Below are 68,009 nucleotides of genomic sequence, written 5' to 3' on the forward strand. Positions count from 1 at the left end.
TGAGTGATTACAATCTCAAATTGTCGCTTAAAACGACGGTCATTAAAATAATGTAATGAAAACTTAAACACCGAAGAATATTCATGCAAAAAACACATGCGAATTGATAAAAAAAAAGGTATCATCTCACTGCTAGGTGGATTAATCACGTTTTTTACTCAATAATCAATGTTGTTAACTACTTTTCGATATACTCCTTACTTACCATAGAGAAATCGTACAATATTCGGATGACATTTGTCAAATGTTATTGTATCTGAGATGATATAATCATTAAATCAAATTGTTATGCAAATATCGATTTTTTAATTTTGGCTTTTCGAAAATTTATATTAACTTGATCCAATGCATCGAACAGAAATAGAAGATCTCAATTTTACCAATGGATTTAACATATGAATACTACATAAAAAATTACTTACACATTACTGAAATCATTGCTTTTATGTAATTGTGTTATGTTTTGATACTTCAAACATGAAACAACTAATCTAATCATCTTTAAAATGGGAAAATAGATTGCATTTTTTGTATGTAGTGCAGAACCGAAATTATGTTTTATCGATATATAACAAAACCAACAAAACCATAATTCCGAAATTTCCAAAATAATATATATTCACGAAAAAAATAAAACTTCTTCATACGCGCATTTCATATATTGCTCTAGAATTGGGGCTCTATGCAACGTTGCCAGGTATACCGATTTCTTGGTATTTAGACAGATTTTTCACCTCTATACGGCAATACAGATATGTACTCTGAAAATACCGACAATTCACGGATCGTACAGATAAATAGATAAATACCGATTTTGGTTATTAACTTGAATACACATTAGAAAAGGTTGTAGCGGGCCCTTTTTTTTTGCTCACCTAAATGAGTCTTGGTATCATTTTCCTAGTACTTATGAACAAGAGATTTTGATACCAATATGGTACAGATTGATTTTTGCACCGAATACAGATTTTTGGAAAAATGACCTGGCAACGCTGGTCCTATGAAAGTTGGCACCAATACTACACTATTAAAAGTTTATTATTTTATCGAAGTTTTTTTATTGAGTTTTTCTGAAGTTGGAAAAAAGTTTCCGTCCTATGTTTGCGTTCTTGTGATCTATTCGAATCGAACTAAAATATAATCGAAAAACAAATTTCGCATGCCTTTTAAAATCGTCCAAACAAAAGAGAATGGAGCAATATGTCTCTGTGTTGTACCTTCCAAATGGGAAAAAATGAGTACGCTCCACTGGCCTAAGAAATCTGTAACTAAACTGTGCCGAGACGAGAATTCTTGTCCTCAAGCCAATTGGGAAAAAAATCATTGTATGTTGAATCATGAGCTGCCATCGTTGACGCATTATGTGAAATGGAAAGAATGGAGTCATTGCCAGATACGGAAGTGGATGACGAAGAAATTGAGCAACCGAAAGCTAAGAAGTTTTGCCAAACAAATGTTCGAAAAGGACATACAAAAATTAGCAATGTGGTAAAAGATTTCAATGAATTTCTTCCTCTTCAGAAGCAGAATGTCAATCCTTCAGGACAAAGAAAATTGATCAACGAGGAATTAGTAAGGAATATAACTACATGGAAGATCTGTTTTCATCACTGTTGCACATTCAAATTGCAGGTTGAAACATCGGAAAACCAGTCTGAAATTATTATTCACGAGGAAAATATCCCATCAAACGTTGACACCAAAGAGGTGCAATCAGTGTTATTCGGAGAAACTATTCTTGAAGATACCGTTGAATATCTATTAACATCGGAAGAAATTAAACAATAACAATACCTCTGGAAGTACTATAACGGAAATCACGACAAATCAATCAGTGATTATCAATTAAAAAACCCTTCTTAATCCACCTAGTGGTGTGATAATGCCTTTCTCTTCTTTCATAACAGTCTCATGAAAATATGTTTCATAGTTTTATTAAATAATTTTGGACACTAATTTTGACAACAATTGATGCAGATTGATTCGAGTAGTTCACAAAAACATGCTTCAGTGTTTATGTCACACAGTCAGCATCATTTTTCCAAACTAGTGCTTGACATTTGCGTTGCCTATTTGTATAAGAACAGTGATGCTAATCTAAAAAACCCTTCTTAATCCACCTAGTGGTGTGATAATGCCTTTCTCTTCTTTCATAACAGTCTCATGAAAATATGTTTCATACTTTTATTAAATAATTTTGGATACTAATTTTGACACCAATTGATTCAGATTGATTCGAGTAGTTCACAAAAGCATGCTTCAGTGTTTATGTCACACAGTCAGCATCATTTTTCCAAACTAGTGCTTGACATTTGCGTTGCCTATTTGTATGAGAACAGTGATGCTAATCTAAAATAAAAAAAGCCTTCTTAGTCCACTTAGTGAAATTTTCATATATCTTGAAAAATCACCATAGGGGGGAGTACATGAAATTTTCAAAATCGAAAAAAAAATTTTGATGCCAAAAGGCTTAGAATTGCATGAAACGTCGAGATTTAGTGTCATCTCGAAAAAAAATTTTTTGGAAAAAATCGACTTTTTGGGACTTAGAAAAAATATGAAAATTTTTCTAAGTCCCAGAAAGTTGATTTTTTCAAAAAAATTTTTTTTTGAGATGACACTAAATTTCGATGTTTTATGCAGTTTTAAGAGTTTTGGCATCAAAAAAAATTTTCGATTTTGGAAATTTCATGTACTCCCCCCTATGGTGCTTTTTCAAGATCGATAATTGTCAAACCTTTACCACCGGGCAGCACCCCTTAAGCATGTCCGATTTAGGTCAAATTTTGCATGAAGGCTTTTTTCGAGGTGCTTAAACTTTTGAGCACTAGAACTTTACGAAAATAGAGTTGATCCCAAAATTTTGGCACCCTTATATATATAAGAGCGGTAAAAATCAACGTGTTTTGTCGGTTACGTCACTTATACCATCATATATCTGGAACCAAAAGTCACAACCATTTGATCTTCGAACTTGATCAACGGCCCGACAGTAGCTTTCAAACGAGCCCAAGTTTGTTAAAATCGGATCAGCCATCTCTGATAAAATTGAGCGCGTTCAAATACAACGCTTTTTGTCGGTTACGTCACTTATACGATCATATCTCCGGAACCAAAACTCACAACCATTTGATCTTCGAACTTGATCAATAGCCCGACAGTAGCTTTCAAACGAGCCCAAGTTTGTTAAAATCGGTTCAGCCATCTCTGAGAAAATTGAGCGCGTTCAAATAGCACGATTTTTGTCGGTTACGTCACTTATACCATCATATCTCCGGAACCAAAAGTCTCAGCCATTTGATCTTCGAACTTGATCAATGGCCCGACAGTAGCTTTCAAACGAGCCCAAGTTTGTTCAAATCGGTTCAGCCATCTCTGAGAAAATTGAGCGCGTTCAAATACAACGCTTTTTGTCGGTTACGTCACTTATAGAATCATATCTCCTGAACCAAAAATCACAGCCATTTGATCTTCGAACTTGATCAATGGCCCGACAGTAGCTTTCAAACGAGCCCAAGTTTGTTCAAATCGGTTCAGCCATCTCTGAGAAAATTGAGCGCGTTCAAATATCTTCGAAAAGTGCACATACATACACACACACACATACACACACATACACACACACACACACATACACACAGACATTTTCCGATCTCGTCGAACTGAGTCGAATGGTATATAACACTATGGGTCTCCGAGGCTCCGTTCGAAAGTCGGTTTTTCCAGCAATTCTAATACCTTTCTATAGAGAAAGGCAAAAAGCCTTCTTAGTCCACTTAGTGGGATTTTCATATATCTTGAAAAATCACCATAGGGGGGAGTACATGAAATTTTCGAAATCGAAAAAAAATTTTTGATGCCAAACGGCTTAGAATTGCATGAAACGTCGAGATTTAGTGTCATCTCGAAAAGAAAATTTTTTGAAAAATTCGACTTTTTGAGACTTAGAAAAAATATGAAAATTTTTCTAAGTCCCAGAAAGTTGATTTTTTCAAAAAATTTTTTTTTTTGAGATGACACTAAATTTCGATGTTTTATGCAGTTTTAAGAGTTTTGGCATCAAAAAAAATTTTCGATTTTGGAAATTTCATGTACTCCCCCCTATGGTGCTTTTTCAAGATCGAAAATTGTCAAACCTTTACCACCGGGCAGCACCCCTTACGCATGTCCGATTTAGGTCAAATTTTGCATGAAGGCTTTTTTCGAGGTGCTTAAACTTTTGAGCACTAGAACTTAACGAAAATAGAGGTGATCCTAAAATTTTGGCACCCATATATATATAAGAGCGGTAAAAATCAATGTGTTTTGTCGGTTACGTCACTTATACCATCATATATCTGGAACCAAAAGTCACAACCATTTGATCTTCGAACTTGATCAATGCCCCGACAGTAGCTTTCAAACGAGCCCAAGTTTGTTAAAATCGGTTCAGTTATCTCTGAGAAAATTGAGCGCGTTCAAATACAACGCTTTTTGTCGGTTACGTCACTTATACAATCATATCTCCGGAACCAAAAGTCACAGCCATTTGATCTTCGAACTTGATCAATGGCCCGATAGTACCTTTCAAACGAGCCCAAGTTTGTTAAAATCGGTTCAGCCATCTCTGAGAAAATTGAGCGCGTTCAAATTCAACGCCTTTTGTCGGTTACGTCACTTATACAATCATATCTCCGAAACCAAAAGTCACAGCCATTTGATCTTCGAACTTGATCAATGGCCCGATAGTACCTTTCAAACGAGCCCAAGTTTGTTAAAATCGGTTCAGCCATCTCTGAGAAAATTGAGCGCGTTCAAATTCAACGCCTTTTGTCGGTTACGTCACTTATACAATCATATCTCCGAAACTAAAAGTCACAGCCATTTGATCTTCGAACTTGATCAATGGCCCGACAGTAGCTTTCAAACGAGCCCAAGTTTGTTAAAATCGGTTCAGCCATCTCTGAGAAAATTGAGCGCGTTCAAATACAACGCTTTTTGTCGGTTACGTCACTTATACAATCATATCTCCGGAACCAAAAGTCACAGCCATTTGATCTTCGAACTTGATCAATGGCCCGATAGTACCTTTCAAACGAGCCCAAGTTTGTTAAAATCGGTTCAGCCATCTCTGAGAAAATTGAGCGCGTTCAAATTCAACGCCTTTTGTCGGTTACGTCACTTATACAATCATATCTCCGAAACCAAAAGTCACAGCCATTTGATCTTCGAACTTGATCAATGGCCCGACAGTAGCTTTCAAACGAGCCCAAGTTTGTTAAAATCGGTTCAGCCATCTCTGAGAAAATTGAGCGCGTTCAAATACAACGCTTTTTGTCGGTTACGTCACTTATACAATCATATCTCCGGAACCAAAAGTCACAGCCATTTGATCTTCGAACTTGATCAATGGCCCGATAGTACCTTTCAAACGAGCCCAAGTTTGTTAAAATCGGTTCAGCCATCTCTGAGAAAATTGAGCGCGTTCAAATTCAACGCCTTTTGTCGGTTACGTCACTTATACAATCATATCTCCGAAACCAAAAGTCACAGCCATTTGATCTTCGAACTTGATCAATGGCCCGACAGTAGCTTTCAAACGAGCCCAAGTTTGTTAAAATCGGTTCAGTTATCTCTGAGAAAATTGAGCGCGTTCAAATACAACGCTTTTTGTCGGTTACGTCACTTATACAATCATATCTCCGGAACCAAAAGTCACAGCCATTTGATCTTCGAACTTGATCAATGGCCCGATAGTACCTTTCAAACGAGCCCAAGTTTGTTAAAATCGGTTCAGCCATCTCTGAGAAAATTGAGCGCGTTCAAATTCAACGCCTTTTGTCGGTTACGTCACTTATACAATCATATCTCCGAAACCAAAAGTCACAGCCATTTGATCTTCGAACTTGATCAATGGCCCGACAGTAGCTTTCAAACGAGCCCAAGTTTGTTAAAATCGGTTCAGTTATCTCTGAGAAAATTGAGCGCGTTCAAATACAACGCTTTTTGTCGGTTACGTCACTTATACAATCATATCTCCGGAACCAAAAGTCACAGCCATTTGATCTTCGAACTTGATCAATGGCCCGATAGTACCTTTCAAACGAGCCCAAGTTTGTTAAAATCGGTTCAGCCATCTCTGAGAAAATTGAGCGCGTTCAAATTCAACGCCTTTTGTCGGTTACGTCACTTATACAATCATATCTCCGAAACCAAAAGTCACAGCCATTTGATCTTCGAACTTGATCAATGGCCCGACAGTAGCTTTCAAACGAGCCCAAGTTTGTTAAAATCGGTTCAGTTATCTCTGAGAAAATTGAGCGCGTTCAAATACAACGCTTTTTGTCGGTTACGTCACTTATACAATCATATCTCCGGAACCAAAAGTCACAGCCATTTGATCTTCGAACTTGATCAATGGCCCGATAGTACCTTTCAAACGAGCCCAAGTTTGTTAAAATCGGTTCAGCCATCTCTGAGAAAATTGAGCGCGTTCAAATTCAACGCCTTTTGTCGGTTACGTCACTTATACAATCATATCTCCGAAACCAAAAGTCACAGCCATTTGATCTTCGAACTTGATCAATGGCCCGACAGTAGCTTTCAAACGAGCCCAAGTTTGTTAAAATCGGTTCAGTTATCTCTGAGAAAATTGAGCGCGTTCAAATACAACGCTTTTTGTCGGTTACGTCACTTATACAATCATATCTCCGAAACTAAAAGTCACAGCCATTTGATCTTCGAACTTGATCAATGGCCCGACAGTAGCTTTCAAACGAGCCCAAGTTTGTTAAAATCGGTTCAGCCATCTCTGAGAAAATTGAGCGCGTTCAAATATCTTCGAAAAGTGCACATACATACACACACACACATACACATACACACAGACATTTTCCGATCTCGTCGAACTGAGTCGAATGGTATATAACACTATGGGTCTCCGAGGCTCCGTTCGAAAGTCGGTTTTTCCAGCAATTCTAATACCTTTCTATAGAGAAAGGCAAAAACTTAAAATGATGAATTTCGTGGCACAACTTGTAACATCCTTCGAAATACTCAACAAGAGTATAATGTCAATCAGAGATGGCATTTCACCAGAGTTATACACGCTAGAGTCAGATTTTTGCCACACCGAGGATGAAAAAATCGAAGCACCGCACAAAGAGGAAAGCGCACTTCTTCTCAGTGTCGAATAGACAGCATTTGAGTGTGTGCTTGTGGTTAAAGCAGCTGGCGCGAGTGAAACAAATTCTCTTCGCATGAATCGCTCACACGCGCTCTCGTCTAAATACACCCAAGTGACCACTGGCGCGTGATGTTGAGCGAACACTTCTGTGAACTTCAATTAATAGAGAGTAGATCTGGCCTTGCTATGAATAATTTGCAAGGAAAACCGAAAATTTTACGATAAATTGTTTTATTTTGCTGATTTTGCGTGTCCACGCTTCATCTACGAAAACCATACAGCAGAGTGCTCACCGGCGTGTACACCTCTGTGAAAGTATCTGCATCCACCTCAGAGAATTTATTAGCTAATGCTCTAGCACTTTGGTGCGATTCAGTGGAAGAGGTAAAAGGAAATAAACAAACGCACTCATGATGCGTGCACACTTTATACAGCAGTGGTGTATAAATGTGAAAGAGAAGAGCTCTCGTCGAAGTTGTCAGTGCGAGGGGAGAAATTTTGCTTGCTCTTCGTCACACAGAGGAGATAGACATCTCTGATGTCAATCCAAAAAAATGTTCAACCTGACTCTCAAATCGATGGGACTGATAACATATTTAAAACAATTTCTTCACGTGAAGAAATGGACCAGCTGAAAACCGAACTTAAAAAAGAAACCAACATGTTGCATTATATAAATCGACTCAATGCTGTTTGTGGAAAAAACGGAAAAGCAGATGGACCATACTTGTGCATATCGTCTTTCGTACGAGGAAATTGCAAGGAGGATAACAATTTTATTGATGAAACGATTGACCTGGACATAAGTACACCGAAGATGCCACTGAAGTTCTACACGAAGTTTCGAGAATTATTTTTCAGAGTGATTAGGCCGGCAGATCAAGAATTTTCAGAAACACTCTGTGACAAGTTTTTCAAAGGTATAATGAAAAATAGTGGACAACGGTTGACTTCTAAAGTTACGCCTACGCGTAAAAACCGACCACAAAATTTAAAGTATACGAGGTCTGTTCAAAAAGTTCCCGGAATTTTTTAATTGCGCGCGTCTGGAGAGTCCGGCGGTCAAAATTTTTTTTTTATTGTGTTGGTACATATGTCCATAATGTATGGTGAAATTTTCAGCTGTATTCATTGTTTACATTCTGTCTTGTAGCGGCTGGTGTAGACGTGTTTTTTTGAGCTCGGCGATTTTTGTTAGTTTAAACAATGGAAGAATTGAAGAGTCAAAGAATTTGTATTAAATTTTGCGTGAAAATTGAAATAAAGTGTAACCAAGTGTGCGAAATGTTACAGAGAGCCTACGGTGAGTCTGCTATGAAAAAACAAGTGTTTACGAGTGGTATAAGCGTTTCCAAGATGGCCGCGAAGACGTTGAAGACGACGAACGCTCCGGTCGACCCAGCACGTCAATAATCGATGAAAATGTGGGAAATGTGGAAAAAATGATTATGGATGATCGCCGAATCACTATTAGAGAAGTTGCTGATGAAGTTGGCATATCAGTTGGCTCATGCCATCATATTTTTTCAAATGTTTTGGGCATGAAACGAGTGGCAGCAAAATTCTTTCCAAAACTGCTGAATTTTGATCAAAAAAACAAACGCATTACCATACTTTAATCATGCCCCAACCTCCTTATTCACCAGATATCGCTCCGTGTGATTTTTTCCTGTTACCAAAGTTGAAGAGACTCATGAAAGGACTGATCGCTGAGAGTGCTACAGAGCATTACAAAAAGTGACTATCAGGGGTGTTTCGAAGACTGGAAAAAACGCTGGCATAAGTGTATTATATCTAGGGGGGATTACTTTGAAGGGGACCATATAGATATAGACGAATAAGTAAATATTTTTTTAGAAAAATGAGAATTCCGGGTACTTTTTGAACAGACCTCGTATGTTCAGAACTAAGAATACTGAGAACATTGAAATAAACAAAGAATAAGTTGTTTGATGAGTTGATGAAATAATTGTAATTCAACGGAGAATACTGGGCTTTAATGATTTATTGATATTTGTTTTCGAAATGATTATGCCATTAAAAATGCCTTACTCTTCGCTTCCCGAGGCTGGGTGTCAATTAAAAACATGCAAAACTAATCGCGTAACATTTTTCTGTCATAATTTTGAACGCTTATATTTCAGTCATTTGTTGATGGATTTATATAATTCAACAACCAATCGATTCGGAAACATTTAACTTAAACTTATGAGTCGTCGTTTGAATATTTCAATTGCATCCCATTGAAAAATTGGTTTGAATTGAGTATTTTATTTTGGTTCTAGGATAACTATCAAGCCAATTTAGCATTATCGGTGATCTAATCGGATCTAATTTGCAGCGCTTATTCCTCGATGATTTGTTAATGGATTTTGATAATTTAAATGATTCCAAAGCTTCAATATTGTGAAGGTTAAAAATGTTCAACAGTTGCACTATTTATGTACCATTTAATTCCACTATTTCACTGTCACGTTATTACACTTTCACAAAGTCACTATACTTTAATGAAGCATAACAAACGTTACAATACAGATACGCGTATTTCGGAATGTTATTTACATCCTTCGTCAGTGTATCGGTTTTATAAGTTTGTTTGAAAGAATGCTGTAATGCTGCTCCTTTTATACGAAATGTCTTATTGTCAACGGGAAAAAACGGGAAGAAACAGGTAGTAACAAACGGGTAGGAAGGTAGTTTGATTGTCAGCGGAGGGCAACAAACTGATTGTAACGTTTGTTATGCTTCATTAAAGTATAGTGACTTTGTGAAAGTGTAATAACGTGACAGTGAAATAGTGGAATTAAATGGTACATAAATAGTGCAACTGTTGAATATATTCCGCTAACAGCTCCAGGTGAAAAATAGTTAAAAATGTTTTAATTTGTCAACGGATCGGTTTGTATACTTAAATCTCCATTCCCATACGAACAAAACGTGACAAAGTGACTGAACAAGTTGTTGTCTCACCAGGAATTAAACGCTTCAAATGATTCAAAATTTTAAATTTTGAAACTTATCTAAAAGCGAGGAGGCCGCTTTGGTAGTATAAATGAGTTCCGGTTTGGTAGTATAAATGAGTTCCACAGGCTCACATATACAGTACAATTAGATGCAATATCATATAGTTTCAAAGATAAACTTAAGGTAAGTTTACCTGCGATTTTACATGTATCGTTTGAATAGGAACCCTCGTAGAATTTGGTTAACAACCAGATTCAGTTCAATTAATATTTGCTTCAAAACAATAAGCGTCTGATGGCTACACGCATTGTAACTATGACAATGTTCATTCATGTGTTAGTAATATCAAGTTACAATATGAACAAAATTTCGGAATTTTGTTGCGTATCCATTCCGTATATTCCTAATTTGCCAAAGCGAAAATAAGTCATTTAATATTTTATGCGGACTGTTTCACATGTTTTCTTTCTCGTATTGTTCCCATATTATTTACCGACACTTTCCGAAGATTATCGACGATTTTGAAGGATTAATAAAATTACACCATTACTGAGATTACTGGTACAACATTCTCTTGGATCGATTAACTGTTTATAAAATTATTAAGTCCACCCAGTGAACGACCATTATTAGATTAAAACTGGGGGTAAACGAACGATATAAATCAAATCAAATTAATAAGTTTGCACGTTTCTCGAAAATTATCATTATAAAATAAAATAGTTTTATTTGTTCAGGTTTAAATCTTTAGGTTTTTGGTATCTAAAATTGAGCTTTCAAGTAACTTTGAAGTGTAGTGAAGTTTAGTGTATCATCATCATTACCATCTTTATTTTTGTATTTATTATGAAGACCCTAGAAACGTTCCATTTTTAATGTTATTGTGCTCGGTCGTGTCTTGAATACAACCCTCTAATTTTTTTATATAACTATTTATTGGAATAAGAGTTAAATTAAATTATTAAGATTTAAATTGGGTGTTCAGGCACAAGAGGTGACTTTTCAGCCTTATTATATACATGATTTGGTTATTACCATGTTATTACCAATAAGAGGAATATGTTTTATTAAACTCAAATCGTTGTGACTATACTAGTATTATATTAGGATAAGAATTCTATGTAAAAGTATTGCTACGGCGAAGAAAAACTTATGTAAATTACCTTAAGAAATAAACGTATTTATGGAAAAAGGGGAAAGATTGCACAATTCACACAATCGATGATTTTCGGGTGTATACAGAAAGAGTGTCAGTTTTATTCGTTTTCACGACATCCAGTTATGTCTCTGACATTTCACACCCGTACTTGTTTTTCGGGGAATTTATCAACAACAGAAGAGTACCGGAAAATTCACATATCTGGTAACCCTGACGGCAGTCACGTACCCAGAGGGAGGGCCCGAGCGGAGTGTGAATAGTATTTTTTTAACTATAGATGATTTAACCTTACGGTCTTTCGCCTCTCGTGTCGGAAACATAGTTTAATGTGCGGAAATCAAAACCAGATAGCCTTGTATCAAATATAGCCTTGACTCTTTTACTGTGACATTTGTGGTGGCGCGGAAAAATTCTCGGTTTCTAATAACAACCGGCGCAGCCACCTACTTTTCAAAACATTTGGCTGAATTTTGTCGTGAATACGACTTACTTTACTATGGGGCGCCTTTTCAAAATTTACCCTCTGAGAGAGTGATAAGTTTTTGATCGTGAATATCTCCTGTTATATCTAACGAATCAACATAATTCTTGCTACATGCCATCGGAAATATGATCACAATTTTATGATAAAACTTTTAGTTGTGTGACATATTCTTAAATAGTTCACAATTAAACTTTTCTGAAATGTTTGGTATAAACGAGTATCCAAGAGGATAATTCATATGGCGCGTTTGCCTTTCTCGTATTTTGAAAGCTCATAGCTCAGTGATCTGTAGAAGGATTTATATAATCTAACTACCAATAGAATCGAAAATCTTCAACTTGAACGTGTATTAAAACAATATTGAAGTTTTTCAATAGTACACTATTGAAAAACCTGTTTGATTTAACCCATGACAGCACCAGCCAATCAGAACGCGAGATGTCTGTATCTATACAAGAGCATCCATATAAAAGTTGAATGGTTCATTTTTCCTACCATTTGCTGAGCAACTCTTCCCGAAACAAGACACACGACAGCAACATCGAGGACCTGTCGTCTCATTGTTTCCCGATATGAATGCACGAGACACCGTCAGCACAATGAAACCGAAAAAGGCAGCCAAAAAGTCCAGCAAGGCCCATTGCCGAAACAAGACACACACGAGAACCATCTCAGATCTCAATATTTCTTACCAAACGATTCATCAAGATGGGAGTTAAAATAATTTGCACCGTCACTAACACATTCAATTACGAACGGCAATGCGAAAGCGAAAGTGTTGATTTTGAACACATCTTTATACTAGTTTACAAATATGCCGTGCGAAACAGAGTTGCACAGATCAATATGTATTTTTGTCGCGAGTACTTCAGTATGCGGCCGAAAACAAAAATTGTTAGAACAAATGTTTCCACTTGATTTGCGCATTCTACTTTCCAGGCGTATCAGAACTGGCTAAACTTAAAGCAATTCTAAATATTTCTTTATCACAGTGATGTGGTCATCCTGAAAAGGACGGGGTTTTCAACGGATGGCCAGCTGCAGATGGCGAGGGATGATTTTCGTTTTCGTTGTCATGGGCAGTGTTACCGGTCAACTCCAACACTTCGGCAACCAAGTACTCCATCACTGCCGCCAGATAGACCGATGCACCAGCACTGACACGCTCGGCGTAGTTCCCCTTCCGAGGCAAACGATGGATTCTGCCGCCAACTGGGCACTTCAGACCAGCACGGTTTGAGCGGGACTTTACCTTGCCCTTAATTGTTCCTCCACAATATGCTGTTAACAGCTCGACGACCCATTCAGTATTACTGGCTGCCGCTCTCTCTTTCTAAATTGTATGTTTATTTACTATGAATTTACGTTGTACATCAATGGTTTACATTACAAGTGTTTCGGTTCATAGTCCTTTCATCTTTGTTTCCCTATCTTAAGTTTTTAATGTTGTTATTGAGTTTATCTTGGATTAATTTACATTTCAAAATTTTGATTTTGTTTGTTTGAATTATTAAAAAACTCCTACCTACTTAATCTATCTTAACCTAAAACATTCAAATTTTGAATTATTGCTATTGCTGAGGCCGAGCACCTCTCTCCAAATTTTATATTTTGATGTTCGAATCGTTGTTCTAGGGTATCAAGGGAAGCTAGCTCATGCACTTCACTGGTTCTCGTCCAAGGGGGCAGATTCAGGATCATTTTAAGGATTTTGTTTTGAACTCTCTGGAGCCGCAGTCTGTGTGTCCGTGCACAACCCAGCCAAACGGGGACCGCATATTCGATTGCAGGGTAGATGATTTGTTTGTAGACAGCCATCTGATTCTTCAGGCACAGTTTAGATGTTCTACATATCAACGGGTACAGAGACCTGATGAGTATGTTACATTTGGTGATTATTTTTTCAACATGTGACCTGAAGATCAGATGTCTGTCATACGTTAGTCCTAGATAGACCACTTCGTCGGACCACTGCACGTCAGCGCCACCGAACCGAATTCTGCATTCGTCAGACGGAACAAGTCTAGTCGATCTCGAATGCGGAAACAGGATGACCTGAGTTTTCGCCGCATTGATTACAATTTTCCAGTTGGTGAAATATTCATTTAGAGCATCCAGACCCCTCTGCAGTTTGTTCTTCAGAATACTGACGACTCGTCCATCATAAAGGATGGCCGTATCGTCAGCAAACTGTGACAAGACACCACCCCCCGGAAGAGGTGGGATGTCTGATGTGAAAATGTTATACAGGATGGGACCCAGGATACTTCCTTGGGGCACACCTGCAGGGATGGAAAATTTATCCGATTGGACATTTTGCAGAGAAACCTGGAAAGCTCTATTTGAAAGATAACTTTTGATGATCTTAATCAGATACATCGGAAAATTGTATCGATGAAGCTTGTACAACAGGCCATCGTGCCACACATTGTCGAACGCTTTCTCGATATCCAAGATCGCCATTGCTGTCGATTTGGATACTGACTTGTTCCGTCGAATGATGTTGGTAACTCTTGTGAGTTGATGAATGGTAGATCTTCCTTTCCGGAACCCAAACTGTTCCTCCAGGAAGACACCATGTTGATCGGCGAATGCGAGAATTCGGCTTTGGATGGATTTTTCGAATAGCTTAGACAGGGCAGAGAGTAAGCTGATGGGTCGATAGCTCTTGGAAAAAGAAGGATCTTTTCCCGGTTTCAGTACTGGGATAACTTTAGCTAACTTCCACATTGAAGGGAAGTAGCCAAGCTCCCAGCACCGGTTAAATATTTTAGCTAGAAAAGCAAATGAGCGAGTGCTCAAATGCTTCAGCTCGATGTTAAAGGTGTTGTCGAAACCGGGGGCCTTCATGTTTTTTGATTTTTTCATAAAAGCTATCAGTTCATCGGCAGTAACTCTCATATCCTCAGGTACTAAACTGTCCGATCCATCAATTTCGGCTACGCTGTCGGCCACGGCCCGTTGATGTGGACTAACTATGTTAAGTCCCAAATTGTGGGAACACACGAACTGCCGCCCCAGTTCATTCACTTTCTCTAAAGGTGTTATAAGTATCCCTTCATCTGCGCCCTCAGGCGAAACCAGTGGAGGGATAGGTCGTTTTTTATTCTTTAGCACCTTCGTCATTGACCAGAAGGGCTTAGAATGAGGCGGAATTTGCCTCAGCTTTTTCTGGAATACTTCATTCCGCAAGTCAGTCAATCTTTCCTTGATAACCCTAGTCAGATTTTTGTAAGATGTTTTCTTGGCACGATCGCCAGTTCGTTGAAATTGTCTCCGGAAGATGTTCCGGAGACGGATGATGTATTTGGTGGTATTATCTATTTGGAGAGAGGTACTCACCTGATGATGTTCTGCCGGAACCGTCCTATCCCGAGCGACCACGATAGCTTGATGGATGTTTGATAGTGCTGCGTCGATTTCCACCGGGGTACCAAGTGGAAGATCGACGTCGATGATTTGGTCGGTGATTTGTTGATATCGTGGCCAGTCGACACGATGGTAGTTCCGGCGATGTTGAATCGGCACTGTCGATGCTGGAGAGTCCAGAGTCAGTACCACCGGATAGTGGTCGGATGAGAGGTCATTGATGGTGACCGGAGGGCTGTCGATGACGATGTTACTGAGGAATATGTCCAAAACGGAATGGACTCCCGATTTGGACAATCTCGTTGGGCAGTCCGGGGCAAGGATGTTGTACTGCCCAGCTTCTTGATGGTCAGCGAGGACGAGCCCGTTCCGGTTCCGCCTTCCATTTCCCCATCTTTCGTGCCTAGCGTTGAAATCTCCGCCGATGATAAATTTGCCATTCCGTCGGGTGACCAATGACAAGTCGTTTTTCAGCATTGCAGCCGTACCATTCCGAGTGCTGGATTGCTTCGGACAGTAGACTGCAATGATGACAATGGGTCCTCTCGTTGTTTCCATTTCGATCCCGATGGTTTCCAGCAAGCGAAGTTTGAAGGCAGGCAGTAGCTTGTACCGAATGCCTCTTTTGATGAGTATGGCCACACCACCTCCCCCAGAAGAGGTGCGATCCATACGTACGATGACATGATCCGGAAGACTAAAGCTGATGTTTGGCTTCAGGTGTGTTTCGGTGACTACTGCAACATCGATGTTTTCGGAATTAAGGAATTCGGCTAATTCCAGTTTCTTGGGTCCCAAAGATTGGGCGTTCCAATTAAGGAGTCTTATTGACGAGCTGCCCGTGACGGTAATAAAAAAGCATCATTACTGATACTTGTTCCTGCGCAGTACGACAGGCACGAGTTTGCTTGTCCAATTCCGTAAATAGGAAGGCGAGCTGTTCCATAGAGTAGAGCTGATTACCAGTGGGGGGCTGGTTTACTGCATCAGCATAACTACGGAATCCTGGAGGAACCTGTTGCTGTCCACCAAGGGGAGGCGGTGGAGGAGTGGAAAGAGATGGTATCGGGTTCAACGGTGGGAAGAACATATCCAGTACTTTCGGTGGCATCTGTTCCTGCTTCTGCTTTGGTTGCTTTTTCTCCATCGCTGCTTTTCTGACTTTGATGAATTCAGCTCGCTGTGGACACGCTTTGTTGGTCGCGTGATGTTCGCCTCCGCAGTTGGCACATTTGATGGCCGGTTCTCCCATCGGCTCGCATTCCTCGGTTCGGTGTTTTCCGGCACAGGTAGAGCAACGGCTTTGGATGTGGCAGTTTCGTGCGCCGTGACCATATTTAAGGCAATTGGTGCACTGTGTTACCTCACGGTGGACGGGTTTGTATCGTTCCCACTCTACCATGATGTGGAATAGTGCTTTGATGTTCTTCAAATCGCTAATCGTTGTAGAACCTCGTTCAAAATGTACCAGGTAGAGCTGATCCCGGTATTTGACATTTTGGTTATGCCGTTTGATTTTATATACTGCCACTGGCTTCAGTTTGTTATCTGCCAGTTCCTTCTGGAGCTCTTCCAACAACATATCCGGTAGACCACGAAGAACTACCTTGAAAGGTTTACTGGAAGCGATGTCGTGGGTGAAATACTCCAGCTTCATCATCTTCACGTAGTTCTCTACTGAGTTGTAATGCAGTCGAGATGGCACGATGATTTTGTATCCGTTTGAACACATACGGATTGTTGCTTGTAAACCGTGGCTGATCAGACTGTTGAGGTCCGTACGAAGGGTAGCAGGGAATCCCTGTATGTAGAAAGGTGGTAGTTTCTCCTTCTTTTCAATTTCCTGAACTTCAAGTCCAGCGAACTTGTTTTTGCCTAACAGGCGTTTGGTTGCAGCCGCCTCGTCTCCGCCGGCATCTGGATCATGCTGACGTTTGCCAGCACCTGAGCTGGATTGCCCTTTACTAGAGCCCGCTTTTCCCATTACTTGGGATACCGACGAACTAGCGAACAACGCGTGAAAAATTTCCAAATACTTAATAACACTTTCAAAAATGCGTCTTTACTCGGAGAGAGCTAAACACAGAATGATGATGGCTGCCGCTCTGCTAACTCTCTCTTTTATATCGTTTCACTGTTTCCCGTTCTGCGTATAGGAAAGGAATTCTAACAAAGGGGACGTCCTACCGTGCTACCACTAGCACGTATAAAAGGAAATGTGATGTGAGAAATAGCGTCATTTAAGTTAAAGCAGCTACTCTGTACGTACGAGACACCGTCAGAACGATGGCTCCGAAGACAGGTAGAAAAGCAGATTTGTACCGTCACTAACACATTCAATTACGAACGGCAATGCGAAAGCGAAAATGATGATGTTGAACACATCTTTATACTAGTATGGGGTCGTGTGAAAATATGCCTTGCGAAACAGGGTTGCCATATATACAGATTAATCTGTATTATCATTATTATTATTATTATTATTATCATTATTATTATTATTATTATCATTATTATTATTATTATTAGAATCACTCTTGCATACCGAAGATCGTAGATACATTTCAGACCAGGCCATTGCAATTGTCTCGTACTGAAATTTCGAGAAGAATCAGATATCTTCGAACTTCATAGCTTCAATAAAAATAAACTACAAATTTGTCGTACCTAGCTTCCTATATTAGCAAATTAAAAAGGAATTGTTTCAAGTTTGGAATATATAGTTGTAGAATAGTAGCTGTTTAATGTAACTAAACTGTACTTTAATGTAGGTGTATCGCTTCAAATTCTATTAGTGAAAAAGAGGAAAGCTTGCACAATTCATACAATCAATCAACTAACTGATATTCGGAAAAGTGATGGGAGCGTGTCAGTTTTTTCGTATTCACGACATCCAGTTATGTCTCTGACATTACTCACCCGCCTTTTTTAAGCCACCTTAAGCATCATTTGTTACTTGTAACCAACATTTGTAAAAGGAATTAAAATCAAACCGAGCATTGACCGGAACATTTGTGCAGCATTCGTTTCTTAGCTTAGCTTGCTAATGATAATGAATAGTAAATAAAAAGTTCTGACTAGATAAGAAGGAAAACATGTTTTTACATTTAGCTAAACCGGTGTTATTGCGCTGATAAAAATCTTTCACTTATCATTGATTTTTAAAAGGCGCCGCTACAGTCAACCAAAAAGATAATCACTCCAAGAGATATCATCATAAAAACACTGTTTGTAGTTCAGATAATTGATTTGTATTTTATAAGTTTCCGAAGTGTCAGTTGTAAGTAAACGCATCGTGAGTTTAGGTGAATGTGATTGTTATGAGCCTGCCTTAATTACATCATGAGGTACATTAGAATGAAATGTTTTTCAGCCAAACAGTAAACTGGAAGAGAAACAGTGCCTACAGCGTCAGAAATTATATAATTACATTTGAGCGGGCAAAATGTGTGGCAACTAAAAACGCGAACAATCATCAGTACAGTGATATTTTGTTGATAATCGCGGCAGCAAAACGCAATCATAATCTCATTAATGATAGTTTAGTAATCAATTCATGCGAAATATTGAATCATTGTTTTCTGTCTGTAGTGTTCAGGAGATATACAAATAAATCCACCTCTGGGCGTGAGATGATTGGACAAAAGCAGCTGTTCGTTTGATAAAAACATTTTTAGTGCAATGCGAGAAAAGGTCCTAAGTGAAAATGACAGTTTCTCTTTGTTCACTTTCTCTTTCGAGTATTACGGTCCAATCTGCAATCTTTCCATCTAACACTTCCCGTAAAAAAATAAACCATGTTATGTAAAGGTTTTTTTTACTAGTTGGTTTCCCCTCGTTTGTCAACAACGATCAGCTGCTTGCAGGGATGCCTGATTTCATCAAAATATTTGAAAATGAATCGTCACAATAAATTATTGGATTACGTTGATAATATATTTAACTAAAAGTTGTTCATCTAGACTATTTTTTATTGTGCTGGTAGTTTTCACCCGAAATTAAGTGGCGGCAGACCAGAAGCAAGTAAATATTGTAACAAAACGGGTTCGATTTTGTATTGCGTTGGAGGATGAGAAGTAGGCACAATTATGTATATAGTTTTGGCAATATGCATTAAATCTGTATCCTGCATGAAATTCGCATGGACGTATACAAATCAAAACATTACAGGTTATTCTGTATGAATGGCAACTCTGTTGGTAAATGAAAAAGATAAACACAGCCTAGATGACAGACAAGATGTTTTTGATAGGGTAACGTGGCGCCATCATGACACATGCGAGTACTGTCTCAAATAAAGGAATACTCGAAATGACCGTTAAAATGATTGAAGAATCTAATTTGAGTGTCCTGTCTGTTAGTCTGTGATTAACCCTCCTCCCAAGAAGCCAGAGAAAAGTTAAACGAAAGGCCCGGATCATCCTATTTGCTAAGAAAAAAGTTTGAATAAATATTGAACTTGAAATACAGACATGATTCGAATTTTGTTTGGCCAACTTTATATCATAACACCCCTTAAATTTTAAAATGCTCACTTTCATTGTCTTTCTTATGAATCTCACAAGATTTAACATAATATTTGCTACTAATATATTGGTTTGATGGCGGAATTCAGCAATGATTTCTTGAAAATTGTTCTTCGTGTCAATGTAATCGAATGTAATCCCACGACTTTGTTTAGTTGTTTTGCGTTGAACGGACCGGGACGTCATGGCGAGGACCTTGCATCAACAGCAACGCAACAACAGACAATATGCGACCAGCTGGTTCTGATAGTAAATGGCAAACGACCTTTGCCTTTACTTTCTGACATATCAGAGACTCGGATGACTCGTATCGCTAAGATGCCTAAGTTCGACTCCTCTGGTAGAAGGTAAAAGTTTAGATACGAGAAGCCTTCTGGTTACTTAAATGACCCTTGTCACGTCTCACTTTTCCGCACTTTATTCTTCACATCCTTGCTCTTCCTTGAGTACTATGGCTCTATAATTTCATATTCTTTCTCTTCTTACAATCTCTAGTTAGTTTGATATCGTTAAAAACCGAAAAAAGCAAAATTTTTGTTGCCACCCGTTGTCGCAAACACTCAACAGTCGTATTCGACCTTATCGTTTCCCGAAATGTTTTCAAACGGAATTCGACCGTAGAGGATTTGAGAGTCCTGTTGTAAACAAAACTTAATTTTGAGGATAACATCAAATACATAATTTTCGAAGCACTAGGGTGTACATTTAATATCACAAAGACCTTTAAAAACATGTATTGCCTAAAGACACTATATTGTGAACTGTTTTGCGATTCTTAAAAAGGGAACTGTCTTTTTGGCTCTTATTTGTTAACTCGACATCCACCGCGTCGAAGCCATTCAGAATAAACTTCTTCGGTTTGCTTTTCGTAATTTCCCTTGCAGTGATCCCTGGAAACTTTCCAACTATCAAAAGCAAAGTCTTGGCATTACATTCCTTTTGTGGAATTTGGCCTTTCTGTTTCAACTGACTTCGCAGCCGATTCTTAGTGTACAGAATCATTGCATGGCTAGTACTATGGATCCTACTGACACTAAGAATCCTTCCAGGTCGGGGCTCGAAGTTTCCAGCTATCAGGAGTGTTATAAATATATCGATTTTTACTTTTTATCTGTTCACCGAAATGTGTTTACGTTTACGTAGCAGCTTTTGTTACAATCTCGAATTGGTTATCCGCATTTGTAACAAAAACTGAATTTAGAGATTTACTGTTTGATGAAGAGTGTGTTGTACGCATGTATTTGTGATGGTTTTTTATGCTCAGATCGCAGCATGCTGTGCGTTTGGCTGTCAGCTTTCGATTCTTTACTTGTGCGGTTGAAATTCTACGTTCTCAAAATGTCGCGTATTGAAAAGGAAGTGGAAATTAAAGTTCTGGACACATGGCTAAATGAGAAGGGTATTTGTTCGTAATGATTACCACCTCTCGAGTACACGTCTTGAAAACGATGATGCATTGAAGCTACACCCCTGATCGACATAACATCCGATGACAATCTAATTGTGACAAACGAACACGATAGTAGCGAGTGTAATTAGCGTGTTCAACTAGTAACAGTAAATTTATATTGTGTCCATTTTATTGAACTTCATTCTTGAAATTACAAATTCAATCTGAAAGCAAAACAGGTAAACTTTGAAGTATTTGAAGATGCATAAATAGTATGACATAATTTCTATTAGCAGTTGAGAATTAGCAGCAGCTAGGCTGAAGAACATTTGGCACACCACAAGTAAAATTGTGCTTATTGATTGTAAGTACAATATATTAGGAAGTAACAAACAAGATATTAAACTTTTTATAATTAGGTGTAACAAATTCCAACGATTGTTACGTGAAACGGAAAATCAAACTAATAAGACTAAAATTGTAAGTAATATAAAACATTGTAACCTAACCTATGAACTAATGGATTAAAATATTTAGCTTGAAGCTTACTCCGATAAAACGACGAGTTTGACTAAAGATAGCCTGAAAAACGATTCCGTCCGTAACAGTATTACTATGCGAACATTGGCGAAGTGGTTTGGAATTCATCATGCCAGTGTTAAAAACATAATTAATAAGTTTGGGGAACATTATTCTTAGGATGAGCTATCAGGCAGAAAACCCGGTTCTTTCAACCAGAAACTGGACCAGAAAGTTGTATCTCTAATCATGAAGAACAAATCAATGTCAATACGTGATTTTGCCAAAACAGCAGGAACGAGTGTCGGAACGGTCCAGGGTATCAAGAGGCGAAATCACCTAAAGACCTACAAGAAGCAGAAAATCTCGGAACAAAGTGTAGAACAGAAGAAGCAAGCAGCAACAAGGGCCCGGAAATTGTATTCACGTCTTTTGCAGAGTCCGGATGCATGCGTTTTGATGGACGATGAGACTTATGTAAAAGAGGACTCAAAAACCCTTCCAGGTCCACAATACTTTACTATCGTCGTTGGGAAGGATGTGAGCGAAGCGGACAGGTCGATTCAAGTGGAGAAACTCGGTTGAAAGGTACTGGTATGGCAGGCAATATGTTCCTGTGGTTTGAAGTCAATCATTTTTTACACTACCGGAACTATAAATGCAGATATCTTTCGATCTGAGTGTTTCCAGAAGAGATTGCTGCCTTTATATAAGAAGCCTAGTACACCTCCACTGTTTTGGCTGGATTTGGCGTCGGCTCACTATGACATAACCACTCTCAATTGGCTTGCGGAAAAGGGTATACATTTTGTTGAGAAAAATATCAATCCACCAAATTGGCCTCAGCTACGACCCATCAAACGTTACTGGGCAATCGTGAAGAGGGTCTTCAAGAAGACTGGTTAGGAAACTGGGAACATGCAGGAGTTTAAAAATATTTGGGCACAAGCGTCCAAAAAATGCGATGCAACACTTGTCCGAAACTTGATGAAGAGCGTTCGATCAAAAGTGAAGGAATAACTTAAATTTCATCCGGTTTTCTTTGTGCTCAAGGTTAACCTCGTACAATAAAGGATCAATTTTTAGTTTGAATAAAATATCGTTTTTCATCATAATTTGAAAGAAAAGTTTGTGGATAGTTTATTTTCGATAAACTCCTTATATGTCACATTTTATGTACTTAACATTATATATAATTGTATAAATAATCAAAACATTAAGTATGAAAGTCGAGCTTTCACTCTATCAATTTCTTCAGATATCCGATGTCGATAGCTTATTCATCTTAATACTTTAGTAACTTTAGTATTGGAACCTTAAAACACCTTCTCGAAGAAACCATCTCAATAAGTCAACATGATTTTGAGTTGCAGGAATTTCAAACGCTGAATTGCACACTAGAGTCAGCCACGCGAAAAATTTCAATTACTGTTTACACCATTTGATCTGTTTTGACCTCCGGAACATTCTTTCCGAAAACACCGACTTCACCGAAAGTAAAATATTCGCGATATTTCATGTTCAAACTGTTTTTCTCTTGTGAACATATGAATTATTTCATGCTTTTTTCAAAGCGCTTCTGGCGGAGCAGTTCTCAACAAATGTCGGTCAAACTATAGTAAATTGTTGGTCTAAGTATCTACAACAAGTTTGCTGAAGATTGTATAGCTCTATCTGTCGACCGAAGCGAGATAACCGTTCACAGCCCCAATGAGTCGAAATCCCATATGCTCTGGGTTCCGTTTTTCGCGGATTCGCTTTTCACGCCCCCGGTGAACCGCGTTATACGATACCCCTCTGTAATGTGGTTGATTTCAGGATTGGCATTTCACGTTGAGCTTCATAGCATTCTGGTCTTGAGACATTCTGGTTCTGTATTCGGATTTCGCCGATCGAAACCAATTACTCAAACAACACTCGCTTTCTCGAGTGATGGTATAAAAAATCACTTGCCGGGATGATTGTATAATAATCCACCAATGAAAAAATAATTTGATCCGATAAAGCAGTGTATATTGTTTGAAAGTTATTTTTCCAATCTCAATTAGTGGATAATTCCTGTCATCAGCATCCACCGGCTGCTTGCAATGAATTAATCTGCGATCGGAATGGCATGTTCGGACCTGGAGCTGCGTAATAAACGTAACGTGTGTGTGTGCAGGTCCCAGGTGCTGTTTTACACAGTTGATGGATAGGTGACAGATCTCTGATTGGTTCTTGATGCACAGCGAGAGTTGCATTCCGGCAAATTATTAACTTCCGTCAGATGCCGTCGTAGTTGACGAGGAATTTGGCTTTGCATTTCAGTTTATTGTCAAAGTTTGTTAGATGAAGTGTCATAACAAACTTGCAGCAGTCGAGAAACGATTTGAAATTGTTTTTTTTTTGGTGGCATCGTAGTAACCATCGACTTTGACAACGTCAAGACACATGTTGTCAAATGATATTATGATAGAAATTAAAAAACGAAGCAGAAAAATCATCGTGTTTTCGCAAACCCCTTCATGCTGCCGCCGGTGGCTCTCGATACCGGTAGAATTCCGGTACATTCATGAACAGATCGATTAGAATGCAAGCTTGAGAATATCGAGTGCTAGGGTGCTGCTAGGGACTGTGACTAAACCTCATCTTGTAGACGGCGCTCGCAACGTGTTCTACGGTGTTATCTAGCAATCGAAGGCACACAACACAGCCCCGACAATGGCTGGCATGAGACGTAACAACAATGAAATGAAATGAAATTGCACACACTTTAAAATCACCGTAATAATCCCACTATAAATAGTTCAGCTCAGGATTCGATCGGTTTCAGTTGATCGTTGGAAAATTTCTCCGATGCACGCCGGATCTGCTCCCGATAAGACGGGATTCGTTCGATAGCAGCAGGCAAAACAGCAATCAGCCTACTAGGATCAAGAAATTGTTATGTAAAAAGTGAGAGTGAAACGGAACACGCTTTGGAAAGTCGGAATCGGAAGTTTTCTGTAAAGTGATTTCAAGGAAGGAATAGAAAGTGTCATTTGTGCAATTATGAGTCCATTTGAACCGATAATTGTACTGAGTGGGGCGATTATTCTAATATCTGTGATCAATGTAGGCGACTGTGCGTTGCGTAAGTGAATCTTTCTTGTTTTTTTTTTGTTTTCATAAGTTTTTGTCTTACTCGTACGGAAAGGTGATGCAATCACTCTGAAAAGTGCCAATTGCCAATCATAGTGTCATATCCTTTGTACGGCTCAGTTCGAGTCCGGCAAACAGACAAGAGTTAGCGGATTCTTTGGTTGCGGGTCATGAGTATGTTTTTTGAAATTCTACAAGGAAAGTTAATTAGTTAACATGTTATATAACTAAAAATGCTTATGATTGATTCGATTGATCGGAAATTTTTGTATTTGACTTGTATTTTATCATCTTCCACATCTGAAAAGGAATAAGTTTCCTTAAAAAGGAAAACCACCACTAGCCGAGAAAGACCAAAGTAGAGGGCCTTTTTGGGGCCGATGGTAATATACAGTTCGATTCAGATAATTGAAATCAGATCTTCGCGTGCATATAAGTGTGTATGTATGCGTACATTCAACACAAATGTGCATTCGATTCGGTATTTGCTGAACCGAGTTTCATAAACTTAGATTCAAAAAAAAAATTCTTCTATCCTTCCATTCAATCGGTGTTGAACAGTCGTTCGCACCGCACGCGTATAGCTCTTGGCTCCTGGAATTTTTTTTCTGGCTACCTAGAATTTCATTGATTCAAGGCTTCAGTCTTTTTCAAGACTAAGAAATTAATCAGCCTTTTTCAAGGGTAGCTATTCAAAGAACTATTCTTCGAACTAATCAGTCTTTATTAAGACTACCACAAAATCAGTCTTTATCAAGACTTTTCCAAACTAGGAGTCCAATCGAAGACTAATTTAGCCTAGTTAATTTAATTTCATTTATTTCAAAAATGCCTGCGTCCAACCGGAAAGGCAACAAGCCTAAGGCTAAAAATAATTCAATACTAAATAAATCACAATCCGTTATTCAACATTTTTCTAATAACATTCACGATCTTATAGAATCTGAATGTAAAAATAAAAGACAACGGACGGATTTCCCTTCCGCTGATCCTATGCCGTCTAACAATATTTACGAGATTCTTCCTGAATCCGATTGTAGCGACATAGAAGAAAATTCTTCAAAAATTCCCAAAATGGACGCATGTCGTTCTGGGAAGAAACAACAATCCGTACCTCCAGTGACGGTGATGATTTCCGACTTCAAAGCATTCCGTACTGAGCTTTCTACTTTTCTCCCGGAAGTAAAAGTCTCATTTCAAATCGGACGAGGAGGAGAATGTCGAGTCTTGGTTGATGGATTGGAAGATTACGAACGACTTATTCGATATTTGTCCGAGAAACTTCATATGATATAAAATCAGACAGACCCTTCAAGGCTGTCTTGAAAGGCTTATCAAATGATCAAAGTACCGATGAAATTAAAAATGAACTAAAAGAATTGCTTGGTTTTGCCCCTTCCCAAGTAATACTTATGAAAAAAAGAGCGAATGGTACTTCTAAACCACGCTCTGGAATTTCCCATGAACTTTACCTAATACACTTCAATCGAAGTGATGTAAACAATTTGAAAACTTTAGAAAAAGTACGTTTCATTTCCCACATTAAAATTCATTGGGAACATTATAAACGGCATAATCGTATTGCAAACTTAATGCAATGTCGTCGTTGCCAAGGCTTCGGTCATGGAACCAAAAATTGTCATATGGATATACGGTGTTTGAATTGTGGTAAATCGCATTCGAAAGACGTTTGTCCAGTGAATGAAACCACTGATAAATTTGCATGTTCAAATTGCGATGAAAATCATATATTCAAATAATTGAAATGCTTGAAAAAAATTGGGGTGCTGATGCTTGGGGAAAAAAATTTAAACCCTCGTTCGCTTAGACAACAAGTCAAATCAATTACCTTAAATTTACAGAACATACCTGAAAATAGAAAAAAAACGTTACTAATGCCACGCCTAATTCTTCTAAGGCACTTATTTCTTCGAATTTAAAACAAAAAGCAGGTACGCCTGCCAATTCGTCTTCTATCGAAAACAATTTATTGATAGGTAGATCGGCCAAATTATCTTCTTCTAATGGCAGTTACACTAGTCGCTTATTTAAATGAAGTCGATTTAGGTTATATAACTGAAAATAAAATAATCTATCTACAAGATCAACTTTTTCAAATGATCATCCGAATGAATTCGAATTCATCACTTTTTGAAGTATTTCAAATCGGATGGCAATTTGCAAATAATATTATAATGAATTTAAAATTTAACAGTGATGTTAAATAATTATTTGAACATTTTAAATTGCAATGCTCGATCTTTGAAATCGAGTGAAGATGAATTTTATAATTTTCTCAAAGTTCACAAAATTCATATTGCCATTGTGACAGAAACTTTTCTTAAACCAAATGTAAAATTGAAAAGTAATCCACATTATGTGGTTCATCGATTTGACAGGTTTACTGGAATTGGTGGTGGAGTTGCCATTTTTGTCCAACGGCAAATTAAACATCGAATTTTACCTTCTTTCAATACTAAAGTTATTGAAAGCTTGGGAATCGAAGTTGAAACCATTCATGGAATTTATTTCATCGCTGGAGCATATTTGCCATTCCAATGCACCGGTGAACAATTGAATTTCTTTAAAGGCGATTTGCTTACTTACAAGATATCGACCGAATTTTTCCGTAATAGGGGACTTAAAATGCAAAGCATGTCCAGTGGAATTGTAGGCAAAATAACAGTAATGGTAAAATACTTCATAATCAACTCTCAGCTGGTTACTTCACAGTTCTTCATCCCAGTAATCCTACTTGTTTCTCTTCCGTGAAAAACCCGTCTACAATTGATCTGGTTCTAACAGATCAAAGTCACATTTGTACATGCTGACTTTGACTCAGATCATTTTCCAGTAACATTCAGACTTTCCAACGAAGCTATAATTAATCCAATTAGTTCTATTTTCAACTATCATAGAGCTAATTGGTTGGATTACAGATCTCACATTGAAAATCATGTGGATCATGAAACTATTTTAGAAAATTCTGCGGACATCGACACAGCAATTGATAATTTGAATCATTACATTATCGAAGCTAGAAATCTTTCAGTTCCCAAAGCTCAAACTAACTTAAATTCTCCTATCATCGATGACAATCTTCAACTGCTCATTCGGTTGAAGAATGGTCGTTGACGACAATATCAACGTTCTCGTGATCCTGCTATGAAAAATATAGTTAAGGATTTACAAAAAGAAATTAAACATAGATTTGAAATGAAAATTTCGCTAAAGAAGTTGAACAAATTAAACCTTATTCTAAACCTTTCTGGAAACTTTCTAAGGTTCTTAAGGAACCTCAGAAACCAATTCCTGCTCTTAAGGAAGGAAATCAAATACTTCTTACAAATGGCGAAAAAGCTCAAAAACTTACTCAAATTGTTAATTTATAAACAAATTTTCATACCAGCTATGCTTTATGCAGTTCCAATTTGGTCAAGTTGTTGTTCCACCAGGAAGAAAACGCTTCAAAGGATTCAGAATAAAATTCTGAAAATGATTTTGAAGCGTCCTCCCTGGTTTAGTACAAATGAGTTACATGAGCTCACAAATATAGAACCATTAGATGTAATGTCACATAATATTATAAGCAAATTCCGACAAAAATCGATGCAATCTTCAATTGAATCGATTCGCTCTCTGTATTAGTTAGTAAGTTAGTATACAAGTTCCTTTTCCCCATTACACAAAACAAGTAGGTTTAGAATTTTCCCTACACAAAAATCTCATAATTGCGGAAGCAAATAATGTCCTCATGGTAATAACCAAATCATATATATAATAGGGCTGAAAAGTCACCACTTGTGGCTGAACACACAATTTAAATCTTAATAATTTAATTTTAACTCATATTCCATTAAATAGTTATTTAAAAAAAAGAATGTGTGTAACATTGGATTCAACCCTCGGAGATTTGTGGACCAAGTTCCATAAACTGCAAAATTCAAATGCAAGCTTTTATATTTCCATGACCTCCTATCGAATTCCGTCCGGAGAGAACTGAAGTACAAGACCGACTTCACAAACTTAGAATTCAAGTACAATATCATTGTACAATTAGTTTATCAAGAAAATAATTTCTTTTAAATTCTCTGGAAGAACTAATTAAATTAAATTAAATTGCAGATTAGTGTTATTCTGTTACAAAAATCCGGTGTGATGCCGCCGCAATCATTATCAGTTATTTACATGAAAGTGCAACTCTACTGCCATTTAGAATACAGAACCACTATTCAGCGACGACCGTACCAATTATTTTTCATAATCAAGAGACGTTCTCTTCTTTATTGTGAATGTATACTTGGACTTACCACAACGCAAATTCTGTGTATAGATTTCTGCACTACTTATCTGCACTGTTATCGCACATGTAGACGTAGGACTACGTTTTTGTTTTCTATATGGGACTGCGAATTCAGGTCAGGTTGTATCGATTCCAGTAGATAAAACAATTTCATATACATAAAATCTCTTTGCATTTGTCATAGCATTGGCGCGATTATTCAAACTGAATTGAACTCTGTGCGGTTCGTTAACACCGTGAAAATGGATTCTTTCTCATCAGCAGGCATTCTGTGAATTTTTATGCGCCGTTCGACTTTCATGAGAGGGAATGATTTTTGTCGGAGTTCATCTGATTTTTCGCATTCGAGGTGCTGAACGACTTGGGGTCAGGATCAAGGGTGACATTATGAAATAGTTGTGTGTAGTCCTACGTCAACAGGTCGAACAAACCTAACGGACTATCTATTGTAGTGTTTCATTCCCTAGTAACGACTCGAATGCCTTTAAGTTTTAATTAAATTTTCTAAGGGTTTTGTAATTAATTCAGCAATGACTACATGTTTCATGACAGCTGTAATTAGTTTCCCTTTTGACAAGTAATATAATAGTTTGTAGTTCGATTGTGAAGCTTTCAAAAAACTTTTTGCTTGGACTGACTAGTTAGCAGAACTTGTGCCTAACCATTGCTTTTCTAATTGAATTGCAATTTAACAAAAATAAAATAATTGTCTCGCTCCAATTATTTAAGCAATGCCCACATTTCTAAATATTGCTTTCAAACATTGTTGTTAATAGAACTTTTTTCACAAAATGTGTAGTGTCAATATGTGTGTGTGTGGTGTTGTGGATGACAGTTTCACTAATAGTGAATTTAATGGGTTCGCATTAACGAAAATTTTACGTCCGACGCTTGGATTTCGAAAAGTAAGGTAAAATTATAGACATAACTGAATACGAATAAAAGTGACATACTTTTTCCACACATCCGAATATCACACGTACTAAATGATTGATAGTGTAAAATATGCAAACTTTCAATATTTTACTTGCAAAACGGTACAATAATAAGAATTCTTCGACGTTTTGTTCATCGCTCTGAATGACGGCTTAAAATTGTTTAACACATCTCACTCTGATGTTCCGGAACCGGAAGTGAGATCCAAACAATGGTCAAAAGCAGTCTATTTCTACATACGTTTACCCTTTTATTTGAGTCTTAGTTTGTGAAAATCGACTCAGCTCTGTTTCTAAGGAAATTGAAGGGAGTTCTGTTTTTAACTAATATTTCTGGTACTTCCTGAACCCGGTGCTGGGAACCGACATAGCAGAAATCGATTCGTTTGGCCAGTAACTATCATAACCTATAAATTGAAATAGTTTTGAACAAAATTTAGAAGGATTTAGGTAAAATTCTACATTAACTTATGGAAACATTTTTCTTTTTGTTTGAATCTGAGTTAAGCGGAATTCGGTTAAGCTGTTTCTGAGAAATTGGACTGATTTCCGGGTTAGAGCACACGAGCACTTTTCAGCACCAGGAACGATGATCCGGTATACTCAACGTATTTGATCATAAACTAACCATTCCTGCTCAATTGAAGAATTGTACGTCTATTTGCATGTATTTGGCTTGACTTTGATTTTATTTTGATATCAGCCTGCAATTCCGGAACCGGAAGTAGTATCCGAATGAAATTTAATTATGTTACACGAAGTCGTAAGACTTTATATTTTGAAAATTGGATGAGCGGTCTCTGTGAAAACTGAGTTTGAGTTTGATTTCATTTTGCATATTTTAGCCCGTGAAGAAAATTGGCTCAATACAAAATTCTGGTTAGTGAGCTTTTTTATCGATTGCCGGAAGCAATAGTCACATCTGGAACGGAAAACGTGGTACCTTATATCCATTATGTCGAAGCCATTAGAGAGGGATATCTATTCAGTGCATTGACTCAAAGGATGAGATGACAATCTGTCCATTTGCTCAATTTGTGCGTCGAATTCCGTTGATTGTACCTTATGATAAAAAAACCGGAATTTTCATTTTAAAATTCCCGCGCTTGTCCAATCGGTAAACTTTTATTCTCTCAACGGTGGTAACACTTTTATACACATTCGGTCAAATTTTGACGCATATCGTACCATTAGTTTTTGTTTGGCGTCAAAGAAGTTGAAAAATTTTCGTGTGGCGATTTTTATATTGGATGAAAATTTAGAGAAACGTGCGTGCATCAAATTTTGTGTTGCAAATGGGTTTAAGTGTTCCGAAATGTTGAAAATGTTAGAAAAGACCTTTGGTGAATCGTGTCTAGGAAAAACACAAGCATGCGAGTGGTATAAACGCTTCAAAGGTGGTCGTACAAGCTTGGATCATGATGAGATCCCTGGCCGCTCAACAACATCTGTTACTGAAGAAAACATTGAATCGGCGAAGCAAATCGTGTTGCAAAATCGTTCTGTACCGATTAGAGAGATTGCTGTGTTGTTGGGCATCTCTTACGGATCAGCCGAACACATTTTAACTGATGTTCTGGGTTTGAAACGCGTCGCTTCTCGGTTGGTGCCAAAAATGCTGAATTTCATTCAAAAACAGCGTCGTGTTGATTGTGGTTGTGTCGCAGTTTTTGGCCAAAAACTCAACCAATATCATCAACCAAGCACCGTACTCTCCAGATATGGCCCCGTGTGACTTTTTCCTCTTTCCCAGACTCAAATTACCATTGCGGGGAACGCGTTTTGAGACCATAGAGACCATAAAAGAGAATTCGCTGCGTGAACTAAAGACCATACCTTCGGCGGCCTATAAAACTTGTATGGAAAATTGGATCAAGCGTTGGCATGCATGTATTGCCGCAGGAGGAGAGTACGTTCAAGGCGATAATAAAGAAATTTATTAAAAATTGAAATTTTGCGTTTTTAAATAATAATCCGGTTCTTTTTTGATCATAAGGTAAGTTAAGTAATCAGAAAAATAATGGTTAACGTTTCTACCACTTAATCGCATAACAATTTGGCTATCCGAAAACATAAATTTGAACAATTAAGTTTTGGGCGGGACAAAGTTAGTGAAAAAATACTCCGAAATGGAGCTCGCTCCGCTTTCTCTGCAATGGTTGAACCGATTTGCACACATCATGATTCTAATTAGCGTTCAATTTCACCCGGATCCGACTTCCGGTTCCGAAATTATAGGGCGATAAGTGTCAAAACATTCAAACCGTGATAAAAAAAATTAGAGGGTTGTATTCAAGACACGACCGAGCACAATAACATTAAAAATGGAACGTTTCTAGGGTCTTCGTAATAAATACAAAAATAAAGATGATAATGATGATGATACACTAAACTAAAAACTTTTTCAATTGACTAATTACAAACTTACTCTAGTTGAGGCGCTTAGATTGTTAGCGAATGATAAAATTGACAATCAGATTCTTTCTTGATAATTAATTATATTCAATTTTGATCATGTAAAATCGCAAGTAAACTTACCTTTAGTTTATCTTTGATACTATATGATATTGCATCTAATTGTACTGTATATGTGAGCCTGTGGAACTCATTTATACTACCAAACCGAGGAGGCCGCTTTTAGATAAGTTTCAGAATTTAATTTTGAATCTTTTGAAGCGTTTAATTCCTGGTGGGACAACAACTCGTTCAGTCACATTGTCACGTTTTGTTCGTATGGGAATGGAGATTTAAGTATGCAAACCGATCCGTTGACAAATTAAAACATTTTTAAGCTTACAATATTGAAGCTTTGGAATCATTTAAATGAGGAAAACCCATTAACAAATCATCGAGGAACAAGCGCTGCAAATTAGATCCGAATTAGATCTAGTGCCGTTAATACTAAATTAGCCTGATAGTTACCAGAGAACCAAAATAAAATACTCATTTCAAATAAATTTTTCGAAGGAATGCAATTGAATTATTCAAATGACGTTATCTCATAAGTTTAAGTTAAATGTTTCCGAATCGATTGGTTGTTGAATTATATGAATCCATCAACAAATGACTGAGGTATGAGCGTTCAAAATTATGGCAGAAAAATATTACGCGATTAGTTTTGCATGTTTTAATTTGACACCCAGCCTCGGGAAGCGAAATATAAGGCATTTTTAATGGCAAAATCGACCAACAATTTGCTTAATACATGGGATATTTCAAAAGAACCGATAACCACGCTGATTCGGTTCTTCAATAGCTAGATGATATATAAGATATTCAAGCGAACACGAAGCGGTGTTGTGCAGACAGCAGGAAATTTCACCAACACATAATGCAAAAGCGACAATCCAGCAAGTGAACGCATATACAATCCAGTCATCAGCTCACTGGACGAGCTACTTGTTTCATTCACAGTCAAACATCAACTAGGCAAAGAAATATTGTGCAGCCTATATTTATAGATTTCTCTTCATACTACGCAGAACGATGTGGTGTTTTTTATGCATGACGCAAAGCCTCCTATGCCGAACAAGAAGTTGACGTCATTTTGTATAACGGGGATTGGTGGATGAAAACATAGGTCGATTCCAACCATTTTTTCAATAGTATGCTATTGAAATACTGAAATGACGTCGTTATACATGTTTAAGTTAAAAGTTTCCGAATCGATTGGTTGTTAAATTATAACAATCCATCAACAAATGACCGAGTTATTAACGTTCAAAATTATGACACAAAAAGGTTACGCGGCTATTTTTGAAACTTTTAATTGACACCCGGCCCCGTATAGTGAAGAGTAAGGCATTTTTAATGCCAAAAATGACGATGCAAAACCGGTACGCGTACGGAAGAAGAAAACACCACCAGATTTGCTCCGTTTAATTTAGTATAGCGTACTTGGTTGCCATATTTAAATCTATAATATTTTTCCGGTACAAAATATAAATTCAAATTTGTACCGATTTGTTAGTGTTGTCACAAAGTCATGATTAAGATTCTTTACTATAAAAGTCTTGCCTTTCTCATAAAGAAAGTTCATGTAAGGAGTGTATCGAAAATAAGCTATCCACAAATTTTAAAATTATGATAAAAAATGATATTTTATTGAAACTAAAAATTGATCCTTTATTGTACGAGGTTAAACTTGAGCATAATGAAATTTAAGTTATTCCTTCACGAATTTTCGAACTTTTGATCGAACGTTCTTCATCAAGTTGAGCCCAAATTTTTTTGAACTCCTGCATGTTCTCAGCTGCCTTACCAGTCTTCTTGAAGACCCTCTTCACGATTGCCCAGTAACGTTCGATGGCTCGAAGGTGAGGGCAATTCGGTGGATTGATATTTTTCGCAACGAAATTTGTACCCTTTTCCGCAAGCCAATTCAGAGTGGTTTTGGCACAGTGAACCGACGCTAAATCCGGCCAAAACAGGGGAGGTGTACTATGCTTCTTATATAAAGGCAGCAATCTCTTTTGGAAACACTCAGATCGATAGATTTCTGCATTTATAGTTCCGGTAGTGTAAAAAATGGTTGACTTCAAACCACAGGAACATATTGCTTGCCATACCAGTACCTTTCGGTCGTATTTCTCCACTTTTAACGACCTGTCCGCATCGCTCACATCCTCTCCAACGACGACAGTAAAGTATTGTGGACCTGGAAGGGTTTTTGAGTCCTCCTTTACATAAGTCTCATCGTCCATCAAAACGCATGCATCCGGACTCTGCAAAGACGCGAATACAATTTCCCGGCCCTGCTCGCTTCTACTGTTCTACACTTTGTTTTGAGATTTTCTGCTTCTTGTAGGCCTCCAGGTGATTTCGTCTCTTGATACGCTGGATCATTACGACACTCGTTCCTACTTTTTTCGCCAAATCACGTATTGACATTGATTTGTTCTTTATGAATTTATGAACTTTCTGGTCCAGTTTCGTGTTGAAAGAATTGGGGTTTCTGCCACTTCCTGGCAGCTCATCCAAAGAATAGTGTTCCCCGAACTTATTAATGATGGTTTAACACTGGCATGATAAATTCCAAACCGATTCGCCCATTTTCGCATAGTTATACCCTTCTCGCTAAGCCATGTGTCCAGAGCCTTAATTTTCACTTCCTTTGCCAATAATTTCCGACATTTTGAAAACGCAGAATTTCAACCACACGAACAAATAAACAAACGAAAGCTGACAGCCAACCGCACAGCGTGTTGTGATCTGAGCATGAAAAACCATCACAAATACATGCGTACAAGATTTTCGATACACTCCTTAATCACTTGAAAAATTGATGCAAAATAACGATTTTTTTTATTGAAATAACTGTTTACAAATTGAAAAGGTTATGTTAGTTCATACCCAAAGAATGTTTTTTATTTTATAATTCTTGAAAGACTCTACTAGTGATATTTTTGAAAATATAAGTAATATGGAAAAGGTGGATTAAAAACGGTTTTTACCTTGACATTTGAGACGTTTGAGATACGAATGGAAATCCGATTAATCTCAAATCGAATGTTACATCGTTGAAAATTAAAAATAATGCGTAGTTGGGATTCGTCGTAAATAACGTAACGACACTTTCTGAAAATTACAATTTTCTCACATCAAATAACATTCATGAATGTTTGTAGTGATCATAAAATTGAATGTTTTTAAACTAGATACTATGATTTATACGAAATTGAATGAGATGATGACAATCCGACTCCTTGATGCTTATTGATTGTCAAAGTTTTCAGAAAAGTTTAATGCCGTTGTCGCATGATCCAAAACTTCCTTCAAATTCATTTAGGCGTTAACTTAAGTTAATTGTGCCTAGGGCACATAACCGTTTTTACTATTCTTTACGTTTCGTCTTAGACTCGTCAGTGCAGAGCAGTTCAAAAGTGAACTTCCTTCAAACTGATGTTTTTGTCGTGAATACGACTTACTTTACTATGGGGTGCCTTTTCAAAATTTACCCTCTGAGAGAGTGATAAGTTTTTGATCGTGAATATCTCTTGTTGTATCTAACGAATCAACATAATTTCTACTACATGGTATCGGAAATATGATCACAATTTTATGATAAAACTAGCTGACTGACCCGGCGTTGCTCGGAAATGTTTCGGGAAGAAAAGGGCGAACAAAATTCCCGAAGTTGTCCTACTTAGGCTGTGAACCATTTCGCGGTTAATTTTAACTTTTGGTTAAAATCTGACACTCGAGTGGTTAATTTGATGTTGTCAAAAATAACCCTGCTCGAGGGCATGGTTATTTTTGACAGATCGATAGTTATTTTCCAACACTGAAAAAAATCTCGCAATGAAAATTCTAATACTAATTCTTTAGTTGAAATTATTTCCAGTGGAAAATAAACCCAAATAACTTTCCGTCCGTCAAATTTTGAAATGGGCCACAGTTTTAGTCAAATTTAACTACTCGACACCAAATAACCACTCAAGTGTCAGATTTTAACCAAAAGTTAAAATTAACCGTGAAATGGTTTACAGCCTTAATGTAACACTCTGAGCAGTTTTATGTTGCTATTCAATCAATTTTACCTTACACTTCCCATGTTTGGTGCACTTTCTGCATTCCATCTCCCTTAAAATAACCTTTTAATCTACATTGACATAAAAGTAGTATTTATATTTGTCAAGATGCATCGTTTCTCGTAGAATAAATTTTATATTGAACCCCTTTTATTAGTGAACTTACTACAGCTCTTCTCCATGATAACCCTTATGACCACCTCTTAGTAGTGTACGAAGTATCTGTGCTCTTCAAAAAGTATCGATTAATTCATTAAAATTAACAATAGCAGTACTACTTAATTCAAATTAACGATAGCAATACTATCTATCACAATCTTGACATTCTTGCCCTTCTCTTCTCCTAGTCTGAATCCGCCCCCCTATCTTGTTTTACGACGAATAAGAAAATGCTCCTCCTTTGTATGAGACTCCTCTTAGGATCATCTGAAGCGCAAATAATATCTGTACTCAGCAAGAAGTATCGTTTTATGGAAAATTCTATAAACTTCACTTTAAACTTCCTTTTTAGAGGCACTCCTTATATCCATCCCCCCACAAATATCCTTAAAAACCATATTAGAGTTTTTCAAAATGTATGTATGGTTTTAAACAGTATCAATTTTCTTTAAATAAGATAAAATTCGACATGGCCTCCTCAAATTAAGAACGCTTGCTACACACTCTCTCCCCTGAGAATGTCCTAATGATCATCTCAGAAGAGCAAGAAGTACCTATGCCAAGTTTGATTGCAATACGTTCAGTAGTTTTGGAGTTATGCCGTTAAAAACATTACACCCCTCTTTTTAAAGGTACATTCAACCCCCATACCTACGGAATGCAAAATGTTTCTATGGTCTTCAAAAAGTATCGATTCTCGTCAAATTAGACACAATTTTCCATCACACCCCCCCCCCCTTTGTTAAGGATACTTGCTACGCTCCCTCCCCTATAAAAATGCTCCCTAAACCATCTCTGAAATGCGAGTAGTACTTGTGCCAAGTTTGGTGGCAATCCGTTCAGTAGTTCCGAAGTTATGGCGTTACAAACATACAAACTTACATCCATTTTTATATATATAGATTATCAGTTGTGTGACATAATCTCAAATAATTCAAAATAAAACTTTTCTGAAATGTTTGGTATAAACGAGTATCAAAGGGGATAATTCATAAGGCTCGTTTGCCTTGCTCGTATTTTTAAAGCTCATAGCTCAGTGATCTGTGAAAGGATTTATACAATCTAACTACTAATAGAATCGAAATTTTCCAACTTAAACGTGTATAGCAAAAGCATTGAAGTATTGAAAAACCTGTCTCATTTGACCCATGTCAACACCAGCCAATCAGAACGCGTTCTGAGGAAGAGAAAAAAAAATCTGCTGCTGTACAACAAATTGTACGAGAAAAATGTTCCGAAAAGTGTTGAATATCGTAGTGAGTTTCATTAGTGAAAAAGCTGCAAACGAAATCACGTAAAAAGAAACCTCTTAACAAAAATAGGACCAGTTTGGATTCTATCGCCACTGCGAGCAGATATATTTTGTATCGTTTGCAAAGCTAGTTTCGCTTCCGACAAGAGCGATTAAAGCTTGCTTCATTTAGAATTGGAACAAACTTTTGCTCATATTGTGGCGCTCCTGGTGGACGGATTTGGAAGCTCTTGGCGCCCACGTGTCGGGAATTTTGTCAGCTTCACGTATGATTTTTGACATTCCGAAAATCGACTGTACTTTGTAAACAATCAACATGGAAGCCGAAAGAAGGAAAAAAAATTGTGCACAGTTATTTGGAAAATCCATTGTGGTCTGCATCTAGGCTAGCTAAACAGCTGAAATTGCCCAGAAATACCGTATGGCGCGTTATCAAACGGTATAAGAAAACATTGACGACGATTCGGAAGCCTCAAGCCGATCGTCGGAGTCGAACTGACGACCGGAAATTGCGTGGTAAGATTTTGAAGACGATTAAGAGGAATCCTAATCTGTCGGACCGTGATCTGGCCAGAAAATTCGGTGCTGCCCATAGTACCGTGAGGAGAACTCGACTCCGGGAAGGCATCAAGTCGTATCGAGCTAGCAAACAGCCAAATCGGACCATGAAACAAAATAGTGTGGTCAAAATTCGTGCTCGGAAACTTTATGACCAGGTGCTGACCAAGTTCAACGGGTGTCTTCTGATGGACGATGAAACCTGTGTCAAGGCTGACTTCGGTCAAATCCCAGGTCAAAAATTTTACTTGGCAACGGCTCGGGGGGATGTTCCAGCCAAATTTAAATTTGTTTTTGCCGACAAATTTGCAAGAAAATTTATGATTTGGCAGGGCATTTGCAGCTGTGGCAAAAAAAACGAAAATTTTCGTTACAAATAAGACAATGACATCGGAACTATACCATTTCGATCGATCCCACGACCATCCTGTAATGTTTTGGCCAGATTTGGCAAGCTGTCATTACAGCAAAGCCGTTCAAGAATGGTATGCAGAGAAAGTGGTCCAGTTTGTTCCGAAAAACCTTAACCCACTCAACTGCCCCCAGTTCCGCCCTATTGAGAAATACTGGGCAATCATGAAGAGGAGACTCAAGGCAAAGGGAAACGTTGTCAAAGACATCAATCAGATGACGACCTGGTGGAATAAGATAGCTAAAACGATGGACGAAGAAGGTGTGCGCCGCCTAATGAGCCGTGTTACAGGAAAAATTCGAGAATTCCTTCAAAACCGTGACGAATAATGTTATCCGTATTTTTTCTTAAAAGTATGAAGAAAACGCTACATTTGTATAAAAAAAGATCTTGAATACAATAATAAATAACTGAAATACAGGCAATTGTCTTTGTTCCAATTCTATTTGAAGCAAGCTTTACGTCACAGCTGTCAGTCATTTGCATTGATGAAAAAACAACGGTGGAGAGCATTACACAAAATCAGCCGTTCTAATGGTTCTAAAAGTTTTCTAAAGAACTATTAGGATTTCTTGCTCGCAAATCGAAGGGAAATATCCTCAGTTTAGTGCAAATCTAGAACAGTTTGATTAGATTTGTGCACTTTTCGCTGTGTGAAATTCACAGTAATCGAGATCAAATGAAGCCTTCTTTGTTTTTGCGAAAAATGTGGAAAAGGGGAATGCTTGCATAATTCATACAATTGATCAACTAATTGATATTCGGAAGTGTTAAGGAACATGTCAGTTGTTTTCGTATTCACGACATCCAGTTATGTCTCTGACATTACCCACCCGCCTTTTTTTTCTCTTTAGGGTAATAATAAAATTGAACTGAATGTTGAATCCCATCCGATCTTACATGTTTTTCAACCTGTTTTTCTTCCTACAGCAAGCGTCATGAAGGTGTGCGCTCGGGATGAACCCAAGCTAGAGCAGTGCATCATCGACGCGGTGGAGCACATTCGGCCCAACCTGGCGAACGGAGACTTCGGGCCGGAATTTATGGTACCGTCGATAGAACCGCTCTACCTGGAACTGGTGAAAATACAGCAAGGCAAGGATCTTCAGGCGACGTTCACCAAGATTAACATTTATAACGTCAGCACCTTCAAGCTCGAACGAATTCAGTGAGTTTGGTTTCAGTGGACTTGTCGTGGACAATCTTAATCTGCGGGCTTTTTTTTGTTTTTTTTTGTTTTTTTGATTTTAGGGCCAAACCGAGCAATTTGTCATTCGACATCGCATTGACGATACCGAAACTCAACTTCAGCGGAAATTACGCACTTAAAATGAAGATACTGGTGCTCAATTTGCAAGGCAAAGGAAACATAACCGGGGTGCTCTGTAAGTATTATCTTAAATTAGTCAAAATACAGGCCCGTACCCAGGATTTCGTTTCGGGAGGGGCCCACACATAAGAAATAATGCATTTAACTGATGATTCTTGTGTCTTAAGTAGTTTTTGTTTTTTGTTTTGAAGTGTGAGTGCAAGTAATTATAAATTTAAGTAAATTTGTACTCACATATTTTGGATTGGACAATGAGGGATTGAAGCAAGAAATTATATGTGTCAATGGAAAGGGATCGATTTTTTACATTTCTTTTCTCATATAGTCCCATAGTTCGGCTTCGACTTCTGGTTCCGGAAAAACTGAGTGATGAGTATTAAAACCTTCAATTTTAAAGGTGTGTTTTATGTAAATAGGATGTTATTATGTGTTCACGATGTAAAAAGAAAAAAATATTTTGAAACTATTCAAGCTCTTCTAGTTTACAAAATTTGTTGATTTAAATAAATTTATATTCAAATGAAGTGCCTTATAATTCCGCATGATTCTATTTAATTTCATCGAGTCATCTTCCGTGTTTGGTTCAGAGATGTCAGACCCAGGGATGCCAGTTTCACAGATTAATCTGTGATCCACAGATTTTCAACTTTCTGCACAGATTTTAAAAATGGCACAGAAAATTTCGCAGAGTGCGCAGACTTTTTACAGACTTCTTCAACCCTGCATGAATATATTTAAAAATTTTACTTTGCATCTCTGGTCTGGTTATACAGGGTGATGAGTAAAAAATTTAAATTCGTCATTGGGAGTGATGAATTTACAACAGAAAAATCTTCTTAGTAGTAGTAGTCAAAAACTCCAAAATGGAACTCACACGGAAAGACCTAAATCAGCAATTTGGCGAAAAAACTAGTTTTCTGATTTTAGTTAGTTATTTTTTGAAACAACTAAAAAAATCTTACTTTTGCTGATTTAGATTTTTTAATTCTAAGTCCCTTTAATAATAATAAAATATTTGTTGAAATGGCTATTTTTTTAGTTGAACTCACCAATTAAACGTGCTGTCATTTCTTAGCTAAGGCACACTTCATTTCTATTCAACTAATTTTTTAGTTGAATTAGAGAAATAAAACGTTGTTTTCAACCAACATGAATGGTTGTATTGGCTTTTGCAATTTGCGGCTATATGGCGCTCTGTCACCGAAAAAATGTTAACACCGTAATGACTACTAGCCACTAGATGGCACACTACAACCGAAAAACATTTCAGTCGCGGTTGTCTTTTCTATATGGGCAGGTATGAATACGATGTTGTATTGGAGAAAAAGACATAAGCGAAACATAAACTTCTTTTTGAAAATTTTTCTTCTAAATCGCTGTTTTCTTTATTCGACTTCGCGAAATAGACTCTCTCATTGAAAACTTTGAGCACTCGGAAAACAAAAACCAAATACAAGTAGCACACCGGACGGCGTAGCCCAGAAGGTTGGAAGATACAAAAAACATCATTTGACATATGCAATTAGAGTGCAATATTCGAAACTCACTGCACTGTTCCGCGTAAAAACATTACTACCCACAATTGCTTCAACTGCGCACAAATTCTGAATAAATACACTTTTTACTAACAGTTTACGTCATTTTTACATATCGGTTTAGAAACTTATATATGGATATATCGTAACACATGCGAAAAACAACTAAACAATTTGCAAACAGTTTCAACAAGACTGTCCCTTTTAGCTTTTTAATGGATTGTTTTGCTTTGACACTTCTCATGAGTTTTTGGCTAATAAACTTGTTAATAAAACTAATTTCATTTTTCTTTTCTTTGTGCTGTTAATGATGGTAAATAGAAACAAATTTTCTGATTTTAATAACGAAATTAATTGTCAATGAAAATTTCGTGTTGGATTAAAATATTGCTGGTTTGTGTCCAGAATATTCGTCAACTAAACACATTCACTAAAAATAAGAGTTTTTTTCAACAAAGTAAATTCTCAATTTTAACTAATTTTATAGTTATTTTGGAAATTTTGTTGTTAAAATCACATCACGTCACATAAATTTCTCAGAGATGACTAGGACGATTTGCACAAATGTAAGAATGGATCTGAATGCCTTATGGATTCATAGACTCTGTGCATTGTCTCGAAAACCCGATTTTCAATCGCTCAAATAATGCACACTTATACTAGCTGTCGAAGGTGTTTTTCTTTGTTCGAGGTAGTCCACGAAAAGTATACCGAGACAAACCCAAAGAACCGACTTGACCATTCCGCCCAATTTAGCCTACCTAAGCCGCTTCGGAGCACTCGTGCCGAATTCAGTCTATTGTCGGTTAATCATTCTGTTCTCTGGTTCATAATAATGAATCCAGACTTCGTCAACAGTAGCTAACCGACATCATCATCATCATCATCAGCATAGGCTTCCGAAGTGTGTTCGCGTTCATCGTTTTAATCCTGAGTATGCAAGTGCGGCATCCAGCGGCAGGACATCTTTTTCATTCGCAGAATCTTGCCGAAAGTATGATTATTTTCTCAGTACTAATCATCATGGCACTTTCTGGTCATCCCGTACCATTTCCTTTATTTTTGATATTGATTGTAATCACTGTGAAAACCGACTTTTGAGCTTCGAAAAAAATTCGATTGGGTTATCTGAAACTGGTTGTAAAATCTTCTAATTAATAGAGCTTGTAAGTTGATGACTCATTTCTGTTCTTGATTCTAAATATAGTGGTTATGGTGGCCCGTACCCAGGAGGGGCTCAAACATAAATCGGTGTGCCTTTTACGGGTGTTTGTAACAGACACTATAAACTTTTCCACTGGAACTATTATTGTATTAAATTTCTTTACGTTTACTGTCTTGTTTTTTCTGTAACACATGTCTGAGATCTTCTAAATAATAATATATCTGTTTTTGATTTCGGGAGGGGCCCCCCTCTGGGTACGTGACTGCCAAAATATAATGTACAAGTTTCGCATAATGATTGAATGATCTCTTCTTACTTTTACACATTTTTTTGGAAACGATTTGAATTCAATAATAGTCAGTTCTACTTAGATCGGAATTGACACTCTCCGAGAAACGTAACTAATTTGTGGTTAAGCCAACGTTCTTGACTAAAATCTATATTTGGAGACAACTGACAAAGTAATTAGATTTACCTTCTGAAATTCCAATACACCCAAACCTCCATTTTCGTATACTTTTTTTACGTTACCTCTTTTCACGTAACTCTTTTTACGAACAAAATCCCAAATAACGTAAACTTTTATTACGAACCTACTTCGTAAAAAGAGGTTTTTGCATACAATGAAATCATTTCCCGCTCATTTATATTCCATGGAAATTACTACAACATGGGTATTTTCGGAATGGGTTTAATGAGTAGCATGGAGGAAAAAACTCAAATGAATGTTTTTTTTTTTAAAATTCTTCCACTTTTATTTTTCGATAGAGAGTATCTCTCCTATTGGAACATAGTTTTGCGAATATATGAATAGGTGACGCTTGATAACGTCCAATAAGTCACCTATCAACATTCACTTTGAAGAGGGATTCCGAAAGACTAGCACTCCAAATACCAAGCCTCAAAAAAAGTTGGAACGGTAACTTTGAGCTGTCATAGCTCAGCTGTTTTTCAACGAATCTCAATAAATTTTACACCCTCGAGTTTTGTGAAGTTCGTAGATTGATTCCAAAACTTTGTAGCAGACGATTGGCAAAGGAAAACCAATGAAAATTTGATTTTTCCCGTTCCAAGTTTTTTTCACGCGCCCAATATGCCCTATCTGCTTTCCAATTTTCTTTCCTTTGGCATAATCGTCGCATAGAAAATATTGAATACTTCAACTTGACCGAGTCATAACTTTGTTGTTAGTCAACCAATCTTCAAAATTTGTTCACCATTGGAAAGGTAATACTTCCAGAAATAAAATGCACTGAAAAAAAACGAAAAAAAGGGTTATCTACCCAAAGTTATAATGAAAACTGTAGATAGATGACCTAAGAAAAGGTGAGACTTTTTACAATGATCGTAAATATCGCGAAATTCAAAGCGATGACCTATATATTTTTATACATCATTCGATTGCTAGTGATACCCGCTACAATTCTCGCTCAATTACCATTCCTACACAATCAGAAGAAAACATTGAGAAATCGATGAATTTATAAATATATATGAATTTTTAATTTTCTTTCACATGTTTGTATATAAATCAAAAATTAAAGCGATGACATGTACATTTTTTTGATTCAAAATATTGAAATCATTACCAGAAACAATGTATTGATGATCAAAATTATATATACGTTCAAAGAATCTCAAAAAATTTGGTACAAATACAGAGAATTTCTATTATTGGGAAAATTTTGCAAAAAAAAAAAACAAATCAAAGCTTTGAAATTTTATGACATATATTTTTGCCTTTCTCTATAGAAAGGTATTAGAATTGCTGGAAAAACCGACTTTCGAACGGAGCCTCGGAGACCCATAGACCATCGGAAAATGTCTGTATGTGTGTGTGTGTATGTGTGTGCACTTGTCGAAGATATTTGAACGCGCTCAATTTTCTCAGAGATGGCTGAACCGATTTTAACAAACTTGGGCTCGTTTGAAAGCTACTGTCGGGCCATTGATCAAGTTCGAAGATCAAATGGCTGTGACTTTTGGTTCCAGATATATGATGGTATAAGTGACGTAACCTACAAAACACGTTTATTTTTACCGCTCTTACATATATAAGGGTGCCAAAATTTTGGGATCAACTCTATTTTCGTAAAGTTCTAGTGCTCAAAAGTTTAAGCACCTCGAAAAAAGCCTTCATGCAAAATTTGACCTAAATCGGACATGCTTAAGGGGTGCTGCCCGGTGGTAAAAGTTTGACAATTTTCGATCTTGAAAAAGCACCATAGGGGGGAGTACATGAAATTTCCAAAATCGAAATTTTTTTTTTGATGCCAAAACTCTTAAAACTGCATAAAACATCGAAATTTAGTGTCATCTCTAAAAAAATTTTCATATTTTTTCTAAGTCCCAAAAAGTCGATTTTTTCAAAAAATTTTTTTTCCGAGATAACACTAAATCTCGACGTTTCATGCAATTCTAAGCCTTTTGGCATCAAAAATTTTTTTTCGATTTCGAAAATTTCATGTACTCCCCCCTATGGTGATTTTTCAAGATAAACGAAAATTTCACTAAGTGGACTAAGAAGGCTTTTTTTAGATTAGCATCACTGTTCTCATACAAATAGGCAACGCAAATGTCAAGCACTAGTTTGGGAAAATGATGCTGACTGTGTGACATAAACACTGAAGCATGCTTTTGTGAACTACTCGAATCAATCTGAATCAATTGGTGTCAAAATTAGTATCTAAATTTATTTAATAAAATTATGAAACATATTTTCATGAGACTGTTATGAAAGAAGAGAAAGGCATTATCACACCACTAGGTGGATTAAGAAGGGTTTTTTATTATTTTAGTTGGAAATTTATTATAAACAAAATTTACAAAAAAAACTGAAACTTGGATTTCAAAAATTTTCAAGCATGTTTATAAAAAAAGGCGGAGGAGACATTTTTTAAAAAAATTTTAAATTATGTTCATACGTTGGGTTTTTTCATTGAAAAATATTCGTATCAGTCATTTATTAGCTATATAAGGTATTTTTGTCTTCTAAAGTGTCAAATTAATTCAAGTGCATATTCGGGAAGAAATCGTTCTGCATTCTTCGGGGAATGCAGAATGGTGTCGCTTTTGTAAAATCTCTAAGGCCTTTCCCAATAACACAAATTCTCTGTATTTGTACCAAATTTCTTGAGATTCTTTGAACGGATATATAATTTTGATCATCAATACATTGTTTCTGGTAATGATTTCTATATTTTGAATCAAAAAAATGTACATGTCATCGCTTAAATTTTTGATTTATATACAAACATGTGAAAGAAAATTAAAAATTCATATATATTTATAAATTCATCGATTTCTCAATGTTTTCTTCTGATTGTGTAGGAATGGTAATTGAGCGAGAATTGTAGCGGGTATCACTAGCAATCGAACGATGTAAAAAAATATATAGGTCATCGCTTTGAATTTCGAGATATTTACGATCATTGTAAAAAGTCTCACCTTTTCTTAGGTCATCTATCTACAGTTTTCATTATAACTTTGGGTAGACAACACTATTTTTAGTTTTTTTCAGTGCATTTTATTTCTGGAAGTATTACCTTTCCAATGGTGAACAAATTTTGAAGATCGGTTGACTAACAACAAAGTTAAGACTCGGTAAAGTTGAAGTTCTCAATACCCGATTCGCGATGCAGGTGCCGCATGAATGCAGATAGGGCACATTTTAAGCTTGAAAAAAAAACTTGGAACAGGAAAAATCAGATTTTCATTAGTTTTTCCTAAACGATCGTCAATAATGATATACTTAAAATAATCTACAAACTTCACAAAATTCGAGGGTGAAAAATTTATCGAAATTGATCAAGTAACAACTGAGCTATGATAGCTCAAAGTTACCGTTCCAACTTTTTTTGAGGCTTGGTGCTTCGCGTAACTTTTTTAGGCTTGGTATTAGGAGTGCTAGGTACTCGCTGCGAGTAAGTCATAATAGTAAGCTATAGAGCAATTCCAGAAATGCTTAGCAGATCATCAGACTCGACCTTCTCCGATTTGGATGAAACTTTGCACATGGCTTCAGTATGGCAAACCATAAGTTTTGAACCGTTGGAGAGGTCAATCCGACTCACGACTGATTTTTAAAAAGGGTGTATGTATTTTTGCATTTCCCGAAAATTGCCTTTTTCAAATCGTTGTAACTCGGAAACCGTTAATTGTACAAAAATGGCGTTCAGGAAGAAGTTGTAGGGAAACGATTGGGCACTCTAAACAAAATATACACTGAAAAAAAATTGATTTTTTTTCTCAATTATTATAAAATAATCCGAAAAAGTTAAATAAAAATAAATCAGGGTTTCATTTTTTTTTTGATAATAAATTTGATGATAAATAATTATTTAAATCGTCGAAATTTAGTGTTATCTTGAAAAAAATTTTGTTTGAAAATATAGACTTTCTGGGATTAAAAATAATGTGAGATTTCCGAGATCGAGAGCCAATTCTTCAATGCCAAAAGACTTAGAATCATATGTAAGATCGAGATTGAATGTAATCTAGGAAAAAGATTTTTTTTTTTCAGAAGACTGACTTACTGGAATTAAAAAACAATTGAGATTTAAAATATCAACTTTATGGGACCTACAGAAAAATTGAGATTTTCGAAATCGAATAAAAAATTTTCGATGCTAAAATTCTTCCAATTACAGGAAACGTCGAAACTTAAAGCCTGAAAAGAAATTGTTCGAAAAAAAAGTGTGAAGACAAAAGTTTTGGAATTTCCTGAAATGCCTAAATAATATAATATCTCTAAATATAAAAAAACGGCTTCCTGGTACATCAAACCCTTAATTTACGCGCCTTTTATATGTACACTAAGGTCTTTTTATGCGGTATTATTTTAAGCGTTTTTTTCATGCGAATTTTCAGAGTTATGCGGGTTTTTTTTATGCGGTATGTGAACTCGGAGGATTTGGTGTACTTAAAAATTTAGATTTCCGAAATCTAAAAGAAAAAATTTCGATTCCAAAAGTATTAGAATTCAATAAAATGTTGACTTTCTTGGATTTTAAAATTTTTTTAGATTTACGAATTCGAAAAACAATTTTTCGTTGCCAAAAGTCTTAGAATTTCATGAAATTCCGAGATTTAGTGACATCTCGAAAAAAAAAATTTGAAAAAATGTCTTTCTGGAACTTGAAAAATATCGATGTCAAAAATCGACTTCCTGGGACTTTAAAAAATGTGGAATTTCCGAGATCGAAAATAAACTTCGATGTCATAATTCTTCAAACGTTGAGATTTGGAGTCATTTTCTTTTTTTAAATGGACTCTCTGAGACGAGATTTCTGAAATCGAAAAAAAATCGATGCTAAAAGTCTTTGAATTACATGAAACGTCGAGATTTAGTGTCATCATTTTTTGGAAAAATTTGAAAAAAAAATGACTTTCTGGAACTTAAAAAAATTCGATGTCAAAAGTCTGTTATACCGATTTTATTTGAAAACATAGACTTGTGGGATTTAAAAAAAATTGACATTTCCGAAATTGAAAATAAAAAACTTTTAGATGTCAAAAGTCTTAGAATTTCATGAAAAGGCAAGATTTAGAGTCGAAAATCTCGAAAAAAAAATTTTGTTTGAAAAAATCGATTTTCTGCGACATAAAAATACAAATTTTACTGTTCTTTACGTTTCGTCTTAGACTCGTCAGTGCATGGCAGTTCAAATTGAACTGCTTATTGCAAACTTAAACAGTTCAACTGGAACCGCTAAGCAGACGTAAAGTTAATGCTATTTGCAAAACACTTCTATATTTGGTACCGAAGTACCACGTCTTTCTTGACGTGCCGAACGATAACGTTGTTGTCGGCTTATTCTGGCCGATGTAGGTATGATCATTTAGGGGTTAGCCTATGTTTGTGCTAGATTCCGAATTGAGACTTCCGAAATCAATAAAAAAAATTCGATGCCGAAAATCTTAGAATTACATAAATCTTCAAGATTCAAGATTTAATGTCATCTCAGGTAAAAGGTTTTTTAGAAAAAAAACTTCCTGAGATTTAAATATCTAGTTTAAGATTTTCGAAACCGAAAAAAAATTTTTTTTTCGATACCAAAAGTCTTAGAATTACATAAATCTTCAAGATTTATTGCCATAAAAAAATTTTTTTTTTAATAACTTCCTAAGATTTAAAAACAAATTTAAGATTTCCGAAATCGAAAAAAGGCAAGACATGCCAAGAGGTTAAGCGGATCTACTTTTTACGGTGGAGATTCTTTCCATTGCTTCTTTCGAGAGATCCAAAACCGTAGTTAACCTCTCATACTACGAACCTTCGCTATTGATTAAGGTCCTGAGATATATCAACAGTATTTAATTTTTTGTAATTTGCCTTTGAAATGGAAATAGTTTAAATAAAGCTTGAGCTTGCTGTCAGCAGCAGTTCTTGTTTTATTATCAGGATGGAAAAATCTTATTGAATTCTTGTTAAATAACGAATGCATCTCGACGTAACAAATGTAGTAGAGGTACAATTTAACAGACCTTGTAGTTCAGTGTATATCCAGTTTAAACTCAAACCTCATTCAATAATAGTCGTTCTGGTTACCAACGATTGATTGGAATGATCTCCAATTATTAGTACAAGAATTGCACACTTGATGACACTGACAACCATTGCTCATCCCATCATCATGAATGTCAACCAAAACTAAACCGAACATTCCCTTTTCTTTCATTCCAGCTAAGGTACGCATCGGGTTTCGGGTCCGAGGTTTCACGGAGAATGTCAACGGCACCGACTACGTGCGATTCCACCGGCTTGGCCTACGGATAAAGGTCGAGGACGGAAGGTTCGCGTTGGACAACCTGTTCGGAGGCGATCCGGCACTCGGCAAGATCGGCAATCAGGTGATCAATGAAAATTCAAGAATTTTCATTGACGAAATGATACCGGGCTTGGAGCGGAGCCTGAGCAAAACTTTTACCGGGATCGTCAACAAACTGCTCAAGATGGCTACCCTGGACGACTTGTTCCCGGAGAAAGTCGAGAAGGTCGACAAAGCAGAGAAAACCGAAAAAGTAGACAAAGTCAACAAAGAGGAAAAAGACGAGAAAGCTAAGAATGAGGAGAAAGACGATAAACCCAAGAAAGAGGAGAAAGACGAGAAATCCAAGAAAGAGGAGAAAGAGGAGAAAGACGCGAAATTGAAGAAAGAGGAGAAAGACGAGAAATCCAAGAAAAAGGAAAAAGACGACGAAGCCAAGAAAGAGGAGAAAGACGAGAAAACAAAAAAAGACAATAACGTGAAGAAAGATGAGAAAGCAGAGAAAGCCAAGGAGTGAGGACCATTAGGTGGTGATTTGCGCATGCATCGCGCTTTTTGTGATATGTGCTGTGTTATTTTACTTGCAAATATAGTAGAGAGGTTTGAAACACTGGAATGGAGATGTGGTTCAAAATTTTATTGCAAAACAGAATTTAATAAAATAATTCCATTTCGAATTCCTTGTAGGTTTTGATGATATCGAGTGAAACTATTACTCGTAAAATATTTTAATTCAATCGGACTAGGTGATACTCGAGATTAGCAAGACAAGCACAAAATAGCGAATTGATGGAATAGTTATTGAAATAAATTCTTTGTCAATACGCACCGAGGTAAGATGTTTCACTGGAAGCAGATTTTTTTTGCGATGACGTGTCTTGCATGATTCTTTTATAAAGCATTTAAAATTGTTTTCTATTATATTTTGTCAATACATATAATAACCAAAAAATAACTTAATAAAATAAGACCTCTCGGAATGCCCCGCGTACCAACTGCGCAAAGACGAGATGAGGCGTTCACTCAAGCAACATTCCAAGCATTCCTTTGCTGAAATGTTAAAGAGTGCTACGCCTCCAGTGAATGTTTTCGCATGTTTGTTAGCAGACGAGAGCGATGCTGATGATCCCCTTGAAGGTACATCTTTGGCGGTCCCTCATAACTTGAGAAAGAGAAGAAATAAATCTTCTAGTAAGTTCCCTAGTTAGGGTTCGATGGTATCTTCTGGTGGGTTTCCAAAAATTAAAACAACTGGAAGTGATGGGAAAAAACCCGGAGAAAAAAGCTGCAGGGCTCGAAAAATTAAATTCCGAGCAAGAATTTCCATCACTTCCTGGGACTTCAAAACCCCCGAAAGTCCCTAAAGATCAGTTAGAAAATTTACCAGATACTGGGTTTGTTAAATTCTCTGATATTGTGGACTGAATTATCTCTACTTTCAATATTTCTGAACCTCTTAAAAGCCTGATAATGGCTTTTATTCCTACAGTTAAAACATTCTTGAAGCAGTTGACTGCAAAATGGTCCCTTCTTTCAGCGATCGTATCCTTCGATGGCTAAGTCACCCACCGAGGTCACGGATACAATCACTGTTATACAGTGGAATTGTAGAAGTATCATCCCAAAAATAGATCCTTTCAAATTTTTAGAAAATAATCTGAAATGTGACGTATTTCCATTGTGCGAAACTTGGCTAACTTCTGAAATACTCTTAAACTTCCACGATTTTAACATTATTCGTCTGGATCGAGATGATCCCTATGGAGGAGTACTTTTGGGGATTAAAAAGTGCTATTCTTTTTATCGAATTAACCTCCCCTCGATTTCAGGTATTGAAGTTGTCGCATGTCATGTTACAATCAAAGGTAAGGACCTTTGTATTGCTTCCATCTACATTCCCCCTAGAGCCTTGGTTGGGCATCGGCGGCTCAGTGATATCATAGAACTCCTTCCCGCACCAACGTTGGTTTTAGGAGACTTTAACTCACACGGTACGGGATGGGGTTGTCTTCATGACGATAACAGATCAGCTATGATATTTGCGACAACTTCAATATGACAATCTTGAATACGGGAGGAATGACACGGATTCCTGCACCACCAGCAAGATCAAGTGCGCTGGACTTATCGCTTTGCTCGACATCGCTACGGTTGGATTGCACGTGGAAGGTGATCCCCGATCCCCACGGTAGCGATCATCTGCCTATCGTAATTTCAATCGTCTACAGATTAAGACCATCGGAGACAATCAATGTTCCGTATGACCTCACACAAATACGATATCTGAGAAACTAGAAACAACACAAGAACTTCCTCCGGAGGAAGAGTACACGTTTTTGGCTGGCTTGATTCTCGACACCGCGACTCAAGCTCAGACGAAACGAGTACCCGTTGCGAAAACTAACATCCGTCTGAGCACTCGTGGTGGGACAAAGAAAACGCTAAAACGAAAAGCTTGATGAAAGCGAAGAAAAGCGGTTATTGGCGTCGATTCGTAGACGGATTATCGAGAGAAACATCAATGAGCACTCTTTGGAACACAGCCCGACGAATGCGCAACAAAAACATCACGAACGAAAGCCAGGAATATTCCAACCGCTGGATATTCGATTTCGCTAAAAAAGTATATCCTGACTCTGTTCCGGCACAGACAATCATGCGCGTCGCCGAACAAACACCTTTTTCGATGGTAAAATTCTCACTTGCGCTCTTGTCGTGTAACAATAAAGCTCCGGGGTTAGACAAAATCAAATTCAACTGAAAAATTTGCCTGACTCTGCTAAAAGACGCTTATTGAATTTATTTAACAGGCTTCTTGAGGATAAAATTGTCCCACATGACTGGAGACAAGTAAGAGTTATCACCATTCAAAAACCAGGAAAACCAGCTTCCGATCACAATTCGTATCGGCCGATTGCTATGCTTTCCTGTATCCGGAAATTGTTCGAAAAAATGATTCTGTTTCGTCTAGACAATTGGGTCGAGACTAATGGCTTACTTTCAGATACACAATTCGGCTTCCGCAGGGGCAAAGGAACGAACGATTGTCTTGCGTTGCTCTCAACAGAAATTAAAATGGCATTTGCTCGTAAAGAACAAAGGCGTCAGTTTTCCTAGACATTAAGGGGGCTTTTGACTCAGTTTCTATAAATATCCTATCTGAGAAGCTGCATCAGCATGGTCTTTCACCAATTTTGAATAATTTTTTGTATAATCTGTTGTCCGAGAAATACATGTATTTCGCGCATGGTGATTTGTCGACAATACGATTCAGTTACATGGGTCTTCCTCAGGGCTCATGCTTAAGCCCCCTTTTATACAACTTTTACGTGAACAACATTGATGAATGTATCAACACATCTTGCACGCTAAGACAACTTGCCGACGACAGCGTTGTGTCTATTATAGGACCCAAAGCTGCCGATCTCCAAGGACCATTACAAGATACCCTCGACAACTTGTCGACATGGGCTCTTCAAATGGGTATCGAGTTCTCTATGGAGAAAACTGAGCTGGTCGTATTTTCAAGAAAGCGAGAACCAGCACAATTACAGCTTCAACTAGGGGGTGAAACCATAGCTCAGGTCTTCACATTTAAATATCTCGGGGTCTGGTTCGACTCCAAAGGCACCTGGGGATGTCACATTAGGTATCTGAAACAAAAATGCCAACAGAGAATCAACTTTCTTCGTACGATAACCGGATCGTGGTGGGGTGCCAACCCAGAAGACCGGATCAGGTTGTACCAAACAACGATATTGTCCGTGATGGAATACGGATGCTTTTGCTTCCGATCCGCGGCGAACACTCATTTCATCAAGCTGGAAAGAATTCAGTATCGTTGTTTGCGTATTGCCTTAGGTTGCATACAGTCGACTCATACGATGAGTCTCGAAGTGCTCGCGGGCGTTCTCCCATTGAAAAATCGATTCTGGGATCTCTCATATCGATTTCTAATCCGATGCGATATCTTGAATCCGATGGTGATTGAAAACTTCGAAAGGCTTGTCGAGCTCAATTCTCAGACCTGTTTTATGTCCTTGTATTTTGATTTCATGGCTCAAAATATCAATCCTTCTCCGTTTGTTTCCAACCGTGCTCATTTCTTGGATACTTCTGATTCTACTGTGTTTTTCGACACTCCCATGAGAGAAGAGATTCGTGGAATTCCGGATCACGTGCGCCCTCAAATATTTTTGATGTGGAACACATCTTTATTAGGGATGCAAATCAGAAACTCAAGAAAAACTACACGTAGAAATGTGGTCAGGTTTTAAACACTTACAGCTCAGTCTGTTTTGTATCAATTATTAATATTATTTCATCATTTGATAGGAAATATTTCTACGTATTGTGACAGTTCTCAATATTATGGGTATGAAAAGTTTAGCTGTAAGACAGTGTGGTCAGCCCAACTTGCTATAATTAAGTTCCTTAGAAAAGCTTTCCAAATTCACAACGTAGGTTTTAAATAGGCTTAGCTGAGAAATAAAGCTTCTCTTTTCTGCTCGAACCGTTCAGTTAACCAGATCGTTTTGAAATAGATCAATTTTGTGCTCAGTAGTGACGAGTTTCATTTCATAATTACCATTTCCGTTTGGCGGTGTTATTCGTTCGTTGCCGAGTGTGATATCCAATTATTAATCCGTTGGAAACTACGATCCTGCCCTAACATATTGATTTGAATGTTCATAGCCATGTATTTTGAATTGTATATCATTGAAATGTTGATTAATAGCTAGAAGTGTCCTATTTTGTCTGCAAAAAATTTCCAGCATACCGGATTTCCCTGCCATAGTCGACGGTTTTGAAGGAGTAAGCGATGTATCAAAGAGAGAGCATCGCTCTGATTGGTCAATCGATGCAAAAGCGAAGCTGCTGGAAGCACACGAATCTATAAATAGAAGCGAAATTAAAGCTAACGTTTCAGTCCTTCTCGTAGCAAGCTAGAGGTAGGTTGCTGCTAGACAGCAAGAGAGAAACGCCATAAAACGATTTGAAGCTTTAAAAACTCGCTGTGCGTATTACATTTCTCTTCATGCTCTCTCGTAAATGTGTAAAATGACTCACGATGTGGCCGGGTGGCCAAGAAAGTTTTGATATTTTCGATTACAATTTTGACTACATCACATAAAATCCAATAAAGCTACCGCTTGTTTGGCAGCCTTGATGAGCCGATTTTTTTTCTCTCTCATGTTTCGTTACGTCCCAGGATACAAGAGCAGAAAAAAATGGTGCCGCCATAGAAACGTACTTACCATTACAAAAATAACATTCACTTAATTTTTATCGCGACAACATATATGTTTTTATGCTCTGATCGCATCTAAACTAAATTATCTAGACATTGTCAGGATAGATTTTTGATCCATGCTTTTGAAGGCGAGATATTCAATGAACAAATTGAAAGTTGCCGTTTTCAGCTATGCAATTCTTCATTCAGAAAAAAAACTTTCCCGACCGCTAAAGTCAAACAATCATTCTGAAATTTTCACAGAATAATCTAAACTAATTTTCTAAGAGATTGTCTGTTGGGTTTTTTTGATATTCGTCACCGTTTCTGAGAATATCAGATTTGAAGCGTGAAAATAGCCCTTTAAAACGCCCTAAAAAACACTGGTCTCAGCCCATAATTGGTATGCTCTGATCTTGTGTCATGCAAGCTCGGAATTCCATGTTATGTCGTTTCCCCATGAGAAATTGACAACAACCTCTGGATAAATTTTGAGTGCTTAAGATTAATTTCTAATTTATATTAGATGAGCTCGATTGATAATGAGAAATAGTTTATCGCTTCAACCAAAATCGCAGAATGGTAGAGAAACTTAACGTTAAAAAAAACTGCTTGCATAAAAAACTTGAACACAAGCTTGGCGAACAGAGGCTTAATTATCGAAATCGCAAGTATGTACAAAGATATAATTGCATATATTTGAGATAATGATGTATTTTCGTCGGTCATAAAACAAATGCAAATCAAGACAAATGATGTTCGGTGTTGGTTCGGATTGATTGAACTTTTTGATTGTAGATCATTAGAAATTTTGGTTGCCTTGTTCCACATCAACGGCTCGAACAACCCCATGGGGCTGATCCTTGTAGTTTTTATAATAAATTAAGAACAGTCAACTGTGAAAAGATGTTTTACACTGACGGATCAAACATCAACAAGTCCACAGGCTTCGGCATCTTCAATCAGAACATCGCCGCTTCTTACAAACTCAGTGATCCGGCTTCAGTTTACGTCGCAGAATTAGCTGCTATTCAGTACACCCTCGAGATCATTGAAACTATGCCCAAAGACCATTACTTCATTGTCACGGACAGTCTAAACTCTATAGAAGATCTCCGCGCAATGTAGCCAGGGAAGTATCCCCCATATTTCTGGAAAAAATAGGAACATTTGAGAGCTTTGTTTGGACGCTTATTTCATATCGTTAGTTTGAGTCCCTTTGCATTGTTCAATTCAGGGCAATGAAAAGGTGGTCTTTTTGGCTAAAGTGGGCGCATTAGAAGGTGATATTTATAGAAGACCTGTCTGCTTCAATAAATTTTTCAGTATTTCTCGTCGAAGAACTCCCGAAAATTGGCAAACTTCTTGGATCGAACTGAGACGATGGCTACAATCCATTATCCCTAGGGTATCGACGAAACCTTGGTTCAGGGGGATGAACGTGAGTCGCGATTTCATTCGTGTTATGTCGCGGCTCATGTCAAATCATTACACCTTCAACGCCCATCTCAGGCGTGTTGGGCTCACGGAGAGCGGTCTCTGCACCTGTGGCGACGGTTATCAGGACATCGAGCATGTCGTGTGGACGTGTACGGAGTATCGTGACGCCAGGTCGAAGCTACTGGAATCCCTCAGGGCCCGAGGTAGACCGCCTGAGGTTCCGGTTCGCGATGTGTTGTCGAGTCGGGATAGTTCATACATGCTTCTCATATACCAGTACCTTAAACACATTGATATACAAGTGTAATGTGTTATTCCTCGCTCAGAAAGTATAATCTCCACCCACAGGTTCGACACTAACATCCGCCCGATTCTCTGGATCCCCGTCCCTGTCCACCATCTTCATTGGAACTAACAAGATCTTTTTTTATCACTAACTTTTTCGTTCCCCGTTCTCTGTCTCTTCACCATCTCGATGGCAACTAATAAGATCTTTGTCGTTTCAGACATATTGTTCCCACATCCCCTTTTTACCACGTTTTCCACAATATTTACTTCTCTTTCATTCTCTTCGGCAATATCATCATCACCGCCCACGGCAGACCGCTCCAGTCGATGACCACCATGCGGGCCACCCGCCGGGACTTCGTAGCCTGGGGGTGTTTCCCGCGGACTCAATCAGACCGAAGGATGCGGCCAACATGGATATTCACCAACGCCATATGGAAGACCCTCATGCAATATTCAATTCACCGGCCACTGCCGATCGCCAGCTGAAAGCTGAATTCTCGAGAATCCGCTACATTACATCTTGGCATCTTAGAGCTTAAGCAGTGTGCCTTAAAATTATATTATAATATTGAATTAAAAAAACTCGCGTGTCTTTGTTTACGATAAAAAAAAATCCCTTCGAGGGAAAACGAGAGTTATAAGAAAAGAAAAATCCCTACTTCGTGAAGGAATAAATTTTCGTTTGGAAAATTTATACTGAGTTTCTCTATTTTGCTTACCAATATTTGTTCGATAATTGTGATATTTCGAGTCTGACCCATTTTATCCATTGTAAGCGAGTGAATCCCTGGTGGAGAAAGGATCTGCTAGAAATTCAAATAATGTTCTAATAGAGATTCAATTCTTTATAGGAATAAGATATTTTTGAATTAGTTCACTACTCACATCTCTTTTTATTTGTAGATTTTTTCACCTTTACAGTCACAAATGACCGCAACTGTCTTCAAACTTAGAACGAGGATTTTTCAGCAAAGGGCGTAACAGTCTATGATTCCTTTCTGGTACCTCAAACGACTCTGAGTCAAAAGCGATTGGAGAGTTTCGCTTGGTGTGCAAATGCTTATAAATCAATTCCATTCCAGCATAGTATAGCGGTATTCGGTAAGTTTTTTTGGCATTAAAAATGCCTTACTCTTCACTATACGGGGCCGGGTGTCAATTAAAAGTTTCAAAAATAGCCGCGTAACCTTTTTGTGTCATAATTTTGAACGTTAATAACTCGGTCATTTGTTGATGGATTGTTATAATTTAACAACCAATCGATTCGGAAACTTTTAACTTAAACATGTATGACGACGTCGTTTCAGTATTTCAATAGCATACTATTGAAAAAATGGTTGGAATCGACCTATGTTTTCATCCACCAATCCCTGCTTTACAAAATGACGTCAACTTCTTGTTCGGCATAGGAGGCTTTGCGTCATGCATAAAAAACACCACATCGTTCTGCGTAGTATGAAGAGAAATCTATAAATATAGGCTGCACAATATTTCTTTGCCTAGTTGATGTTTGACTGCTGTCGCGGACGCTCGAATTAATTTTAATATTTATGGAAGATTTCTTCTGACGAGACGGCCGTAAGTAGAATCGTAAAATCAGGCCGATCCTAGAATAATAGGCTGAGTTATAAAATTTGTATAATGTTTTGTTAGGATGTAGCGTCTAGACAAAATCGGCGCACAGTATAGACAGGAAATAAATATATTATTTCTTTTGCATCTCCTCTGAATGGGAAAACCCATATCAATTGGTCTCTATTGAGACGCGCAAAGATAAAGGTAAATCAGCAGGTGAAATTAGCATATTTGTCTGTCCCTTTTGAGGTTTGAAGTGTAGTAATAGAATAAGAAAAGTGTACATATAGATGTAAGATGGAAATAATAAAGTAGTCTGTTTTTAGTTAGGAAACAACTCGTGTTTCTTTTGACGAGAAGAAAGAAATCCCTTCGTTTGGAAGGAGCTCGTTTTCCACAAGGGAAAACGAGAGTTAAAAAAAAATTTAAAAAAAATCCCTACTTCGTGTAGGAAGAAATTTTCAGTAGTTGGAAAATTTAAATGGTGACCCCGACGTGATTCGGCAATCCTGGAAAGTATACTTTCAATGCGGTGACGAATGTTTTGATGTGCTCTTTACGCGAAAGTTCGTAGTTGCAAGAGTGAAAATTCCGACGTGATTCGGCAATCCTGGAAAGTATATAAATTTACTTCCAATGCGGTGACAAGTGTTTGATGTGCTCTTTACGCGAAAGTTCGTAGTTGCAAGAGTGAAAATTCCGACGTGATTCGGCAATCCTGGAAAGTATACTTCCAATGCGGTGACAAGTGTTTGATGTGCTCTTTACGCGAATGTTCGTAGTTGCAAGAGTGAAAATTCCGACGTGATTCGGCAATCCTGGAAAGTATACTTCCAATGCGGTGACAAGTGTTTGATGTGCTCTTTACGCGAAAGTTCGTAGTTGCAAGAGTGAAATTCAACCAGCAAACAGCTGGTGAAGGATATTCAACCGGCAAACGGCTGGTGAATTCAACCAGCAAACGGCTGGCGAAAAATAGGGTCGGCAGCGGATAGTGAAGAAAATTCAACCCGCAAACAGCTGGTGAAGGATATTCAACCGGCAAACGGCTGGTGAATTCAACCAGCAAACGGCCTGCGAAAAATAGGATCGGCAGCGGGTAGTGAATAAAATTCAACCGGCAAACGGCTGGTGAAGGATATTCAACCGAGATACGGCTGGAGAATTCAACCGGCAAACGGCTGGAGATATTCGACCGACAAAAACGGCGGGTGATAAATTAAGTAGAGGTATGTGTTTACATTAAAGTATCTAAGCTAGGAAGCCAGGTTTCGTTCGAATCTCAATTCGAAAGCTAGAAAAAAAAAATATCAGTTTTTCCTTTTTGTAATAATATTGAAAAAGTAGAGATTAACCTTCGTAAGGTAACTGCTCTACTAAAATGACGCATCCATTTGTAGTCAATAAGAACGGGCATTGCAGATTGTGCAATGAACCCGACAATAAAGAAGATTTAGTGGCATGTGACGAATGTGACCGTTGGTTTCATTTGTCATGTGCTAAACTATTTAGAAGACCGGGAAAATCTGAACGATGGTTATGTATTAAATGCAAAACCATCGAATCAGAAATTCTTAGCTTAAAAAAAAGAGACTCTTCTCCCCATTCAGGGTTTGAAGAAATGTTGAGAATCCAAAGGGATTCAATGAAAAATTTGGTGGATTCAATTAAAGAAATGAAAATTGAACCACAAGAGAATAATGTCTTGAGTATTCTCAAAAGGCAATCCTTGATGGAGCTGCCGTATTTCGATGGCTCATACAAGGTATGGCCTCGTTTTAAAGCCACATTCGAAGAAACCACAAAAGAAGGTGGTTTCTCTCAATTAGAAAATTTGAATCGTCTCCAAAAATATCTGAAAGGAGACGCCTTAAAATTAGTGAGTACCTTGCTCATTGATAAAGGCAATGCAGAGCTGATAATGAAAAAATTAAATCTGCGATTCGGAAGTCCAGAAATTATCTATTCCAATCTACTAAGTGATGTCCTTACTCAAAGGAATCCGAAGTTTGAATTACCTCAAACTGTCATAGACTTTATAACGTCTATTGACCGATTGGTTAATAATATGATTGTAATAAAACACGAAGAATATTTGAACGATCCAAGATTAATTCGTGATTTAGTGGCCAAGTTGCCAAGTAATCTACATCAACAATGGTTGAAATACATTGCTGATATAAAAGATTTAAGTGATGATAATATTTTCATCCCTAATTTAAAAGATTTCAACGATTGGTTGAAACCCCATGAAAGATTGGCGACAATGCTACTCTCTGAAAAAAGTGAGAAGCCAATACGTAATGAACGAATACTCGTTCATGAAAAGAAAACAAATAATAGCGAAATTTCGCGGGTTAAAAGAGCTGTTCTATGTTTTGTATGTAAAGACAAACATAGAACAGTTGATTGTTCCAAATTTAAGGGGATGGACATTCATCAGAGATACACCTTGGTGAACAAACACGGATTATGTTACGCTTGTTGTACGTATAACAATCATAAAGCAAGTGAATGTAAATTGTTCAAAAAATGTGGCACGAATGAATGTCAAAAAAGACATCATTCATTACTACACAAGAACTTGAATAATGACGCCATGAATATGGACCGAGTTAATCTTCATACGAAGGCAAAAGATTCAATTTTATACCAAATTATTCCAGTTACTTTAGAAAACAAGAATAATAAGGTTCACACTTTCGCCTTTATTGATCCTGGATCATCGGTAAGCCTAATTCGGGACGATATAAGGACAAAATTAAAAATTAAAGGGAGAAATAATCCATTAACCCTTTCGTGGACAAATGGGGAATTACAACAAGAAATGGAAAGTGTAGAAATATCTGTGAAAATATCAGGGAAAGATAAGAAACCATACATCCTCAAACATATCAGGAGTGTATCGGAATTAAGTCTTCCTTCACAGTCGCTCAAGGTTCAGGAACTAAAACAAAGATATCCTTACATCAGTGATATTGATTTGCAGGCTTACAATAATGCTACTCCGACGTTACTATTAGGTTTGCCACATTCATACCTAATAGTTTCAGATGAAATTAAAACCGGTAAATTCAATGAGCCAGTTGCACAAAAGAGCAAGCTTGGTTGGATTTTATCAGGACGGGTACTGGGTAAACCAAATCGTAACAATCATGTTATGATGAATAAAGAAATTATCACAGTAGAATCTATTAACAGAAAGATGGAAGAATACTTTAGCACAGAAGCATTCGGAGTGATGGTGCCGAAGAAGACATTAGTGTCAAAGGAAACTAGTAGAGCTAGCTCCATCATGAATGACACAATAAAATATAAAGAAGGAAGCTATGAAATTGGCTTACTTTGGAAGGATGACAATGTCCAATTCCCAAACAGTTTTAATGCTGCCCTAAAAAGGTTACAGTATCAAGAGAAAAAGATGCTCAAGAATTCTGAGTTAAAAAATTGGTACATAAACAAAATAGAAGAATATGTACAAAAAGGTTATGCGCGAAAGCTTACGCTGTCAGAGGCAGGCGAGTATAATCCAAAAATTTTTTATCTGCCCCACTTTACAGTAGTGAATCAAAATAAATTACCAATAAAACCTAGATTGGTGTTTGACGCGGCTGCGAAGGTAAACGGAGAATCATTGAACACAAAATTATTGTCCGGGCCTGATGCAACTGCTTCCTTGTTAGGAATACTAATAAGGTTTAGAGAAGGTATTTTTGCTATAACCGGTGATATACAAGAAATGTTTCACCAAGTAAGAATACGAAAAGAGGATCAAAACGCTCAAAGGTTTTTATTTAGAACAGACTTTGAAGCTGATCCCCATATATACGTTATGCAAGTAATGACATTTGGGGCTACTTGCTCACCAGCATGTGCGCAATTTGTAAAAAATACAAACGCACGAATTTTTCAAGAGACAAAACCAGATGCTGTCAGAGCAATAGAAAAGAATCACTATGTGGATGACTATCTCGATAGCTTCGAGAGTGTTGAAGCAGCATCAAAGGTGATAAATGAGGTCATTGAAATCCATAGACATGGGCATTTCAATATACGCAGCTTTATTTCAAATTCGAAAAGGCTGCTGGAAAATATTCCGAAAGAAAATAGATCAGACGATAAAACAAAGTTGCTCGGAAATGATGAAGAATCATATGAGAAAGTGTTAGGAGTATTTTGGGAAACCGATACCGACTATCTTAGATACAAGGTCAAAATTCCTAAAGAACAAGAATTTACTAAACGTCAATTACTTTCGCAAAGTATGAGCGTTTATGACCCCTTAGGTCTACTGTCAAACATTACCGTCCAATCACGAGTTTTAATACAAGAACTTTGGAAAACCGGAATAGGATGGGACGAACCAGTTCCAGTGAAAATCAAGGAAAACTGGCAAAATTGGTTAACAAGACTCGAAAAAGTAAAATCATTAAGAATACCGCGTTCTTACTGTCAGTTGCCGAATCCCACTGAGCAGGAGCTACACGTATTTGTGGATGCCTCCGAAAATGCATTCGCAACAGTTATATACTTGAGAAGTATATGCGAAGGAACTGTTTACATAAACATAGTAGCAGCAAAGGCAAGAGTTGCTCCTACAAAAATGCTATCCATACCCCGACTCGAATTACAAGCTGCGGTACTTGGAACACGATTAGCAAAAACCGTTGAAAACGAGTTACGACTTCCAATAAAGGGAACAGTTTTCTGGTCTGACTCAAAAACAGTTTTAGCATGGATCCGATCAGAACATCGTAAATATAAACAATTTGTTGCACTTAGAATTGGGGAAATTCTAGAAAAGTCTTTTATTAACCAATGGAAATGGGTTAATAGTAAGGATAACCCAGCAGATGAAGCCACAAAAACTATAAACCGTGAATCTATTTGGTTCAAAGGACCAAACTTTTTATACGAACCAGAGGAAAACTGGCCTAAAGAAAAGGAGTTTAAGGAAACTTCTTTAGAACTAAAACCGTTACATGTTATACGGGATAAAAGTATTAATGCCTTTAGATCAATTCACACCAACTGGTGCTCAAATTGGAAGACACTAAGGCGATCGGTTGCGATCATTTTTAAATATATTGACTATTTAAGAATGAAAATAGGTAAAAAATCATTTAGCAAATATATAAACAAGGATAATCTAGATTATGCTGAGAACATCCTTATTCAAAAGGCGCAATGGGAATCATATCCTAAAGAAATGGATACTCTCGAGCGTGGTGAAAATGTCCATAAAGAAAGTGAAATCAGAAATCTAAATCCTGAAAGACTTCATAATGGAATTATGGTATCTAAAGGACGAATAGAAAATGCGACATGTTTGCCGATATCGGCAAGGAAACCAATTATTTTATCCTATAAACACCATATAAGCACGCTGATACTTCGTTTTTACCATGAGAAATATCATCATAAAAAGACGGAGACAGTTATCGCGGCAGTCCGCCAAAGATTCTGGATAACAAATATGAGAGTTGCAATTAAAACAGTCAGGAGAAACTGTCAGTATTGCAATAACATGTCTGCGAAACCGTTCCCACCAATTATGGCTGCCTTGCCGGATTTCCGAACAACAACTTATTGCAAACCGTTTACATTTACAGGAACAGATTATTTTGGTCCATATAATGTAACGATTGGTAGACGCTCTGAGAAGCGCTGGGGATGTCTATTTACGTGCATGGTAACTAGAGCCGTATATTTAGAGTTGGCTCAAGATATGAGTGCAGACTCGTTTATTATTTGTCTGAGAAATTTACAATTTCGAAGAGGACGAGTGCAAGAATTATTTAGTGACAACGGAACCAATTTCGTTGGAGCTAACAATGAATTTAGAAAAATGCTAAGAAGAACATCAGATGATGGAATTAAATGGCGTTTTAATCCTCCTGTTTCACCACATTTCGGTGGTGCATGGGAAAGAATGGTAAAGGAAGTTAAAAGCTTATTAAACAATGCTCAACCCACTATTCCAGAACATACTCTTAGAGCAGCATTAACGGAGGCTGAGTTTATAATAAACAGTCGACCTCTAACTCATATTCCACTCGAATACGAGGACGATGAAGTACTCACTCCTAACCACTTTTTAATAGGTTGTGCAGGAGAAGCCGTTTGCTCTATTAATGAAGCATCAAAGGCAGAGGTAACTCGCAGACAGTGGGTAAGAGCCCAAATGGTCTGCAAAAATTATTGGGATCGATGGGTCAAGGAATACCTCCCAACGTTGGGAAAAAGATGTAAGTGGCAAACTAGAGCTAAACCGTTAGAAGTAGGAGATATTGTAGTGTTTGCCGACGAAGAGAAAAAAGGAATTTGGCTTAAGGGAAGGATAATTAAAACAATGATTGCCAAAGACGGGCAAGTTCGATCGGCAACCGTTAAAACTAACAAAGGACAATATGATCGACCTGCTGTCAAGTTAGCTGCTTTGGACGTAAGAAAAGAAGAGGATTCGTCCTCATCCGAAGATCCCGAAAAAACTACAGATAGTAGCAAAATAGGATCATCAACGGTAAATTTTGTAGGAAGCATATCAAATCTAGATATGGCAAAAAATATCGACTATGATAAAAAGTCAAAACCTAAAATAAAGCAGTTTGGCACAATACAAAAGATTATTCTAGCTACTATGACAATATTATCTCTGTCAAACGCAATAAATACTTTGAATATAAAGCCAGTACCAGACGGCGGATTAATATTTGATCACATGGGAACTTGTATGGTTAAAAGAGGAGTATGGAGAACAAATATTGTATCCAACATATATCCTATTGAAGACATTGATCTGTTAAATCATATTCAAGCGAATCTAAAGAAAGCACTAGAATTTACGCAAAATAAAACTAAGGATAAAACACTTTCGGAGCTAGCAGCTTCTATTGAAAGACAATGTGATAACGCTATTCTTGAAATTCAAGCAATCGCGCGTCAAAAAAGAAGCAGAGGAATACTCGGATTCCTTAAAGATCTCCTTTTTGGGGGCGATGATGTGGAAGAAGAATTGAAATCGTTGCGAATTCATGAGGAACAGAAACTTCATGAAATTTCTCAAACGATGAAAATTCTAAACGAAAAGGCAAAGGTTATGGGCAACGATCTGAATCAAAGGATATACCATTTGAATACAGGCATGATATCCTTAAAAGAACGGTATTCTATCACGCAGATTGAAGTATTCTCCAGGAAACTTCTTGAAGCAACGATGTTAGCATCTCAGTTAGCTGAAGGAATAATACAAAAATATCGTTCAATTCGTCAAGATCCTTTGAATAAAAACGAATTGGAGGAAGTGTACAACAGTATTAAGAAAAAGCTACCTGCGGGTTATACAATCCTGCGGGACCCACTTGCTATTAAATTCGGAGTAAAACTTTGCAATAACTCCATAAATATTTTAATGGAGAATGTAATAATAAATAAGGATAACTTTGAAGTATTCAAAGTTATACCAGTTCCAAGTAATGGGAGCGTGATTGAAGTAGATAATCCAATAATCGCTATCAACCATTTGGAAGAATTCTTTTATATCAATGAAAACTTGATTCAATTTAACGAGAGCCACTATCTGGTAAATCAACCTATACTGACAAAAACAGTTGACTGCGTTGCGGCTGCCATCCTTCATAAGGCTACAAAAGAAAAATGTTTGTCGAAAAAGCTAAATGAAACTTATGTTCAGCTAATACCAATGAACAATCAAAATACGGTTGTTTATATAACAAACGAACCAAGGAACATAATTGTTCATTGTGATAATGTGATTATAAATCCGCCGTACAAGGTTGCTATGGTGGAATTAACTTCCGATTGTAAAATTTTGGCAAAAAAGCAGATTTGGTATGCACAAATGACAGGCGTAAACTATAGAACTAAATCATTCTTTAAATCTATCGATCAGTTACCTTACGAAATTGAAGTTAATCAAAAGAAATTAGTTAAAAGTAACATGACGTTACCTAAAAATCCGTATGAAGAAGTAAATATCATAGATGAAAGGGTTTTAGAAAACCGTCCATATGAAAAACATTTATATGCTTTAGGAGGAGCGACTAGTACAATCATAATTACGTTAATCATTATATTCTGTTACATATATTTTAGAAGAAATAGAAGACAGAGTAGCAATAGTAATAATCAACAAAACATGTTAGAAATGCCACAGTCACTTATAAGTATGCTACAAATGAGGAGATCTAATCTAAATGAAGAATCAATCATGTAACAATTGAGTTAAATCGGTAAATCACCACGCGGATGATTTACGGGCCCCGGAATGTCGCGGACGCTCGAATTAATTTTAATATTTATGGAAGATTTCTTCTGACGAGACGGCCGTAAGTAGAATCGTAAAATCAGGCCGATCCTAGAATAATAGGCTGAGTTATAAAATTTGTATAATGTTTTGTTAGGATGTAGCGTCTAGACAAAATCGGCGCACAGTATAGACAGGAAATAAATATATTATTTCTTTTGCATCTCCTCTGAATGGGAAAACCCATATCAATTGGTCTCTATTGAGACGCGCAAAGATAAAGGTAAATCAGCAGGTGAAATTAGCATATTTGTCTGTCCCTTTTGAGGTTTGAAGTGTAGTAATAGAATAAGAAAAGTGTACATATAGATGTAAGATGGAAATAATAAAGTAGTCTGTTTTTAGTTAGGAAACAACTCGTGTTTCTTTTGACGAGAAGAAAGAAATCCCTTCGTTTGGAAGGAGCTCGTTTTCCACAAGGGAAAACGAGAGTTAAAAAAAAATTAAAAAAAAAATCCCTACTTCGTGTAGGAAGAAATTTTCAGTAGTTGGAAAATTTAAAACTGCGAATGAAACAAGTAGCTCGTCCAGTGAGCTGATGACTGGATTGTATATGCGTTCACTTGCTGGATTGTCGCTTTTGCATTATGTGTTGGTGAAATTTCCTGCTGTCTGCACAACACCGCTTCGTGTTCGCTTGAATATCTTATATATCATCTAGCTATTGAAAAACCGAACCAGCATGGTTATCGGTTCTTTTGAAACATCCCATGTATTTAGCAAATTGTTGGTCGATTTTGCCATTAAAAATGCCTTACACTTCGCTTCCCGAGGCTGGGTGTCAAATTAAAACATGCAAAACTAATCGCGTAACATTTTTCTGCCATAATTTTGAACGCTCATACCTCAGTTATTTGTTGATGGATTTATATAATTCGATTCGGAAACATTCCAATCGATTCGGAAACATTTAACTTAAACTTATGAGAAAACGTCATTTGAATATATTTGAAAAATTTATTTGAATTGAGTATTTTTTTTTGGTTCTCTGGTAACTATCAGGCTAATTTAGTATTATCGGCAATAGATCTAATTCGGATCTAATTTACAGCGCTTGTTCCTTGATGATTTGTTAATGGAATTTCCTCATTTAAATGATTCCAAAGCTTCAATATTGTAAGCTTAAAAATGTTTTAATTTGTCAACGGATCGGTTTGCATACTTAAATCTCCATTCCCATACGAGCAAAACGGTGGTGCGAAAATGGATTCAGTATAAAGTTGTGTTATTATGATAATCATAGAAACTTCTTCTTCATTATATGTGACTGAACAAGTTGTTGTCCCACCAGGTATTAAACGCTTTAAAAGATTCAAAATTAAATTCTGAAACTTATTTAAAAGCGGTCTCCTTGGTTTAGTAGTATAAATGAGTTCCACAGGCTCACATATACAGTACAATTAGATACAATATCATATAGTATCAAAGATAAACTAAAGGTAAGTTTACTTGCGATTTTACATGTATCGTTTGAATAGCAACCCTCGTAGAATTTGGTT

General features: G+C 37.2%; 1 protein-coding gene across 1 annotated transcript; it reads left to right on the top strand.

Annotated features, from left to right (window-relative positions):
• The first annotated feature begins 24,375 nt into the window (after positions 1-24,375).
• Positions 24,376-50,477, top strand: LOC131431751 (protein takeout-like). The gene is made up of 4 exons (XM_058597627.1): positions 24,376-24,688; positions 39,776-40,013; positions 40,097-40,230; positions 49,561-50,477. Exons 1-4 carry the CDS (start codon positions 24,607-24,609, stop codon positions 50,160-50,162), a joined length of 1,056 nt encoding a protein of 351 aa, XP_058453610.1. The 5' UTR covers positions 24,376-24,606; the 3' UTR covers positions 50,163-50,477.
• The last annotated feature ends 17,532 nt before the right edge of the window (positions 50,478-68,009 follow it).

This window comes from Malaya genurostris, chromosome 2 (assembly GCF_030247185.1).
Source record: "Malaya genurostris strain Urasoe2022 chromosome 2, Malgen_1.1, whole genome shotgun sequence".
NCBI classification, from domain to species: domain Eukaryota; kingdom Metazoa; phylum Arthropoda; class Insecta; order Diptera; family Culicidae; genus Malaya; species Malaya genurostris.

Coding starts and splice junctions, on each gene's coding strand:
- LOC131431751 (XM_058597627.1), top strand. CDS start 24,607: ATGAGTCCATTTGAACCGATAATTGTACTGAGTGGGGCGATTATTCTA. Junction 24,689..39,775: donor TGTAGGCGACTGTGCGTTGC/GTAAGTGAATCT, acceptor TTCTTCCTACAG/CAAGCGTCATGAAGGTGTGC. Junction 40,231..49,560: donor AAACATAACCGGGGTGCTCT/GTAAGTATTATC, acceptor CTTTCATTCCAG/CTAAGGTACGCATCGGGTTT.